The sequence below is a fragment of the Phocoena sinus genome, chromosome 4, assembly GCF_008692025.1.
Source record: "Phocoena sinus isolate mPhoSin1 chromosome 4, mPhoSin1.pri, whole genome shotgun sequence".
NCBI classification, from domain to species: Eukaryota; Metazoa; Chordata; class Mammalia; order Artiodactyla; family Phocoenidae; genus Phocoena; species Phocoena sinus.
Window position 1 is genome coordinate 30,411,189 of NC_045766.1, and position 55,880 is coordinate 30,467,068.

General features: G+C 37.2%; 2 protein-coding genes across 8 annotated transcripts; one reads left to right on the forward strand and one right to left on the reverse strand.

Moving 5' to 3' along the window:
- Positions 1-2,543: 2,543 nt before the first annotated feature.
- On the reverse strand, positions 2,544-7,152 carry SERP1 (stress associated endoplasmic reticulum protein 1). The gene is made up of 3 exons (XM_032630046.1): positions 6,651-7,152; positions 6,285-6,360; positions 2,544-5,069 (listed from the first exon to the last, which is right to left on the reverse strand). The coding sequence occupies exons 1-3, from the start codon at positions 6,732-6,734 to the stop codon at positions 5,029-5,031; spliced, it is 201 nt and encodes a 66-aa protein (XP_032485937.1). The 5' UTR covers positions 6,735-7,152; the 3' UTR covers positions 2,544-5,028.
- Positions 7,153-7,320: 168 nt separating this feature from the next.
- EIF2A (eukaryotic translation initiation factor 2A) lies at positions 7,321-45,390 on the forward strand. 7 transcript variants are annotated; one of them, XM_032630039.1, is made up of 15 exons: positions 7,327-7,477; positions 17,136-17,205; positions 22,073-22,147; positions 25,207-25,325; positions 26,449-26,548; positions 26,908-26,990; positions 30,028-30,101; positions 30,245-30,389; positions 30,592-30,708; positions 33,647-34,218; positions 37,985-38,098; positions 43,372-43,500; positions 44,299-44,364; positions 44,675-44,772; positions 44,988-45,390. In XM_032630039.1, exons 1-14 carry the CDS (start codon positions 7,426-7,428, stop codon positions 44,753-44,755), a joined length of 1,797 nt encoding a protein of 598 aa, XP_032485930.1. In that variant the 5' UTR covers positions 7,327-7,425; the 3' UTR covers positions 44,756-44,772; positions 44,988-45,390. The 7 variants fall into 7 exon arrangements, 6 of the variants coding, with proteins under 6 accessions (XP_032485930.1, XP_032485932.1, XP_032485933.1 ...); XM_032630044.1 differs by lacking the exon at positions 44,675-44,772 and adding an exon at positions 19,450-19,577 and having other exon boundaries at positions 7,463-7,477; positions 22,073-22,151; XM_032630043.1 differs by lacking the exon at positions 44,675-44,772 and adding an exon at positions 19,450-19,577 and having other exon boundaries at positions 7,463-7,477.
- Positions 45,391-55,880: the final 10,490 nt, after the last annotated feature.

Consider the following 55,880-nt stretch of genomic DNA (forward strand, 5'->3'; position numbering starts at 1 on the left):
GATCAGTTTTCTCTTGAAGTTCATTCTTCCTTCTAGAGGAAAGAAAAGTGATTTTAATGCTAACCAATTCCACTAGTCAAAATAAAAGTAATGCAATAGAGCTCATGTACACTGAACCTAGATAATATGAGCCTTTCATGTATTTGTGATTTTAACGGAACCCCAGGGAGAAGACAGTACTCAAAATGGTAAAATTTTGAGCCCAAAACCAAGAGTTAAAGAATACTTTTTAGTTGTTTTCACTTTTATAACCTCCCTCAAGTCAGAGTGTTTAGGCAAATCGTCATTTTATGTCTCTATTTAAGGTCAATTCTGTGTTTGTTCTTTTTCCACATACATGAAAAGAATGTTACCATGTCTGGAATGCTGAATCTGAAAAAATTGAGGTACAAGAACCTTATTGTGAATTATGCAAATAAAGGAAGTAAGCATTGAAAAAAAGAAAAGCACAAGGCACAAGGCATCTGAAAAATGAAAGTAGAGTCTTTGGGCTAGAGCGAGTTTATGACAGGAAGATGTTGGGACAAGGCTAGGTTGGGCCATGTTGTGAAGTGTCCTAAAAATCAAAGCTAAAGAGTTAATGCAACCCAATGGCAGTAGGAGGCCATTGAAGTTTAGTTAATCCTCAGATTTTACCTTTATCAAACACTCAAGGGAGTTCATGCGATTAATATATAATCTTCTAAGGTAAGAGGAAACATTCCTAAAGAATTATAATTCCTTGGCACTCAACATACTAAAGAGCCAATTTGGTCATCCCAAATCCAGCTTTCTAATCCTTGCTTTGCTACTGGTTCACTGATGATGGGAAAGATAACTTCTCTAGGCCATAATTTCCTCAAGTGTAAATCAAGATCATTTGAAAAGTTCCTTTTAGCTCCAAACTCAATTATTCTCATTCTCCTGTTTGACTTTCTCTGTAACAGTGAGAAAAGAAGAAAAACCTGTTACTAACCCATTTAATGATATTGAAATCATGGTTTTAATTTTTTTACACTGGAAAAGAAGTCACATATGCATTATTCACTGAAACTTGTATCTGTGGAGAGCACATATGTGGATTTTTTTTGACTACTGGGCTATCAAAAATTATTTTTCAACATCACAGATAAAAAAGAAATTAAACAAAAAAAACTTTAGCAAAACTACTTTTAAAAATGTACTCTGGAGTATGTGAAAGCGAATAACATTACTGATTTGATCTTTGTTAATTTTGTGCTGTACAGGAAACACCAATAGTAAATTTGTCACAAATTCATTTTCAAAAAAAAGTTGCATCCATAAAAGGACAAACTTTTTTTCTTTCTTCTTTAAATTGGCAACATGCAAAAATTTTAGCTTTCTAAAAGCAGAAGCAAAGAGCTCATGAAAACAGAAGTGTCCTGTGTGGGTATTTTGCAGTCACTCTTATGGTTTCTAGATGGTTGAGTGAGTCAGGAAATCTTGGCTCTAGTTTCTACTCTACCTCAACTAGTTCTGTGAGGGCAAATCCACCATTTATCTGGTCTTACTTTTCCTTTGAAAGACTTATCACAATTATGGTCGTTTTCATTGTATTGTCTTTTTCCTCACTACTGGACTGAAAGATACCTGAGTGCTGAGATTCTGTATTCATATATCTATCTCCAGATCTGGCACATAAGTTACTCAATATTCACTGAATAAATGAATTTTTTACTTATCTGTAAATGGAGGCAGTTGTACTAAATTTCCCGTCATTTAAAAAAAAATAATTTATTTTTAGCTGCCTTCTGTTCTTCATTGCTGTGCACGGCTTCCTCTACTTGCAACGAGTGGGGGCCACTCTTCGGGTGGGTGCAGTGTGTGGGCTTCTCATTGCAGTGGCTTCTATAGCTGCGGAGCATGGGCTCTAGGCACGTGGGCTTCAGTAGTTGTGGTACGTGGGCTCAGTAGTTGTAGCTCACGGGCTCAGTAGTTGTGGCACATGGGCTTAGCTGCTCCGCAGCATGTGGGATCTTCCCCGGCCAGGGCTCAAACCCGTGTACCCTGCATTGGCAGGTATATTCTTAACCACTGCACCACCAGGGAAGCCCTCTATGGCATTTCTATCTTTGATTCTTTGATATGAATTTACTTTGAATTATTTAAGTCCAGACAGTTGAATTTTTCCCTTCAGCTTGATTTCTAGCATTTTGTTGCTCATTAGCACTCTTTCCAGATTTGGCCATTTTTGTTCTAACTTGAAGATAAAGTGGTACAAGCAGCTAGAGTGGGACTGTGTATAGACAGGAAAGGATTCTCTGTGGGAGTGTCATAGAATTTGTTATTGAACCCAACTCCTACCTCTTAAAGTTGTGATTTGCATCTAAAATGACAAGTTAAAAAAACTAATACATAGGTAAATGTGAATCAAACTTCAGAACAATTTCTAAATGGAAAATCTGTCCTAAATTTTACAGATGCTAAAAGCATAATAAAATTTTGTTGCTGAACCTCCCAAGAATATAATCCAGCACTACATGGTAGTCCTTTGTGCCAACAAAACTCCAGGAACCTCAGTGACAATAGCCATGGCCTTGCAGTTGAGTATATACATTTCTTTAATGTAAATCAAAGCCTATTACAATGCATTCTGTTACAATGAAAATCTTCACTTATTTTGGAAGCTCACTCAATCATTTTGAGCAACATTATATACAACCCAACAGATACAATGAAATCACTGACAACTCCTTGAAACGTTATAGCTAAATTACAAAGAGTAATTGGATAATGTAGACAACCCCGATAAAGTATTTATTCTCACATTGTGCTCAATATTAGATGACATATAAAATTCAACTGGGAAAGGGAAATCAAAAAAAAGAAAAAAAATTGTGCTTTTCCTTGAACCAGACTCAAATAATGAGATGAGGGTAAACCCCAGTTGGGAAAGTATTTAATTCATTGTGCTTTTATATATTTTTCTTGCTACCTATTCCCAGTTAAAACCTTAAATTTGTGCCTCTGGGTACTATTTCTTTTAACTCAAGTACAACATACCAGGCGTTCCTTAAAATCATTTTCTATTAAGTATAAAAAGTATACTCAGATAAGAACTCTATAAAATCATTTCCTTTTAGAAGGCATCAAATATTCAGGGATCTTTATTTTTAAAGGGTTAATGAAATGACATACCTTTCATTGACCCAAACATGCATAATCCATCCTTAAAAATGCACCCAATTGGTAATGACACGATATACAAAGGGAATGCAACTTTACATATGTAAAATGATTGCTCACTATGGCAATTTAACAGTCAAATTAACAGACATTGTACATTAAAAACAAAACAACACAAAAACCCTCAATGTCTTAAAGCCAGTTATCTATAGGAAACCAAGGGAAATTCTGATATGGAATAGTTTGACTCAAAGCAAAGAATAAGGCACCTGCTATGAATTTAGAACAATAACTTTCATTTTTTAAGTTACAACAAAATAGAATTAGTTAACCAAGACACTTGTTTCCAAGAGGGAAACAAGTACAGGGGTTGATTTCCTGGGTGAGAAAGGCAGGTAACAATGCAGGTAAAAACCTGCTGGCCTAAGGTCAGCAGATTCCTTTCTATTGTAGTCAAGTTCCTAAACGTCCTTAACCACTCCTCTCCTTTAGTCTCCCCATACTTAGGGGTATGGGAAGCTCTGAGGTTCACACTGTATATAGACTAGGTAGTAGATTTCCCTTCTGTTCCTCTTAAAACAGCTTATTTTCAAGAGGTATCCTGAGGCAATTAACACAGCAAACAAGCAGCTTTCTTTCCAATTCATGACCACATAGACACCTCTCAGGCTTTTTTCATCATTATGGCTAAGAATTTAAATAGCCAATACTTGAAATTTTCAACAGTACCAGAAAACTCAAAACCTGCCTTATCACTCACCCTTACCATTAGTAAAAAGAAAGTTTGATCAATCATAACCTATAAAATCATACAACAAAGGGAAGACTGAAGACTGATCCGTATCAGTAAATCCATTTAATTTCACATGACACTTTAGTCTGATGTATCTAGTACCCTAACAGAATTTTAATCATAAATCAAGAAAAAGCATTTCCAAACTAATTTGCAGTTGATGTGCCTTTTTGGTATTAAAAGTGCTATTAACATGCTGTCCTACGGCCCACTGGACTCAACAGGACGTCCTGATGAGGCATCCATTTTTAGTACTATTTTTCCCTAAAATGTTGTGAGCATAATAGGCCCCTTTGATATATTAAAGTAATTCTGGTGAAATCAATGGTGATATAAAAAACCTTCCCTGACTTTACTCCACCATGGCTGCTTTTAGTGAAACCGAAGTGACTAAGTTATAAAATGCTCAACCAAGTTGTTTTCTTATAGCCTCTTACGTTAGTATATTCACTCATGCAAAATCCAAGGTAGTGTAAAAGAAATAATATTGTTAAAATAGACGTTGTGGCTATAAGCATCTCCCTTTATATTAGGCATTTAGAAGCTTTTTAAAATTTTCAGGTGCTAAAGATTTTGGGAAAACTAGGCTAACTGTGTAGTTGTTCCATTTATAAGCACCTTATTACAGGACGGTTACATGACCCTCTATGGGAGTGTGCTTTCAAGAAATAGTAATAAAGTGCCTAGCTATATAAAAACCGTAGGATTCCAAATTTTAAATTAAGCTAATTGCATTTACACATTAGGGCTAACAAAATCTAGACCCTGTCTACACAGATTCAATCTAATTACCTATATTGTATACTGTTCTAATAACCACATTAAAAAAAAAACTTACTCTTTACTGACTGAATAAGTAGGGTCCACTACTGTAGCTTAACAAATTTTATTGCTTTATTCATGTGGTGCTTTTGCAAGGCACTGTGGTATGGACTAGAAAACTTGGAATGACTTGTGAAGAAACCTTGGAATGACACATGAAGGATGATATGAAAAGTCATTCTGAGGCAGGATGCTTTACTGAATTGTTTTTAACCAGGGTATCAAACATCAGGAATGAGTTCAAGTTAAATTCACAGGAGAATGGAAACATCTTAAGGTCAGTCACTTCACATGCCCATCCTGATACTTTGAATAATCTGGAAAATTGCTGTAAAGAGAAAGAGCAAGTATTAAAACATGCTTGGAATAAAACAGGCCTGGCAACTGACAAATATTAAGGTAGTTCAAGAATCCAAGAATACCCTTACAATTACTTGCAAATACTATGTAACTTCATAGTAATATGAACACAGGCCTACCGTAATAATACAATCTTTTTATGCCTCAGCTTCCTTGAATTTTATGCCAAAATGTCTAGAGAGTTACCAAATAAGCAGTGATTTTTAGAAAGAAATTAAAGCACCAAAGCAAAAAGGTTTTTCTAGCATACAATTATTTTGGTTTAACCCTAAACATTAGGTGTACTTGGCCTGTAACATATGCACATTTCCTCATTCTCACAAGGCTGAAAGTCAATAATCTTTAGGTTACATAAATTGCTTGGCTCTTGGCCATTTATCAGGAAAGCTTCCAATTGGTATGTTTAGGAGACAGGCAAAGTGAAATGTTTAAAAGAAACCTCAGTAACTTTAAGATGTCAGAACATGTAAAACAGAAACAAGTATTTCCATATTAACAGCTTGCATATTAAGATGAAGAGAAGAAGGCATTCTGTAATCCATCTCCTTGGGCAAGAGTCTACTACTCTAACATCCATCTCCTTGGGCAAGAGTCTACTACTCTAACAGCAGTCTGTCCTGATAACTATTTTTTCCTACCATATGTCAAACATTTCTTTTGTTAAACTAAAAACATTTGTCTCGCACGTTAAATTGCCAATCAGGTACAAGTTCCTCTACAATGAGCCAATTCTTTACACTAGCTTTACTTTATAAAATATATCCAATTTTGACATAAAGACATTAGATTTCGGAACATGTTAAATTAAGTTCGAACATCTGCATGTACATGTTGTTCATAAGCTTCACTTTCGCAAAGGTTGCAAAATATTCTAAATTCTCATTCTGGGAGGTGTTTTTGTTTTTTGTTTTGGTCTAATATTTGTCAACTCGATCATTACTAAGGACCTGACCTCCTTTTCTGCTCTCCTGTGAGCTCAAATCAAGCGGGGAGAAGTTTCTAGAGCACCACCCTCTGTGCGTATGTGGGACAAGTAATTGGGTTCAGATAAAACAGAATTATGCGGAGCTCCCGGCAGGTGGATTGCGAACTATGCGGGCAGGATTCACCACTGATGGATCACCACGTCATCCCCAACCCGTCATCCAACACCCTACCCGATGATCGCCCCCAAAGCACTTACCAGAACCACAAACAACAAAAATGAAGAGAGCCAATAACCAGGGTCCTACAGACGCCTTCTCTTCGGGAGCATTTCTCTGCAAAAAGGAAAATCCACGGTCTCCAATGCAAAACAACCACTCAGACTCCGGGCTCTCACCCTGCACCCCGGGCCAGGTCGCCGGGTCCCTGCACCTCACTGGTCTCCCCTGCGTTCCCGAGCCGCCCGGCTCCGGCACCCACCTCCCTGAGCTCCCAACTTAGCGTCCGGCTCGCGACCTCGGGCTCTTGAGTCGCCCGGGTCTGGGGAAGGGAGCTCGGCGCGGCCCCGGGGCCCGGGCCTCATACCCGGCTGCGGAACCAAGAGGGGCGCCCGCTTTTCCCTTACCGAGGTCTTGGCGACGTTGCCGCGCTGGGTGATGTTCTTGCTGTGCTTCTCGTTGGCCATACGGATCCGCTGCTTGGCGACCATCTTCGCAGCGCAACCACCTGCCCCGGCCACCGCTGGGCCTCGCTCGCTCGCTTCTCCTCGGGTCGCTGCGACCAACGCTCCGCTCCCGGTGCCCGCGCCGCCGGAGCGAGGAGGCTCTCAGGTGGGGCGCTAGCTCCGGCCGCTGGGCCTGGGCGCGGCGGGCGCGGGGTCTGAGCCCTTAGCTGGGCGCGGGCCGCCGGCTGACTGACGACGCCGGACCGTCCGGCCGAGCGAGACGGGCGCGCGGGAGGGGGAGAGCAGGCCGCCGTGATATTCTCGCGTCTCCGCTGTGGCCTCCGCCGGGAGCGTGGAGTGAAAGAGGAAGAGAACGCAACGCTACAAAACGCAACAACCGGACGGTGCAAGCCGTCGCCTCGAACTACTTCGGGTTCGGCTGCCAACGTCAGCATTGGGCCGACTCCGCCCCGCGGAAGTGCACGCTCCGCCTGCCGAGGAAGAGGGAGAGGGAGGGCGAAGGCCGTCACTCCAGCCTTAGCTCCGCCCCTCCACGCTCCGTAAAGTGTTGCCCCAGAGCTGCGCGTGCGCGTTCGGGCTCCTTTTTCACGTCTCTCTCCGACCGGAAGTGAATTGGCCCCGAGGCTGGCGACCCCGGAAACACCGGTTCGCCGTCTCACGCCGGAGGAGACGTGTTGGGGCCGGGTTCGGCTCTCGTGAACTCTGACCCAAGCATATGAGTTTCTCTTTCCGGGACAAGATGGCGCCGTCCACGCCGCTCCTTACAGGTGAGCTCTGAACGAGCAAGGGATTATTTCGTTAGAGCAATAATTTTTGTGTCTCTAATCTTGGGCACCACCCGAGAAGCCTTGGAGTCTGATCCGCCTTTTCTTGTGGATTGTAGGAGAGCCGGCGGGCCTTTTGGATTTCTTGGTGTAGCGTGGCAGTCGGAAGTTAGGCTCTAGCCTCGGAGCTCCAGCATTCCCCTTCCCTTTTGCTCGTCCATCATTCTTTCCTGACACTTTAAGTTCTACAGGAATAGAGGAAGGGGCATAAAAACGAAGAGTGCTAGTGGGATTTGTTACTCTGGGTCTGCAATATTGGTGTTACACTAACGCTTACTTGGTGACAGGCCCTGTTGACAGGGTGAAGTCATTTAGCTAGCTCTGTATTAAGAAAAAAACGTAAACGTATGACTCGGTCTACTAGAATAACCACGCACATTAAATACACCTGAATTTAAGTGATACCGAATCCTGCACTCCTTGCTTTAATGAAATTTGTGGGACTGAGTAGGGCGAGTGGAGCTGCAGTAGTGTAGGTTTTAAGGGGATGAGAGTGTGGTCTGGGGTGGTAGCATATAATGAACATTATAAAGATAAAGTAACAACGTTAGAAAATTACAGGATTCCTGAGGTTTCGAAGCTGAGGCAGAGTTTATAATGTTGGAGAAGATAATAAACTTAAGTCTTAGACAATGTCGGCGATGACTCTGGATTAATGGCTGGAGTCTCGTATATGAGCATCAAGTAAGGAGAGGGGAGTTGGGAGGGAAAAGAAGGCTATAAGTTACCGATAACTTAATAACATTAAGGAAAAAGAAGCCATTGAGGGAAAGGTTGTCTACTTTTGAGGAAAGGGGTTATTTCCCCCTGAGACTTGGGGGGAAAATAAGCTTTTGCACTTTTCACCATTCTACATTTTGAAATCTTCGTTATTAAGCACCCTGCCCATTCATATTCAATCTGGCTACCACAGTTCATTCACCACACATTTATCAAAAACTAATTTGTTAGATAACATACCAGGCAGATACTGCTTAAAAAGTAACTAAATGAATTTATTTCTGTAGCTTCATAAAGGTAGCTTGTATGTTACTTATAATTTTGGAATACTAAATGTTTTTTTTGAACTTTAAAAACTGGTACATTTTAAAATTTGATCATTATTTTTTCCCTTTTAAAATCCTTACAGTGACTGCTTGCAGGGTAAATTCCATCCTGTTTAGCATAGCATATAGAACCCTTTATAATCCTTGAATAGCTCTTGTCATTCATTTTACTCCTTGCCATCCTATCCTATTTTGTTCTCCATCAATACTGAACTGCTCATAAAACCCTTGAACAACCTATTTCCTCAGTCTAACACTGCTCTCTTCCTCTTGATTTGGCTGACGTCTTTTTATCTTTTAAATTTCATTTTAGACATCATTACTTTGTGAAGTCTTTTCTTAGTCTTCCCAGATAGTCTTTCCCCAGCCTATTTTGGTACCTCATATATACTTGAGGTTTTTGGGGTTTTTTTCCCCACTTATCACACAGGGTAATTATCTAGTTTAGATGCTTTTCTCCCTTGCTAGACTGTGAATTCCTTAATGGCAGGGGCAGAGCTTTATTCATCCCTGTCTTCTCAGTACCAAGTACAATGCTTGGTAAACAATAGACACTAAGTGGGTTTTTTTGTTTTTGTTTTGTTTTTTTATTTTTGGCTGTGTTGTGTCTTCGTTGCTGCACGCGGGCTTTTCTCTGGATGCAGCGAGCAGGGGATACTCTTCGTTGTGGTGCACAGGCTTCTCATTGCGGTGGCTTCTCTTGTTGCAGAGCACGGGCTCTAGCCACACGGGCTTCAGTAGTTGTGGCACATGGACTCAGTAGTTGTGGCTCGCAGGCTCTAGAGCTCAGGCTCAGTAGTTGTGGCGCACAAGCTTAGTTGCTCCGCGGCATGTAGGATCTTCCCGGACCAGGGCTCGAACCCGTGTCTCCTGCATTGGCGGGCGGATTCTTAACCACTGCGCCACCAGGGAAGCCCGACACTAAGTGTTTAATGAAAGAATAAATTAGTGAATGATAACCACTTTATTTGTAGTCAGATTAACCAAGAGTGACAGTTTTCTTACAGTGCTTAAGGTCAAGGACTTCGTAAGGGCTTAAGGGTTATCTAGTCTGTGTGCTCCAAATATTCTCATATTTATAGCAGCTCAGAGAAATTCACATTGCAAATTGGCAGAATCAGGATTATATTCAGTCATTCAACTCCATGGCCCATTTTTCTTTCACTATAACACACTGATTAATCTTTTAAACATTCTTAGTATAGGTATTTCAGTCAATAATAGATTCTTTTACTTCCAAAACCTTTTTTTAAATATAGACTTATGGGACTTTGGAGTTGTGAATAACTTAAAGATTATCCAGTAAATTTTATTAGTTATGACTTTTAATTGGAAATGACAAAAAGCTAAAGCAGGTAAAAAGGGGATATTTTAAAAATTATTTATTTTTGGCTGCGTTGGGTCTTCGTTGCTGCGCATGGGCTTTCTCAAGTTGTGCGAGCGGGGCTTACTCTTCGTTGTGGTGCGTGGGCTTCTCATTGCAGTGGCTTCTGTTGTTGTGGAGCCCAGGCTCTAGGCGCGTGGGCTTCAGTAGTTGTTGCATGCAGGCTCAGTAGTTGTGGTTTGTAGGCTCTAGAGCGCAGGCTCAGTAGTTGCGGCTCCGTGGCATTGTGGGATCTTCCCAGACCAGGGCTTTGAATCCATGTCCCCTGCATTGGCAGGTGGATTCTTAACCACTGCACCACCAGAGAAGCCCCGAAAAAGGGATTTTTTTTTTTTTTTTTTAAGAAAAAGCTCATGTAACCTTAAAGCTTCTACTGTCACATCCAGGTATTCACATGACTCCAAAAATCTGTTTTTCTTCCTCCTTCAGCTCTTGCTTTCTTTCCGATTAAACTTATTGTCAGGCTGACGTTCTAATCGGGAGCTCCAGGTTTACAGTCAAGCAGCTCGACAGCCCCAGAGGAAAGTGCACATCTGTGCCAGTCTCGAGGCTGGCTGTCTTTGGCTTGGCTCATGCTCCTCTTTGAATCAGTCCATTTTTAATCAGACCACCAGGACCAAATTATATTCTCACCCCTGGACGTTTCCCAAAGGAAAACTAAAGTCTCCTAAAAGGGGGGCCTGGATGCTAGGCATGTAAAACAATAGCCCTTACATGAAGCCCATATTGTCCAATCAGCTTGCCTAGTTGAAGCCATTGAGATAAGACTGAGTCATTTTCTTAAATTGATATATACTTCAGGGGATGTAAGCATTGGAAAAAGTATCATACTATAATGATCACCATATCCCTGGCATAGGACCCTTGTTTGTTGAAGTCCAGTAGTTTTCTCATATTGACTCAGGCCTAGAGCAATAAATAGTATGTGAGTATCTAGAAAGGCTAGTAAGTTTTAAAAAGATACTATGTAGGTACAGTATTTAATGTAATTGTTGTTTTTAAACAGTTATTCTGTGTGAAACTCTGGCATTTATTTGTTGCTTTAATGACAAGAACTGTTAGCATTCCAGATTTTTTCTTTCCAGTAGAACATATTGCTGATCCTTTTTGATTAAAGGGGAAAATCACTAAAAATAAGGAATCATATCAAATGTCAATACACTATGTTAAGCTATCCCCACATTTTACTCAGTGTTTCACATTTAGTCGCTTCTAATTAAAATGAATTCCTCATTAGAAATTCATATGTAGAAAAAAATTGTTTCAGTTATTGAAAAGAGTTTGAGTCCATATTTATTTTTGCTTTTATTAACTTATAATGCAGTTTATGTTCTGTTATGAACCTGATTTTGTGTTTCTTCTGATAAACTTTGTATATCCACGTATTCAAGTTTGTATAAGAAGTTGCTCAAACCAATAAATCCAGTATAGTATCTTAGTGGTTCCAAAATGTCTTACAGCACTTTCTCATAGTTATGCTTCTATGTAGGGAAGTGTGAAAGAAAATATTTGTTTTAAATAGTGGTTTACATGTATGAACAAAACTATAATGACTCAATATGACTTTTATCATGAATTTAATTGATAATTAGTTCACATATAACAGACATATCTATTGTAAAGCATCATGTACAAAGGTTGTCTAATTTAATGGGAATCAACAGTATCATCAGTGTATGAAGTAGCTTTGATATGTACTTTTGTCTTGCAGAATATGTTTTTATCTTAGTATAAAAATCTTGGTCTATTCGATTTTTAATTTTAATTTAACACCTCTGTCCTGTATTCCCAGGCAAATCAGTTCTTGAGAAATGTTGACAGACTTTTGATTGGTTTTATTTCTTGCCGTATTGTGAACAAAGTATTACCAAAAAGGGATGGGCTTTTAAAAAGCCTTTTTATTTTGATATAAATTAAGACTTGAAAGAAGTTGCAGAGAGAATAAAGAAAGTTCCTGCATATCCTTCATCTAGCTTTCCCCAATGATAATATCTTATAGTATATTAGCCAAACCAGGAAACTGACACTGGTACAGTCGTATTTACTAAACTGCTCTCCTTATTTGGATTTTACTAGTTTGTGCATGTCTATATCACGTGTAGATTCATGTAGCCACCACTATCAGAATATAGAACTGCTCTATCACCACAAAGATGTTACCCGTTTATCATTGGACCCTCCTTCCAACTCTAACCGTTGGCAACCACTGATCTGTCCTGTATCATGATAATTTTGTCATTTCATGAGTGTTATATATCCTGGTGAAAAGCCAACCATTTTTTTTTAGTAAGTTTTTATAGCATGGCCGAACATAATTTGTGATAAATATTGAATAGCAACCTTAATATAATACAAAATTATTGAGACTACCTAGTGAAATTATCTTGATTATTATTCAAGGGACAATTGAAATGTACTTCTAAATTTCAAACAACAACAGTTTGCCTTTTTTTCTCCATCTCTATGCAAAATACAAATGTATTTTCCTTAAAAAAAAAGTTAAAAAAATAAAAGTTTTATAAATGGAATCATAGACTATGTAACCTTTAAATTTTTGTTTTCAAAGTGTTCTTTATTTTGAATGTGAACATATGCATGTTGAAAAGCAGTTGATTAATTTGACTCAAGATTTTGCTTCTCCAGAAACATACTAAAACCAGTCATTGAAAGCCACATGAGACTGAATGCTACTTGAGCAAGAAAGACATGGCACTTTTCACACTGACATTTCTGTGGGTGTTGCCTTCTGAGATTTGGGGTTAATAATCTGCATTATTAAGTTAAGTGGGAGTTTTGCTCCCCCACTCCTGTCTTAGTCCATTCTGGCTCCTGTAACAAAAATATCATAGACTGGGTGGTAAACAACAGAAATTTATTTCTTACAGTTCTGGAGGCTGGCAAATCCAAGATCAGGGCACTGGCAGATTCAGTGTCTGGTGATCACCTGCTTCCTGGCTCATAGACAGCCATTCTGCACTGTGTCCTCACATGGTGGAAGAGACAAAGGACCTCTTTGGGGCCTCTTTCATGAGGGCACTAATCCCATTCATAAGGGTTCTTCCTTCATGATCTAATTACCTCCCCAAAGCCATTCCAAATACTATTAGGGATTAAGTTTCAACATATGGATTTGGGGTAGGGGTACATAAACATTCAGTCTTAGCAACTCTTTTGGGATCTTCTACATGTCTTAGTTTGGGATGTAAGTATGAAATAGAAATTTTGGAAAAGGAAAACCTTGTACCCATACTGGTTGCCCTGAATACCCTGAAAGTTCCCACTGCTATGGCCAGAAGGCTACCTTCATGGGTTCTGAGGTACAGCTGCCACTTTAATATAACATACGAAAACTTTGGATTTTCACCAAGTAAACATTGTGGTCGGTAATAACAGCAAAGTCAACAAATACAGAGGACCAAGTTCACTAGGTACAAGTGTCATGAGAACACAAGAAGCTGAGATGAGCTAGGGAAAGCTTTTTTTCTTTTTTGCCAATCACTTCAGGCATGTGTTAAGGCAATGAGCATGGTTTGATTGCATCATCATATGGCACATTTTAAAAGTATTGCGGCTTCATTGGGTATACACTGATAATGTACTGTTTTGTTTTCCTAGATGAGTATGAGAATTTTGAAAGAGCGATTAGTGAGTTAAATTGTCACTGCAGCTTGTGGGAGGGACCTCATTAGGCTGACAGAATTTTATGCAACCTAGCGATAACATGTAATCTGACAACTACAAACCCCCTAGTTTGGGAAACTCACTTTTTATTAATCCCTCAAATAAATGTTTATTAAAACCTTAACTGTAGTATTAAGAAAAGAATGGCTTGTTTTCTTCTAAATCATAATGTATCATACATTATATTGCAGCAGACGATTGATTTGGTGACAAGAAACAACACAGCTTTGCCTGTGTAGTAAGAGAATTTTGATGCAATACTTGATTTTAGCCAGAATGCCAAGAAGCAGTTGAGAATTTCTGATGCTAAAGAATTAAACTTCATCGTTTTCAAGTCTTCTAGGAAAACATTTCCTGGCACAAAATGTTTACTAAATGTATTAGAGATTTTTAGAATAGATATCGTCAGTGTTTCATTCAAGGTGTAGCAGTAGACTGAGCTCCTTTTGAAATCATCATTTTGAGTGTAGTGATGGACTCATTTTTTAAGATCCCTAATGCCTAGCACATGGAGCTGTGCAGGGGCCAGGTATAGAGCCTTGTAGGCAGTAGCGTGAGGAGTTTAGATTTTGATATGTATAGAACACTTTGCTAGACTCCATTCTATTCAAGGGCAAACTACCCACAGCAGTTTGGCAACTCAGTTTAGTATATGAGGAAACGTGGTATCCAGTTGTATACTTGTGGATATCTGACCAGAAACTCATTATTCAATTACGTGTTTACTCCCTTATTTTTCATCATTTCCACTAGAATGGAAGCTCTGTGAGTACATAGATTTTTATCTTGTCTGTCAGTGGTCCTTTTACTTTCATTCTAACTTAAAAACAAAAAAATTATTTATTTATTCATTCATTCATTTTGGCTGCGCCAGGTCTTAGTTGCAGCATGCGGGATCTTAGTTGTGGCGTGCGAACTCAGTTGCGGCATGTGTACTCAGTTGCGGCATGCGTGCAGGATCTAGTTCCCTGACCAGGGATTGAACCTGGGCCCCTTGCATTGGGAGTGTGGAGTCTTACCCACTGGACCACCAGGGAATTCCCTCAGTCTAACTTTAAATTATTTACTTTGGGAAGGTAAATTATATTATTTTCAATATCTGAAGATTGAGCTAGTTAATTTACAGGTAGAAAATTGATGTTATGAGAACTGTCCCTTGAGAAGGGAAAGAATATAGGGATCAGAGTTGGAGCCAAGAGTGGCCCCTCGCTACCAACTTTGCTGCTGAAGAGTGGGAGATTTGTGAATGAATAGCTGGCAGAAAAGGAAGGAAGTGAAATTGTAGCCATGGACTTCAGTAAAACTTTTTCCTTTCTTCAGCTCTTACAGTGTTGCTGCTAGCAGGAGTTCTAGCTGATAAAATAGTTACTCATCACCAAGTCCTGTTAGTTTTCTCGCTTGAATATTGAACACTTATTCTCCACTTTCCACTTCCACTGCCCTACCCTAGTCCAAGTTTTGTATTGTTTTGTTTTTTTGTGGCCGTGCTGCTCGGCTTGCAGGATCTTAGTTCCCTCCACCAGGGATGGATCCCAGGCCCCTGGCAGTGGAAGCTTGGAGTCCTAACCACTGGACCACCAGGGAATTCCCAAAGTTTCTATTATCTCTTCTGTAGGACTACTGCAGACCATCTTGATTAGTTTCTTCACATCTTACTGCCTTCTGGTTCACTGTCTACACTGTACCAAGTTGAGCTTTTTGAATTGCAAGTCTGGTTTTAAAAATCTGCCTAAAACTTTTTTGAAGTTTCCCAACATTCTTAGGCTGCAGTCCAACGTTGCCTAACTTAAGCCACAGGATCCTGCTTGGTCTGAGCCCTGTTTTCTTCTCCAGATCCACCTCCTTCCAGCCACGCAGGCCTCCTTTCCATTCCTGTGACGCTGTCATCTCTCTTGTCACGGAGTTTCTGCGACTGTTACTGTTCTCCTTGCTTGTTAACTGCTATTCATCTTTCAGATCTCAGCACACAAATCACTTACTCAAGGATGCTTTCCCTAACCTTCCATTTTTAGATTAAAACTCCATATTATTCACTGTAGTAGCCTCTTATATCTTCCCTTTGTAGCACTAAATGCAGTTATAGATTTCCATATATTTGACTAATTATCTGATTAGTGAGGTCAGGGACAGGCTGATTTTCCTCCCTATTGTATCTGCAGTACTCAACATAAGGTTTTGGTGGTAGTTTTTTTTTCCTCCAGTAAGCATTTGCTGAATGAATGAATCATTTTATTTGGTTCAGCTTTAGAAGCTTCTAATTCAGTCATTTTAAAAAAGTATAATCTAGTTCTGTAGATGTTTCTGCTTATTTAATCTTGAACTTTGTTCCCATTTAATTTTTTAGAATATTACTATCATTGGGAGCTTAGTAAATGAATGTATCTCATCCTGCTTGTTCTCTTAGCTTGAGAAATTGTAAATATATTAATAATGTCATATTTTTTAAGAACTTTGAATGAATTTATACTATATTTTTATGTTATTATTTTACATAAAGCACACAGTATTTTAAAGTTTATATTTTGCTGATTGGGGCACAGATTCAGAGGTGACGATGCATCTAAGGTTCCACAATCAGATAGGAACTGAGGTCTACCTTTGAGTTCATGTCCTTTCTACTATAGTACTGCCTTTCACTGGTGACAGTTACAATTTTGAGTTTTTAATGATAAAAGTTACTTGAGAGAGTAAGCTGATACAAAGATTTAACTTAGACTCAGCTCCTAATTCTGTTTCCAACATCCATACATTTTGAAAATGAGATTAGAAAATAATGTGAAAACATAATACTAAGATCACTTTTTTCCATTTGAATGAAGGAATATAAGTATGAATGCTGTATCTCAATGCAAATGCATAGATTTCTTGTAAGATAGATAAAAGTGGATTTATTGAAGTAGTCTCCTTAGAGACTAGATGAATTTGCTCTATAGGAAAAGAACTAAGAGGGATATTACCTGTCTTAGTCAGTTCAGGCTGCTATAACAAAGTTCCACATACTGGGTAGCTTATAAACAACAGTAATTTATTTCTTATAGTTCTAGAGGCTGGAAGTCTGAGACCAGGGTGCCAGCATGGTCAGGTCTGGTGAGGACCCTCTTGTTCGTTGACTGCCAACTTATTGTATCCTCTGTGTTTTTCTTGTAAAGGTACTAATCCCATTCATGAGGACTCCACCTTTGTGATCTAATAACCCCCCAAAAGGCTCCACCTTCCAATCCCATCACATTGGGATTAGGGTTTCAACATGAGGATTTTTGTGGAGACACATTCAGTTCATTGCATTACCTGTTTATTTCTCAGCGATTACATGATTTTATGCAAGAGGAAGAAAAGTGTGCCCTTTTAATGCTGATGTTTGATAGTTCTATGAAATGTTTAATGATTTCATTAGTATTTTGACTGAAAGCTTTTTTTTTTTTTAAACATTTGTGATAACTGAGTATTTATTAACAAAGTAATGGTGGTTCTTTCCTTTTTTTTTCTTTAGTCCGAGGGTCAGAAGGACTATACATGGTGAATGGACCACCACATTTTACAGAAAGCACAGTGTTTCCAAGGTATGGTTTATTTTGTCGAGTAATGTTACAGAGAACTATACAATGCATTCTAAAGTATTTTTGTTGTTATATTCTGAACAAAAGAGAAAAAGAACAGATAAGCTAGTTTCTTGGGACATATTATATAATATTAACAGAAGATGGAAAGAATGAAAGAATGCATATTCTCTATCAAGAAAAATGATCTTTAGATTTGAAAATAATAGCTTAAGCATGTTTAAAAGAAAAGGTGTAGGCAATAGTGTAATTCAGTTCATGCCTCTAGCTTAGAAGAATTTTATCTTAGGGACTGAGGAAAAACCTGCAAATGTGATAGCCAAACCACTGCCTATAATCTTTGATAAATTATAGAATGAAAAAGGTATAAGAAATGAAATATACAAAAAATATATAGCTAGATAAATAGAGAGACATTTTTCCCGAAAAGAAATAATGGAAAGGTAAACCAAAAACTAACAAAAGTGATTATCTATAGGAGGAGAGAGAATTGCAAGATCCAGGGGCATGTCTGTAAATGAACTTTGGTATATATAGTTTCGACTTTGGACCACATAATTGTTTTAAATTAAAAAAAATATTTAAATGGAAAATGGGAACAAGTGAACCTAGCTTTATATTAAGTTGGTGACATAACCATATGATGATGTACAATATTCTTAAATGCATTCAATAGTTTTATTATTAATAGAAAATTGATGTTGTCCTTTTAAATCTATTGTAGGGTAAAACAAATAAATAATTATATTAATGTCATTAGGAACCAAAGTTTCAGCATAAGAGTGAAGTGGGGAGATAGACTTGCATGTATCAATATGAATTCATGATTTCTTTTCATAAAAAATTTGTATTTCGTAGTTCTGTCCACTCTAAAGGGCTAGAGCCAGTGATAACCTGGTAGCAGTAAATACCTCACAGATTATGATTTCTAAATGCCATTCTTCACTAAAAGGAACCAGTTCCTTGGAGGAGTGGTCAACTCCAGGTATAGGACAAAAAATGTAGGAGTTGAGCTATACATGTCTTGTGCCAGAAAACGAGGAAGTTATAAAAGGCTAATGGGGTTTTGCTAAACTGTCACAGGAGTCAACATGAAGGGGTTTATACCAACCTTAGATGGGACAATTTGAGCATTAAGAAGAATAATGACTCTAAGAATTAAGACATGTTAAGTATATAAGTAGTCTGTAAAAAAATCCTCCTCCCTCCAAATCTTATTGGTCAGCATTAGAAATTGATGGGATCCTTGTTCATTACTTTGAAAATTGATAAAGAAAGAAAAAATCAAGCATTTATGTTGCCTTTCCTGTACAAACTATTTTTCAGTAACCAAATTGTTGATGAGGAAAACTTCTTTATAGAACAGTAGTAAATTTAAAAAGAATGATGGGATTAGATAATCACCATTTCGTTATCCTAAAGAAGTCATGTATCAGTGGTTCTCAAACTTTTGCATGCATCACAATCAAGAGCTTGTTAAAACACAGGATACTGTTCCCTCTTCAGATTTTCTGATTCATTAGATCTGGGGCAGGGGCCCAAGAATTAGAATTTTTAACAAGTTCCTAGGTGATGCTGACACTGCAAGTCTAGGGTCCACACTTTGAGAACGACTGATCTACGCAAATGATCATTAAAAGATGCTGTTAGATGAACTGTTGATAGGGAACTTTATAATCAGGCTGCCATCATCTGACTCTATTGACCATTTTTTTTTACTAGACTCAGTTCTCTAGAACCTTGTTACAGGAAGTATGGGCCCAAGATCAGCCATACTGGCATCACCTTGAGCCGGTGCAGAAATCAAACATCAGAACATCTCAGGCCCTACGCAACTTACTGAATCAAAATCTGTATTTTAACCAGCTCCTCAGTGATTTGTATGCACATTAATATTTGAAAAGCACCACTTTAGAAAATAAGAGTCTGTGTTAAAGCTTTTGTGCTGCACTTCATTGGGGTGTGTGATCCCAAGGCAGCAGGAGTGAGGGGGAAAGGGAAATGAGACAAGGAGAAGTGAAAGCAAATATAGAGTGAGGTGCACTGAACTGACCACAGATTCACAAAATCCATCCACGTTGCTTGGTCATGCAGAATTTCTCCAGAGAGGTTGTGTAGAACCACTGTGCCTTAGAACAATCTGTTTTGAAGAGGATGGGTACGAAATTGGTCTGCAGCCAGAATCTTCTTTTGATCTGTTCGGGTTGAATCTGAGTGCCCGTGCTTCTCTTCCTGCTACTGCAATAGGCATAATGGAAGCCGTGCTGAAATGGGGCCTTCATTCTTGAAGAGTCTGAGACAACCAGTGGTGTTAGGAGATGAGGTGGCCAGGTCTCTTCGTTGAATAGCTGGTGCCTGGGAGCAGGAAGGATTAGGTGAGTCTGAGGAGGTGCATAATGAGTCCAGTACAATCTCAGTATCACTAAGAGCAGAACAAGGAGACATTATGTGTCTCCTGGTAAGTTGCAATAGGAACTATGCGGTACTTCTATGAAGATTTTTAAAAATCTGCTTCTAATCAAGCTTTTAGATGAATGGTCCTTAAATTTGGCTGCACATTAGAATGACTTGGGGAGCTTTTAAAAAACCGGATATCCAAATACTGGCTATTAAATGATAGTAAGGAATTATTGTTAATTTCATGAGTTAAAGTGGCATAGTGGTGGTTCTGTTTTTTAAAAATGCCCTTGTCAGTTAGAGATGCATACTGAAGTATAGAGTAAAATGATATGACATCTGGTTTTGCTTTAAAATATTCTGGCGTTAAATATGAAAGTAGGGAGTAGATTAAAGAAAATTGACCATGAGTTAATAATTATTTAAGCTTGGTGATAAGTGTGTAGGGGGGGCTTATCATACTTTTGCTCTATTTTTGTGTATATTTGAAATTTTTCATTTAAAAGATTGTTCCAGAAGGAAATAGACAAAATTTTCCAATTGCCAAAATTAAGAAAAGAATTGAAGTCTGGATACTATAGTGTAGGAAGCTTGCTTTCATTCTTAAACATAATTCTAGAATGAGTTATTAAAAAGATAATTTATAATCGTTACAATAAGGAGGTAATTATTGGAGTCAAAATGAGCTTGTTAAGAATAAATTGTTTCACGTTTATCTCATTTCCTTTCTGAGTAGAATTTCCAGACACATCAGAATAGAACTATAAACATGATTTTAGCAAAGTATGTGAGAAATGAAAAAGTCTTTTGGTTGAATGATGTTAGTGACAGAGTTGTCATTGGTTAAGAGCTGTGAAGTCAGCTGACTAATAAGTTGATTTAGTTTGAGGGAAGGACTATTGGTGAGCCACAGGAGCTTGTTCAAAGGTCATCCAATATTCTCATAATTAATTTAGATGATAGCTTAGAATGATGTTTTATAATTTATATTTTACTTAAATCTGTGAGGAGTGACTAATGCTTTTAAAAGGGAAAATGAAGATATAAGTAGATACCAGTAGGCGGGAATAATAGACCAAAAGTTGGGTAGGATTTAAAAAGAATAATTGTAAAATTCTGCCTTAAGGTTCAGAAATAAGTTGCACAAGTATAGAATGGAGGACATCTTGGTCATAGCTATTTATGTAAGGGAGTGAGAAAAAAAAATGTTTTAGTAGCTATACACTGAGGATAAGCTACCATTATTGTATGATTGCAGAAACACAAATGTCATCTTCAGATGAATTAATGCAAAGACAGTGTCCAGGGCTTCCCTGGTGGCGCAGCGGTTAAGAATCCGCCTGCCAATGCAGGGGACACGGGTTCGCGCCCTGGTCCAGGAAGATCCCACATGCCACGGAGCAACTAAGCCCGTGCGCCACAACTACTGAGCCTGTACTCTAGAGCCCGCGAGCCACAACTACTGAAGCCCGTGTACCTAGAGCCCGTGCTCCACAGTAAGAGAAGCCACTGCCATGAGAAGCCTGCGCACCGCAACCAAGAGTAGCCCCTACTTGCAGCAACTAGAGAAAGCCCGCACACATCAACGAACACCCAATGCAGCCAAAAATAAAATAAATAAATTTATTTAAAACAACAACAACAGAAACAAAGACATTGTCCAGTTTAGAAGGGGTGTACTGGTCAGTTCTCTGTGTGTCGTTATTTGACAATTCAAATATTTGTTAGCCACAAAGTTCTGATCTAATGTTGTGACTACACATACGGACATCTACTGTACACACATGCACACATTTCTGTTTGGGTCTTCATTATCACTGGGAGGTGTACTCACAGTAGCCATCTCCAGTTGAGAAATACAGTACTTAAAGTTTTGATCATTTGATAGAAGATTGCCAAGAAGTTCGAGTTCCACAGGTTAGTTTTTGTACAGAATCCTGCATCCATATTTTTTTAATGTGAAGATCCTCTTATCGTTGTTATACTTTCTGTCTCTGCACATGAGAAATTGGGTGCAGGGACCCTTGAAATCCAGGGTCACCTCTTGGCCGCTTGAGGATATTTTATCCACCATTGTTTTGTTATGCAGGTAGTTTGGAAAATTCTTTACAAAACCTCCGTGTTGAAATCCTTCAGCTCTCTCAAGATAAGGGCTGACAGCTGGTAGCTTCCACATACACCTACATTTTTGGGTTTTCATACCAACTAGTTATTTACCGAAAAGGGCTCTGTTTCTTACTTAACATTGGTCTGTTGGTATAAAATCAATTTCCAGCTTTACAGTGGTAGTTGGCACTGCATTTTAAGCGAGAAAGTATTTTTGGTAGACTAAAGCATTTTGGAATTATTTTCTAAAATTTATGTAAGTTCTTAGTCATTAAATTTGTGGTAAGATTGTGGATTTTTAATCAGATTTTTAAAAAAAAAAGTATTAATGCTTATTAATTTAAGCTTTTTTTCTTATTATTTTCAGAGAATCTGGGAAAAATTGCAAAACCTGTACCTTTAGTAAGGATGGGACCTTGTTTGCCTGGGGCAACGGAGAAAAGTTAGTGTTCATTTATATAACATTTTATGTGTGTGTTGTGAATATAAAACATAATTATGTGAATAACATGTATTTGGATGTCATTTATAAAGTCCATCTTGTAATGTGTTGGTGCTGTTAGGTATTATCTCCAATATAAAATCCATAGAACATCTACAAAGTTGTTAGTTTCTATTTATGTGCCAGGACTTCTTTGAGTTCTCTAGTTACTTAGAATTAAAAAGTAACATATGGGGCTTCCCTGGTGGCGCAGTGGTTGAGAGTCCGCCTGCCAATGCAGGGGACACGGGTTCATGCCCCGGTCCAGGAAGATCCCACATGCCGCGGAGCGGCTGGGCCCGTGAGCCATGGCCACTGAGCCTGCGCGTCCGGAGCCTGTGCTCCGCAACAGGAGAGGCCACAACAGTGAGAGGCCCGCATACAGCAAAAAAAAAGGGGGCAATTAATTTAATGCAGAAGAAGCTGAGAGGTTGTTTTAAATAGTGCTCTAAGTGATTGGTTAGGGTTTCTTAAGTTCTGCACTAACATTTAGAGAATAACTCTCTTTGCTTGTTTATGGTAGATACCTTATATCTTTGCTGTTAACTTATTAACAACTGTCTATATTTATTACTGTTAGTTTTATTGTGTATAACAGCATGTCATCTAAATATAAGTTATTCAAAAGTATGTTTGGTATAGTCTGTATTACATAAAATAATCAGATTACAAAATTGGTCTTGCAAAAAAAAAAGTATTTTGGTTCAGTGTTCATAATTTCACTTAGAAAACCAATTCTTTTCAATTTTCCATAGTCACTGTATTTCAGTTCACAGCAGGAAAATGCCTGAATATTTGTTGCTTAGTTTAAAGTTATTTTTGTTGTTTTTAGCCAGATATAATACCTTAGGTTTTTTAAAGGGGGAAAAATGATTGCATCCTTTTGAAAAGTATATTTTAAATGTTTCTTACACAGTGGTACTATATTCTGAGGTCTTTCAGCTATCAGGTCAGATTGGATTAACACATGATTTTTAAAAATGCTAAAATGATTGTGTTGAATTAGTTGATTCATTTCTATGACTATAAGTAGCTGGCAGAATTAGCTTTTATAATTAAAAATGTTCATCAGTATTTTATTTTTTTTAAGTTATTGAATCCAACCAACAAACTACTACTCTCAAATTATTAAGAATATAATTAAAAAAAAAAAAAGAATATAATTATATTGGGTCTTATTCACAGTGTTAACAGGCAGTCTTACTCTCAGCCTCAAAGAAAGGACGTACTCTCAACTTTTCTTATTTCTTTAGGTGTAACCTGTTGTGGGTATTTGGGGGTTTTTTTCAATCCATATTTTATTATTTTTCTAATATTTATATATTTATTTATTTATTTTTATTTGGTTGTGCTGAGTCTTAGTTGTGGCATGGGAACTCTTAGTTGCGACATGCATGTGGGATCTAGTTCCCCACCAGGGGTCGAGCCCAGGCCCCCTGCATTGGGAGTGCAGTCTTAACCACTGTGCCAGGGAAGTCCCTAAATCCATATTTTAGTTTATACTATTTGAGTAATGAGTTGATAGAAATTTACTATCTGATGGGACATATCATACATCTTTTCATTGCCTATTATCTTTTTGAGGTATCCCTTACTATACTAGCTTACAGTTTATTGAGTAAGTCTATTTTCACTTTGGCAATTATTAATTTTTTATATGTCATATCTCCACTTTGTTTTCTGTTGGATTCAACTCAGTCCTCTTAATATGTCCCCACATGTTGTGTCCATCTTTTTAATAGATTTTTTTATACCTGGTTCTAGCATTTATTTCCTTAAGGTGCTGCAGCCACAACAGTACATATTGTTCCTGGGGCAAGAGAAACAGATATAGTGTATTGATTGTGGTCTTTGCTGGGTTCATGGTTAACTAAGTCAGAAGCTATAACTGATTTTTCCTTAAATTTGTGCTTATTAAATTAAAATAAACACCCTTCATTAAACTAAGAATAACTTTAAAGTTTATTAACAACAACAAAAAAGAAAGCTTCATGTAATTCTAAAATATGTAATTTACAGTAAGTTGTAAAGAATCTACAGTCATAAGTGTGTGTGTTTGTGTGTATGTTTCTGTGTTTAAATAATATATGGTAATTGTTTATTCTTACCAGTTGCCACTTATCCTAACCCAGTGTCCTCAAACTTGAGTTGAACAAGGTAACTTTAAGGAATTTCTGCAATGAGATGGAGTATCTTTTTTTTCTTTCTTTCTTTCTTTCACCACAAGGACTACGTAAGAGCAAGTCAGGCCAAACAGGTTTCAGAGCATTGCTCTGGCATTTATTAGGAGTATGCTCTTGGGCAAATCATCAGATCATTTCATTTTTCTAACCTGCAGTTTTACCATTTGTAAAATGGAGATGATAATACCTGTTTTATGAGATTGTTGTGAGGATTAAATGAGAAAATGTACATAAAGTGGTTAAACCAGAACATGGTTCATAGAAAGTGTCCCCAAAAGTGGAAACTGCTTTTTTTTTTTTTTTACAATTATTGTCTTTTTTGTCATTGTACCACGATAATTCTTACAGTAATATCTTTGTAGACGGCTTCTGAGATTTTTATAGACATCAAAAGTATCCTTGCTAAAAAAAAAAAAAAAAAAAAAGTATCCTTGCTGATTTCCCTAGCCGCTGCAGTTTCCATTTACTCAAATTAAAAAATACATACTTTTCATTTTCTCTTGGATTTGAAATTCGTCAGCTTGTCTGTAGATTTGTTCTGTGTTCACTTAAAGGCCTGTTTTTTCCTTTTTGGTTGAAGGTGGTATCTATTGTATCTTTCTGCAAATTCTATATTACTTCCCAACACCAGCCTTAAATAGGGGCCTTTGGTAAAATGTACACTCTTTTACGTTAAAGTGTTTATTGGATATTTTCTAGAACTGACTGAAAATTGATTTTTATGAGGGATGAACACTTTAGAGTGATCTGTACTTAAAAAGAAGTATGAATGTTTTGGATAGTGCTGGCTATTGTGAAACAGTATTTCATTGCTGAAGTAATTTCTTTTGAAACCAGAATAAATGTTATCAATGTCACTAACAAGGGACAACTGCACTCCTTCGACCTTCCAAAGGCAGTTTGCCTTGAGTTCTCGCCAAAAAACACTGTCCTGGCAACATGGCAGCCTTACACTAGTAAGTATTTTCCAATTGTAAAAATATTCTGACAGGACCAACTCAACTCAGTGGGGAAAAAAAAGGAGGTTTATAACCTTATAGGAAAGTAATTAATATTTATGATAGTAAATAGTGTTTGAGAATATTTTTAATTGACAATGAATCTTGTATTCCCCAAATAGAATGTACTTTAAGTAATTTCAAGGTATAGTAAGTTAGTGAGAAGATCCATCATGAGATAGAGGAAAAGAAAAAAGCTCAAGGGAAAATTTATAAAGTAAATAACCAATGGATAGAGAAGATCGCAAAAATTAAGAAGAATAATGACCTTTAAAATAAAAATCGTTTTATATAATTACAAATGAAAGAGGAAGTACAGTAGACACAACATCTAAGAAATGTTTATGGTATGACAAAGGTAGGAAATGGTGTGTCATTTTCTAACGCATTTAAAGATCTAATATACATTATATGAACATTTTATTGGCTTGGCCAACAGTTCGTTTGGGTTTTTCCATAACGTCTTACAGAAAAATCCAAATGAACTTTTTAGCCAACCCAATATATAGCTGTGCTTCATAGATCAGTGATAAAATATTGGGTCCCGGTATAGGGCTTATTTTAAGAAGCATTTTGTAATAATGTGGATATTGTTGAATAAATATATGATAGTAGCTCATTGTTGGATTATGAACTTCCTAAGTTCGTTCTTCCAAGAGGCATGGACTCTAATGAATATTATTTTTCCAAGTAAGTAAAAGGGAAATTGAGAATCAGTTGAGGACTGTGAGTGGTTTTATATAACTTTTCTTCATGTGTGTAACTTACAGACACAGCTTTCGTGATAAGACAGTTTAATCTGTTTAACAGCAAACTATGTCACACTTAATCTCTTTAATTATTCTTAAAAACTGTAGTAATTAACTCATTTCAGAAATACAAAATTCTGCTCAGACAGCCATCATATTGTCATAGCTTTAGGAATGGATGATTAAATCTATAATTAAAGCTAGAGGGGAAAGTTGATTTAAAGCAGCTCTTACCCGATCTTTTATAATCTTGTTCAAATTTTTTCTAAGAATGAAATCTTTTTACTAGTGTTAGGAGACAATTACTGCAAAAATTTTTGTTTTTATGGCAGCTTCTAAAGATGATACAGCTGGGATACCTAACCTACAACTTTATGATGTGAAAACTGGGACGTGTTTGAAGTCTTTCATCCAGAAAAAAATGCAAAATTGGTAAATAAATGCTTTAAAATACTAATTATTTTTAAATATTTTAAATATCTTTGTTGTATGTTATTTGTTTCTCTGGTATTGATTTAGAAAATAACTTCTCAGATCAAAATCTAGATCTTTAAGGATTTTGTATGTGAGAATGTAATAGAGTAAAAACTTGATCTTTTATTTAGTATTTGAATCAAAAGGAATAATATTTTTCTATTATATATGCTGACTAAAACTATTAGTAACTGACTTGACATCATATTTATAAGTATTTTTCCTTAAGTAGTAAACAATATCATAAACTTTAACATGTTAACATATGATGTTATATTCTATTTAAAATTTTTTAATATTCTTTCTTTTCAATGTAGGTGTCCATCCTGGTCAGAAGATGAAACTCTCTGTGCCCGAAATGTTAACAATGAAGTTCACTTCTTTGAAAACAACAATTTTAGTATGGAAAGATTTATGAAATAATTTTATTTGCTATAAATATGTACAGTTTTTATTGCCTTACATGGTATCATAGGGTTCTCCTAAATACTGTTAATATATTAACAGTTGCTGTTACAGTAATTCATTTGAATAACTCCAAGTGTAATTGCTAGTAAAACTTTATAACACAAACATTCTTTTATAATAAACTTTTACTATCTAATAATTACTATTAAGACATTTGAGTACCTCTTTCTGAGTTTAGTTGCTATTGAAATTCTGTGATACAAATTTTTAAAATATTTTGTTGTGTAGAGTTTCAAATACAAAAGTAGACACCTAGTCCCATAGCCATCAGCCCATTGCCAAACCTTCTTCATCCATGCATCTGTCCACCTACCATCTCTTTTACTCTGCTAAAGAAAATTGTAGACATCGTATAATTTTACCTATAACTATTTCAGTATGTATTCTGAAGATTAGGGCTCTTAATATTTTTTTCAAACTTAGTCATAATACCATTATCACAGATTATAGAATATCTGGTCAGTGTTCAAATTTCTAATAATTGAAAATGTGATAATTTTTTTAAAACTCAGGATCCAAATAAGGTCCTTCACATTGCAATTGATTTATATATCTTTTAAGTTTCTTTAAGCTATAAGTTCCCTCTCCATTCTTTTTTCTCCCTTGCAATTTATTATTTAAGAAACAAAGTTACTTATATATACTCCCATATTTGAGTTTTGCTCTTGTATCCCATTCTGTAATTTAACATGTTCATCTGTTTCCTGTAAATAACTATTTGGATCTAGAGTTGGTCAGCTTCAAGTTCTTTTTTGGGGAGCTGAGGGCAAGACTACATCATAAGGCAGTGTTCAATTCTTTTATCAAGAAGCACATAATGTCTCATTGTCTTTAATTTTGTACGGTTAATTGGCGTTAATGTTCAATGCGTGGTTAAAAATTGGTGATACTATAGTTTCCCTCCTTCCCCTATCATTTATTAGCTGTACTACCTCTATAAGGAGAAATTCCCCTTTCTACTATTTGGTTACCTAGTGGACCATTTATATGGGAAAGGCAAAATAAATATTCTTCTCCTTTATCACTTTTAATAAAATGAGTTCTTTCTTTAGCAATCTCCATTGCAACCGATTAGTCCCCACCCCCAACCTAATGAACTATGGATTTACTTACACATGATGTGTTTCAATCCATTTTAATTACTATTCTTATTGATTCTCAAATTGTCCCATCATTGGTCAATTAGTCTTTAATGACTTTTTTGCTATATGGTAGGACAAATCATTCTAGGATTATCTTGTATATTTCTTGCTATACACCTAGAATCAGCCAATTCTCCAATATACTCTGCTCCCTTTTAGTGGAAAATGGTATTTAGAGACCACAGTCTGGGTGTAGAGGATTCTCATTGCTACTGTGTTGATTGATCATTGTTTCTAGGCCTTTTTTTTTTTTTTTTTTTCTTTTTTATCTTATATCTGTATTGCCTTTTGCCAACACCAAGAATGTGTTTCTCTGGGATAACAGGGGTGATAGTTTGAGAATATCACATCCACATAATTATTCATTTGCTTTATTCTTCATTGACCACATAGCATTCTTAGAATAGCAATACCAATAGTAACACCTATAACATGATTACTGAAAAATAATTTAAAGAAGAAAGTTTTGCAGTTCCTTTTGTCCTTAGAATATTCCATTGGTGACTGAACACTTTTTAGTACAGTCACTGACTCACAATAGTTTGAGTTAAGATTTTTCAACTTCATGATGGTGTGAAAGTGCTATGTATTCAGTAGAAATTGTACTTTGAATTTCAATCTCTTCCTGGGCTAGCGCCATGTGGAATGGTACCCTCTCGTGATGCTGGGCAGCAGCAGTGAGCCACAGCTCCCAGTCAGCCACATGATCACAAGGGTCAACAATTGATACACTTAGAACTCTTTTGGACCTGTACAACCATTATGTTTTTCACTTTCAGTTGAGTATTCAATAGATTACATGAGATATTCAACACTTTATTATAAAATAGCCTTTGTGTTTAATGATTTTGCTCAACTGTAGACTAATATTAAGTGTTCTGAGCACTTAATATTTAAGGTAGTCTAAGTTAAGCTATGATGTTCAGTACATAAGGTTTATTAAATGCATTTTCAACTTATGATATTTTCAACTTACCATGGGTTTATCAGGACATAACCCCATCATAAGTCGAGAAAGTAGAATGGGAATTGGCAAATGTTCACATGTACAGAAGATGGCATGCAGGCTGATTTTGACACCATCTACACAGTCATTTAGCATTACCCTTCAATTTCCTGCTTTTGAGGCTTAATCCTTTCCCCACTAATTTGGGGTTAGCTTGCTCGCTTATCTTCCTTGCCTCTTTATGAGCATGCCAGAAGAAGGGGGCTGCCAGTTTAGCAGTTTGGTATGCTACTTTTGAATAGCTGTTGGTCTCTATATTTGAACAAAGAAAGAGTAATAGCTCTTGATCCCATTAACTAGGAGAGCGTAGTGTTCATAACATGGTTTCTTACTGCCTGGCACAGAGTAAGCACTCAACAAATATCGGCCATTGTTATAGTTACTCTTGTTGATTATCATTGTTGTGGATCTGTTTATCACATTAGTTACAGAATTTTCATTTCCACGTTCTACAGTAGCAAGCTAGGGTCATCTGTCCCATCAAATGGGCTCTAAGACTACTTTAGTTCAGAGATTTAAGAGAAGAGAACTGATATTTATTTAATACCTACTGTGTGCCTGGCACTGTACACTAAGAATTAGGTATGTAATCCCATTACTTGCCCAAGGTCACACAGTCACACAGTGACTGAGTAGGAATTCAAGCACAGGTCTGTCTCACTCACCCATGCTTTTTCCACTCTGTTACTCTGCCTCACCGACATGAGACTACAGTGAGCCGTTTTGTGTATAGTTACGTTAACCTTTTATAATGCATTCAGAATTTGAGATATTTCTGTTAGCTTCTCTCATTAATCTAATATCATTTACTTTTTTTTTAGATACATTTGCAAATAAATTGCATTTGAAAAAAATTAATGATTTTGTGTTATCACCTGGACCCCAGCCGTACAAGGTAACTGCTAATGTTTTTGTTTGTTCATGTGGAATATTATGACATTAAACCTTTTCCTAGTTTTTAGTGACTTTAAAAACATGTCCATCTTAGTTTATATGCTTCAAAAAATTTAAGTCATTATTTATGTCTGTGTATCTTAGGTGGCTGTCTATGTTCCAGGAAGTAAGGGTGCACCTTCATTTGTTAGATTATATCAGTACCCCAACTTTGATGGACCTCATGCAGCTTTAGCCAATAAAAGTTTCTTTAAGGCTGATAAGGTTACAATGCTATGGAATAAAAAAGGTATGATAAATATATTTTATCTCCCATTTTGTTTATCAAGCATTAATTTAGACTTATATTCCTATGTATATAGAAAAAGAAAAGAGTATCAGTGCTTATTCAATGAAAATTTACATGTGCTTTGTTACACTTTTTAATATTTTTCTAATCACCATTAGTTTAATTTGTGTCTTAAATCTAATTAAAGTTTTTACCCTTACAGCTACTGCTGTGTTGGTAATAGCTAGTACTGATGTTGACAAGACAGGAGCTTCCTACTATGGGGAACAGACGCTGCATTACATTGCCACAAATGGAGAAAGTGCTGTGGTGCAATTACGTGAGTGTTCCAGCAGTCTTCCTTTAATAGAATAAATGATAGTAAAAAATACAGTGCCATAAAGATGATATCATCTAAGTTCTTGATCAAGTGATAGAACTCACGTATTTTAATAACCTTTAAGATAAAATTCCTCTTATCATCCCCAAGCATACCTTATTTTGACAGAATCCAATTAGTTAATTTAGTTATGCTAGCAGTTTAGTAGGGAACTTGCTGAGTGAGATAATTTCATTGTAATAGCTCTTTGGGGACTTGTTTAATTAATTATGACAGCAAGTTGGTGTAGTGTGTTTAGCACCGTCTTTAGAACTGAAGAGTTTTAACCACTTCATATTTTGTTTTGATGAGTTAACTGTGAAAAACTAGTTTTAAAATTCTGGCAACTCCCTAATCTTTTTTATTTTGAATTGAACATGTAAGGGTAAGGTAACCTTTCTTTCAAAAACTGTGTATTCCCATTCAAATCAGGAACAAAACAAGGATGACCCGCCCCCCTTCCATTTATTATTTAACATTCTGAAAGACCTAGTCAGTGTACCTGATCAAAAGAATAAGTATATAGTTTAGAAAGGTGAAAATCGAATCATCTCTGCTCATCAGATGAAGTTACAGCATAAACAACAGCCTCTTAAAAAGCAAAATGGAAGGAAAGATTCCATATACAGCAACAAAAAAGAAATATATAGGGCTGATGGGAAGAAAACTTTAAAACTTCTGAGGGGCAAACTATAACCTTTAATAACTTTACAAAGATGTCATTTCTCTCCAAATTGATCTAAAAATTAAACTAAAATGCCAGTAGATTTTCTTTTTTACAATTAGATAAGCTGGTTCTAAAGTTGATATTGAAAAATAAACATGCAAGAATGTTTTGAAAACTTTGCAAAAAAAAGAGTAGCGAAGGAAGGATTCTGATACTATTGGATATTAAAATGTAAAGCAATTGTAATTAAGACAATTTGGTTCTGGCTTATGGATAAGCAGATAAATCAGTGGAACACAATAGGATCCACAAATAGATCCATACTTCCAAAGCCATTGACATATAATAAAGTCAGCATTTGAATCAATGCAGGAAAATATTGATCATTTAATATATGGTTTGGGGACAGTTGGCTAGCTATTTGGAACAAAAAGTTACTATTGCTAATTCTTTACCAAAATAAGTTCCAATTGGGCCAAAAAATTGTATCTAAAACTACAGAACTAGAAGAAAATGTGGGAGAATTTTTTTCTAATTTAAAAAAAAATTTTTATTGGAGTATAGTTACTTTACAGTGTTGTTAGTTTCTGCTATACAGCTACAGCAAAGTGAATCAGCTATACGTATATTTTTCTAATCTTAAAGTAGAAAAAGACTTTAAACAAGATAGAAGTCATATGGGGAAAGTGATAAATTTTAGTATATGAAATTACAGATTTCTACACTGGGGGAAGAAAAGAGTCCATAAATTAAGCAAAACAAACAAAAAATTAGGGAAAAAAAGTTTTAGACAAGGGATAAATATGAGAAAAGGTGAATTTTGTTAATATCTCAATACCAATAACAGGAGAGAAAAATAGGTATAGGACAGTAAAAAATAGTCCATAAAAAAAGAAGTAAAATTATGTATAAGTATACTAAAAGGTGCTTCATTTATAATAAAGGAAAACAAGATACAATTTTTCACTTAGGAGGTTGGCAAAGATAAAAATATGAAACAGTATGAGTGAGAGTGAGGGGAAAATCTTTGCTATCAAAAACTACTGGTAGGGCTTCCCTGGTGGCGCAGTGGTTGGGAATCTGCCTGTCAATTCAGGGGACACGGGTTTGAGCCCTTGTCCGAGAAGATCCCACATGTCGCGGAGCAGCTAAGCCCGTGTGTCACAACTACTGAGCCTGTGCTCTACAGCCTGTGCTCCGCAACAAGAAAAGCCATCGCAACGAAGAGTGGCCCCCACTCGCTGCAACTAGAGAAAGCCCATGCACAGCAACAAAGACCCAACGCAGCCAAAAATAAGTAAATTTAATAAATTAAAAAAAAAAAACAAAACTAATGGTAGTGTAAACTGGTACAAGTTCTTTGAAGGGCATTTTGGTGGTACATTATGAAGTAAATGTATGTGCCCTTTGACCAGGCAGTTTCTCTCCTACAGATGTATTTGTGTACATTTACAGTGGAATATAAACAGCAAGATTTGTAATGGAATACAGTGCAACTGAATGAGGCAGAGTTCAGTGTGCTTACATGGAAAAATTTCCAAGAGTATTAAACGAAAACAACAAAGGTTTAGAACTTTTTGTGTGTGTGTAAGTGCTTAAGAGAGAGATGCTTAATTTCAACAAAAATATTCTGAAAGGATATGCAAGAAGTATAACAGAGGGCTGCCTTTGCGTAGAGGGACTTATTTTTGTGGCATGTCTTTTTATATAGTTTGTATCTTTATTACTGTATGCATATATTACTAGAAAAACTAGTTTTTTAATAGTAATAATAACCTATGCTTCTATGAGCCCACATTGCCAGAACGTTTACAAGAAATTAAGGGACTTCCCTGGTGGTCCAGTGGTTAAGACTCCGTGCTTCCACTGCAGGGTAGCACGGGTTTGATCCCTGGTCAGGGAACTAAGATCCCATATGCTACGCGGCATGGCCAAAAAAAAAAATTTTTAATAAAAGTACTAAAGACAAATAATAATATACAAAATTGCAAAACAATTATAAAAAAATAAAAGAAATTAAGATTCATTAAGCGTTCTTAAATAAATTTATAATCATACATTAATCCCCATAGTATGTCATGTAAAAATATTTTAACATACCATGAAATTTTTGGATTTTTTTTTAGTGTTTGATGTGTTTATGAGTGTTATGATTGTAATTTGTGCTATTAAATATTATAATACTATACGTATTTCTTTATCACTAACTTGGATTTTATATTCTTTTTCTAGCAAAAAATGGCCCCATTTATGATGTAGTTTGGAATTCTAGTTCTACTGAGTTTTGTGCTGTTTATGGTTTCATGCCTGCCAAAGCAACAATTTTCAACTTGAAGTGTGATCCTGTGTTTGACTTTGGAACTGGCCCTCGTAATGCAGCCTACTACAGCCCTCATGGACATATATTAGTACTAGCTGGATTTGGAAATCTGAGGGGGCAAATGGAAGTGTGGGATGTTAAAAACTACAAACTTATTTCTAAACCGGTGGCCTCTGATTCTACATATTTTGCTTGGTGCCCAGATGGTGAGCATATTTTAACAGCCACATGTGCTCCCAGGTTACGTGTTAATAATGGGTACAAGATTTGGCATTATACCGGTTCTGTCTTACACAAGTATGATGTACCATCAAATGCAGAATTATGGCAGGTTTCTTGGCAGCCATTCCTAGATGGAATATTTCCAGAAAAAGCGATAACTTACCAAGCAGTTCCAAGTGATGTACCTAGTGAAGAACCTAAAGTTGCAACAGCTTATAGACCCCCAGCTTTAAGAAATAAACCAGTCACCAATTCCAAACTGGTAAGTAAAGTTTTACTACTTTGGTAGGAAAAGGTTTTTCAGTGTGTAGAGTTCCCTAGATCCTTATGCATGTTCTTGTGTTACTTAGTATCTGATTAGAAGATACAAACTCTAGGGTAGAAATTGTGGAGGACCTGCTGCTGAAGATGGTGAATGGTTGTTTTGGGTTTTGTTTTTTTTTGTTTGTTTGTTTTTTTGGCCGTGCACTGCGGTTTACGGGATTAGTTCCCTGACCAGGGATTGAACCTGGGCCCCCTGTAGTGGAAGCGAGGAGTCCTAACCACTGGACTGACACGGAAGTTCCAGTGAACTATTGTTAAGTTGACAAAGTAATTAATGTAAAATCTCTGGGAAAGATAACTGGGTGTAGATTGTGGGCTCAAATTCAAATGCCTGTCAGGCTAGGCGGCTAGTGTAAGGCAATGGTGAGTGGGAGAGAATGGTGAAAGGGAGAGAGCATGCCCTCTTTCAAGGCCATAGCAACTACACAGCAGTAGCCCATTGTTTCCACAGGAGATTTTAGGCCCAGTTTGCCAGGAGTTTGATTTTTCAAGACAAGTCTGGATGCTTGTATGAAATTTCTCAATTTTTAAAACACTGCTATTCAAACAAAACACACTTGTCCTTAGGCCATCAGTTCCAGACCTCTGTTGTAAAGTTATGACTGGAGTATTGGTCAGATTCTGATCTGCTTTAAAATGTTAGCATTTCAGAGCTCAGGGGAAAGCATTTATTAATATCCTGAGTTTCTGTGATGACATTAAGGAATAAAGTTGCTCTATAAGAATGAACAATATTATTCATATTAATAGAATGATGACCATACAGTAGGTGTAAACTGGGACTGTTCCAAGTAAATGGGAATATATAGTCACTTAATTATTAAGGCACTCAGGGAAGTAGATACTTTTTCAAAGGATAAATGTTTCTGTGCCTCCATTGTGCTCCTAACCCTCTGAAAAACAAAAACAAAAGAACAAGCCTTCTTCCTCCACAAAATGTAGCGTTTTGACTTCAATGAAATGTTGGTGAAACATTTTTGTTGCATTAAGTTATTTAGTAAAAATATATAGAAACATATAACAAATTAAGCCCTGTTTATTATTTTTGCATTTAGATTTTTTTAAAAAAGATATAATAGTCTTAGGATTTGTTCTGTCTCTTTATTGAAATTTTCCTTACCTGAGATAAAAAAAAGAAGTGACCTTAACACATCCTGCTTTCTAAATCTGTGTAAGATAGCACAAGAGGAAGAACTTCTGAATTAGTGTATATTTTTATTCTCTGACTCATAAAACTAATTTGTTTTGGTTGGTGGAGGGAGAAAAATTAATATAGAAAGAATATATTTTGAAAATAGTGAAAAAAAACTAGGTAAGAACTTCTTAAAACCAAACTTTTTTTTTACTCTTTTTTTTGATTGTGCCGGGTCTTAGTAGCAGCACGCAGGATCTTTGTTGCAGCATGTGGGGTCTTTCATTGTGTCATGCAGGCTTCTCTCTAATTGTGGCACTCAGGCTCAGTAGTTGCGGCACGCAGGCTTAGTTGTCCCACGGCATATGGGATCTTTGTTCCCCAACCAGGGATCAAACGTGCGTCCCCTGCATTGGAAGGCGGATTCTTAACCACTGGACCACCAGGGAAGTCCCCAAACCAAACTTTTTTGACATTTAAGATTTCTACTAAATTCTTGCTTTTGTATATAATCTGCTGATTATGTGATCCTATCACATCATTTTATTTGAAGGAACTATATGCCTATGAATGAGAAATTATTGTTTGTATCTAATTCCAGAAAACTAAATGGCAAAGAAAACATTGTCAAGAAATTACTAGAAACAAAGATAGTCTGGTCAATAACTTCACAAAGGAAGAAGGTTACATAGCAGAGGGGGAAAAAGGTGTTTGGATTCTTCCCCCTGAAGGAAAAAATTACTTTTTTTATAAGTAAAAATTCATATATAAATTATACTTAAAGAAGTATTTCTTGGCTTTCAAAAAAAACCTTCACTTTTATATTGTGTTTATCAAGACAATCTTATAATTGATGTAATTGAAGAAACAAACTTTATTAATGAGGATGAAATTGTGTACAGTAGACACATTGCTAGAGCCAGAAAAGCTCATGATCCGTAGTAGCTGTGTGGATTTTTTTCATCTAAAATGAAAGTCTGTCAGGGGACTTCCCTGGCAGTGCAGTAGTTAAGAATCCGCCTGCCGGTGCAGGGGACATGGTTTCGATCCCTGATCCGGGAAGATCCCACATGTTGCGGAGCAACTAAGCCCACACACCGCAGCTACTGAAGCCTGTGCACCTAGAGCCCGTGCTCCGCAACAAGAGAAGCCACCGCAGTGAGAAGCCCATGTGCAGCAACAAAGACCCAACACAGCTAAAAATAAATAAATAAAATGAAAGTCTGTCAGTGGCTACATGATGCTCACAGTGTGGAAGAGACTTGTAACTCATCCTTTCTTCTTGCATCATTCTTAATTGCTTTCTCTTTTTTTTAAAAGTTCTCATGAGTAGAAACTTTTTCAGCCAAAGCAAGATACTATAGAAGAACTCACTATTGAAAGAATATAAAACAAATGTTCAAGGATTAGTATATCTTAACTAACATTATGTGCAGTGGGGATCAAAAAAGTGCAAGAGGCTTGCCATGCAAATTTGTGTGTTCTCCAAATGTGGGTTCTCATATATTCAGTTGCTTCAAGTAGGGTATGTTCACACACAGAACTTCAATGCCTGCAATAGTTAATGCAGCTGCTAAGATAAAAATCACTTTATGGTTTTTTACTTATTCCTCTATATCTTAAATGTTTGAGCCCTGCGCATTTGATTATAGCACTTATAAGTACAATACAGCTCTGAGATCTAGTACTCAAGAAACTTCAGAAGTGTACATCATGGTGATTTAATACACATTGTGAAAGGTTTCCCCTCATCTGGTTAATTAACATATCCTCACCTCACATATTTATCTTCTTTTTTTTTTTGTGAGAACATTTGAATTCTACCCTCAGGAAATTTCAGTTATACAATTATACAATACAGTGCTATCAAGTATAGTCACTGTGTTTTACATTAGATCCTTCTTGATCCTGTATGTAATTCTGTTATTGTTGAATGTGGTTGATAGTTATATAAATATCTGATGATGAAAATGATTGCCTGTTTTCACAGTATAGTCTGACAAATCATTTAGTGTTTTAAAACCTCTTCATTATGTTAATTCTGGATTTATAACTATGTAGTTACCCCCTTCATATTTGATTTAATTTTTTATTGTCTGTTTTAGTTTTTCCATTTGCTTTTATTTTTAATCTTCTAATCTCTGATTTTGCAAGATCTAGCAAGTGACTCTTTGTGCAAAGAAAACAAATGAGGCAACTGTTTCTTTTGGCAGTAGTCAAATCCAAAAGCACCCAGAAGAAACTATTGTTAGTATCTAATTTCATAAAAATCATGTGTCAGTGGTAGTACTAAGAAAAATTCCATTGTTTAAACAAAAATAAAGTGAATTTTGCTGGCTCTTATATAACTGAAAGATATCATGTATCAACTAGTAGGAAGATCCGTATTAAATCCATCTTGACCGTTGAAGTGTGCCTACAGCAAGAGTTTTGAAATATTCTTTGCCAGTGAACTTAAGATAAATTTGGTAAAGTAAGTTTGTCCTGTACTAGCCAAATTGTATAATTTGTTGTATATGTTTGTAAATACGTGGACTCCATTTCAAAGTCATTTATTTTACATTTTCTATAGCATGAGGAGGAACCACCTCAGAATATGAAACCACAACCAGGAAATGAGAAGCCGTTATCAAAAACAGCTCTTAAAAATCAAAGGAAGCATGAGGCTAAGAAAGCTGCAAAGCAGGTACTTGGGGCGCTTATCTTTTCAAACAAAACAAACAAATGAAACCAGTTAAATTAGCTGTGTGCCTTAAAGTTTAAAGAACTGTAGTCCTAAAAACTTGACAGGTTATAAAATGTAGTTGGAGTTAGACTTAAGTAGCCAGAATGTCTCTTTTGTGTTTGCCTATGAATTTCTCAGTAGCCCTTTATATATAATGTGGGACCTAGGAAACTGGAACTGACCTTAAAACCTGAAACCCTCATGGGATTGTGTAGTGTGTTACTTGCAACAGACCCTCTTGGAGGAGCTGTGTGAAGTGGTATAGTTTGCTTTTTTGAAAGCATATGTTTAAGAGAAACCAGAAATTACATGACTATAAGGCCATTTTGTCACTCAGTATATTACTATAGGAATTGTTCAGCTGGGAATCTAAACACTAGAGTACCCAAACAGTGGAATTGTTCTAAAATAATTTTTTATATGATTTGGTAGTTGAAAAACCACACCAGCATAATAATTGACAAGTAAATTGTGATGGTGTGTGGCTTACGGTGATAGTGAGATCTGCTGGGCTGGAAATTTGTGGTTAGTAAAGTCATGGTAACCACATTTTTGAGATTGAGACAATTCCATCTTGCCTATTAATGCTTGAATTTTGACAGTTCTAGGTTACTTATGTGTTTTGACAGGCAGTTACTATTTTAAGGTATAGAATTTCATTATGCATCCATATTCTGTTAAAATCTGGGCCTAAAAAAATCGGTGTGCTCTTTTGTAAATATATTTCATCTCCAGAAATGTCTTTAAATAACTCAGGCTTAGGTCCTTCCAAGTAAAATGATCTAGTCCATGTATTAGACTTGTGTAAAAAGGAGGACTTGGCCTTTCATCAGAGTGGGTAGACACCTCTGCTGGCCCCGAATATTACAAACTGGTAGCTAAGATTCCTTTTTTGTTGTTGTTGGTTTCCAGCTAATAATTACAGGTATAACTGACAAATAAAAAATTTAAAGTGTTCAATGGGATGATATGATATAGGTATACATTGTGAAAGGATTTCTACAATCAAGTTAATTAACACATTCATCACCTTACATATTTACTTCTGGGGGATGAAGCACTTAAATTCTACTTTCTTAGCAAATTTCATTTACTGTATTCAGTACAATATAGTATTATCAGCTGCAGTCACCATGTTATACATGAGATCCTCAGACCTTATTCATCTTATAACTGACGATTTGTACCGTTTTACCAACTTCTCGCCATTTCTCCCACTACCCCTCAGCTCCTGGCAACCACCACATCCTACTCGCTGTTTCTATGAGTTTGACTTTTTTTTTTAGATTCCACATATAAGTGGTACCATGCAGTATTTCTCTTTCTCTTTCTGGCTTATTTCACATAGCATAATGCCCTCCAGTTTCATGCATGTTGTTGCAGATGGTAGGATTTCCTTTTTTTATGACTGGATAATGTTCTACTTTGTGTAAATATGTAGGTATGTTTATATATCACATTTTCTATATCCATTCTTTCGTTGAAGGGCACATAGATTGTTTCCATACCTTGGCTATTATAAATAATGTTGCAGTGAACATGAGAGTACAGCTGTCTCTTTGGGATAATGAGTTTTGTTTCCTTTGGATATATACCCAGAAGTGAGATTGCTGGATCACATATTTTTAATTTCTTGAGGAACCGCCATACTGTTTTTTATAATGACTGTATAAGATTCCTTCTAACTGAGATTTAAGGGCCTTCAGAAACCCCCTCAACGTAGAATCCCACTTTTTTTTTTTTTTTTTGGTGGTACGCGGCCCTCTCACTGTTGTGGCTTCTCCCGTTGCGGAGCACAGGCTCCGGACGCGCAGGCTCAGTGGCCATGGCTCACGGGCCCAGCTGCTCTGCGGCATGTGGGATCTTCCCGGACCGGGGCACGAACCCGTGTCCCCTGCATAGGCAGGCTGACTCTCAACCACTGCGCCACCAGGGAAGCCCAGAATCCCACTTTTATAAGTGCTGTTTCTTCCTCTTTATCAGAAGATATTTTTAACATGACCATTGCTGGTACTGAGCTAAGGTCCCTTTGTAATAAAATATTAGTTTATTTATTTATTTATTTATTTAGTTTATTTTTTAAAAATATTTATTTACTATTTATTTTGGCTGTGCTGGGTCTTAGTTGAGGCACGCGGACTCTTAGTTGTGGCATGCAGACTTCTTAGTTGTGGCATGCATGTGAGATCTAGTTCCTGACCAGGGATCGAACCCAGGCCCCATGAATTGGGAGCATGGAGTCTTACCCACTGGACCACCAGGGAAGTCCCATTAGTTGTTTATTTTTGTGTGTTATTCTGGTATTTGAGCACATAAAATTTGGGGAGGAGGGTCATAGAATCAGTATGTCTTATTTAGAAAAATTAATATTAAAATAGTCTAACTTCTTTTTCTTTTTGCCTACACCGCACGGCATGTGGGATCTTAGTTCCCCAACCAGGGAACCCACACCCTCTGTCATGGAAGCGCGGAGTCCTAACCACTGGATCACCAGAGAAGTCCCAATGTGACTTTCTTAAAGATAACTCTGTGGTTCTTTTGAAAAAACAATCAGTGCTATTAATGTAAAACATAATAATTACAAAAACAACCCCCCCACACACACCCCACCTCATACAACCATATAATCACCCACACATTATTTACTAAAGATGACACTACTAATCCGTCATTTTGGAGTTATTCTGCGTGTTTTCTCAGTGATGACAAAGAGTTTTCTACATGCAAGATAATCCTTTCAGTATGTATTTTTGAGACAACTGGCTGGAGTTAGTAAAAGTTATGACTGTGTGATAGAACAAAGGTAAATGATCTATGACCGGATCTCATCCCTGACTGAATTAAGGAACCAAAGATAAAGGAGTCAGATGTACATAATCTAACCAAGTACTTTTATAAACTGGTGATGACTTTGTAAGCTTATCAGCTTTACCAAAAATAATTGAAACAAAGTTTAATCTTACCACGTACATAACTTTTTTTAGAGAATGACCAGAATTCAGGTATATTAACACAAACATTTTAACTTATTCTTGTTTTTTTTAAATATGGAGGAAAATCGTCATTTCACTTAACTTTACTTATTTATTTTAAATTTATTTTTATTTTTTTGGCTGCGTTGGGTCTTCGTTGCTGTGCGCGGGCTTTCTCTAGTTTTGGCGAGCAGGGGCTACTCTTCGTTGTGGTGCACAGGCTTCTCATTGCCGTGGCTTCTCTTGTCGCGGAGCACGGGATCTAGGCGCGCAGGCTTCAGTAGTTGTGGCGCACGGGCTTGTTCCACAGCACATGGGATCTTCCCAGACCAGGGATCGAACCTGTGTCCCCTGTATTGGCAGGCAGATTCTTAACCACTGTACCACCAGGGAAGTCCCTCACTTAACTTTAATAGTTTTTCATAGTTATAACATTTATCTTCCTAGAAAATTAATATTCTCAGCTGATTACAAACAACTAAATTTAAAAATTTTTTATCTGATGTCAAAAGTGAATTTTGATAGGCAAAGTGTGTCTCTTCTCCTTTTATCCACTCTTCTCCTTTAATTTTATATTATGAAAAATACCAAACTGTATATTATCAGAACTTATAGGCTCCTTAAGAGTGGAAACTAAATAATTTCTTTCTGAATACTCTGTTAAAGTGCTCAGTAATGTTCTCACATAGAAGGTTAGGAATTAATGTTTGTTGATTGTAATGTACAAAATACAACCAACATGACTCTAAAGAGAAAAAAATACTCCAATTCTGCACTCTCTAAAAACTCTCAGGCAGACATTTTTAGATTTGGAGATCTAGGAGTGATAACCTGTCCCATGTTCCCCTGGGATGCTTTGGTAGTTTGGAGTATTCCATCCAGAACTCTTAAGAGGTTTTAGAGTCTTGCAGGGTCTGTGCATTCCACTGGGAACTCTATAAGGAAGAAGTAGAAACCCTACCTTTGGTCCAATAAAGAAAGATTTTCATAACTTTTCCCTCCTCTTGTCAAAACGTATGTCTTGTCATAATTGCAAAGGAGAGTCGGTCTTCTGCTCTTTCGTTTATTTAGCATGTACAGTCGAGCTCACATTATGCTGAGGGCACAAGTGAACAGAGAAACCTCAGGTACAGTCTCATGGGGGATAGTACAGTGCAGTTACAGTAAGGAAACGTACCGTGTGTTGTGCAACTAATCTGGTCTCTTGCGGGGTGGGGGAATTTTCCAGAGGCCTAAAGGGTAAGTAGGGTTAGCCAGGTGACCTGAAGGTGTTCTAGGCACAAGGAACAGTACACATGAAAGCCAGGAAATAAGAATATATGGCACCTTAGGGGAAATAAAAATGGTTCAGAATCAGTGGTTACTCGGTGAGAAGGGATGAAGCTAGAAAGGTCATCAGAGATCTGATCACATTGGGAGCAATATACTGTCCCTTTCAGGGAACAGAGTTTTCCGTGGCACTTTCTTGCAGAGCTGAATTGATCTGATTATAAATAAATATCTATGGAACCTATCCTGTAGCATCATCTATTACATGTACTTGATATATGTGTAATAGTTTTTGAGGATATTCCAAGAGTGAAACTTCAAACACCTTAATTAGAAAAGCCCTCTCACATTTCCAACCATCCACATAGTGGCACTTACCAAAATATCCAAAAATTTGGAATGCTTATTTGCTGATACAGAAACCTCCTAGTTTACTCTGCTAAGGTTATTTCATTTATTTCCATTTGTTATTATATTACTAATTATACATTTTATATTACTAACATAATATTTTATATTACTAATATAATTTTATATTACTAATATACTATTATTTTTTATTTTATTATTATGTTACCTTAATTTGGGGGGGCCCCACACGTCACAGCATGTGGGATCTTAGTTCCCTGACCAGGGCTCAAACCCGTACCCCCTGCATTGGAAGCACAGAGTCTTAAGCGTGGGACTGCCAGGGAATTCCCTAACTTTAAATCCTAGATCTAGCAAAGTGTTCCCTATGACAATTATATAGTGAAAACCTTTTGGGTAGTTTATTATACTGTGACTTTTTTGAACGCTTCATTGTAATTATCTGTTATGGGACAATATAGCATACTTCATGAGACCAGCAATTCAGATGCTTTCTTTATATAAAATGTGCAAAAGATAAAATCACATATTGGTTTGTGAATTTTATGTACCAAGGCTATGTCTGTTGAAATACTTTAATGATTTCATTTTAGAAAATTGAATTTTTGAAAATATTTTCTGTAGGAAGCAAGAAGTGATAAGAGTCCAGATATGGCACCTACCCCTGCCCCACAGAGCACACCACGAAATACTCTCTCTCAGTCAACTTCCGGAGACCCTGAGATAGACAAAAAAATCAAGAACCTGAAGAAGGTGGGAGGCTTAAGTGAAAAGCACATGTGTTTATTGAAAGAATACATGAGAATTATACAAAGAAAGTAATGCTTAGATGCCTAAAGACAGGCATCCGAGAGGTTTGTACAGTCCTCATTGTTGCTTTTTCACCATGAAATACTGTAACTTAGGAATGGCACCTATTTTAGTTCTGTTCACAGTGGTCTAAAGGATATTAGTCTTTATTACTGATTTTTGGAGTAATAAGAAATAATGTACATTTGAACACTTTTATACTCACTTTTTCATTAGACACTTGTGAGACAGGTAAGAGCAGATATTTATCCCATTTTTAAAGATGAAGAAAGAGAAACAAAAGGAAGTTTATTAACTTGTCAAATTGCAACCAGTTTGTGATGGCGGCCTTGGAGGTAAAATCCAGGTTTCTAGAGCCCTTCCCAGGCTACATTATGGAGTTTCTCTTAAAGCCAAAGACATCGTCCAGGTACAGTGAGTTTCTGAAATAAATGGTGAAAATGGTGATGTATTTAAATACATGTACATGTATACACATAGATGTACATATATGATAATATTAATTAAAATCTTGAAAAATACTTTGCTAAATTCCATGTTCTTAACATACCCAATTTTACATTTAATTTTAAAAAATAGTTTACCTTAGCATTTTAGCAGTCTGTTCCTGATACAAATGTAAGATAATTGATTTTCCTTATTCAGGCTTCACATTTATATGATTGAATTGTTAATAAGAAAATTTGCATTCTAAAATTACTTATTCTTCCTTTTGACTCATAATATATTTGATGTTTGCAGAAACTGAAAGCAATTGAACAACTGAAAGAACAAGCAGCAACTGGAAAACAGCTAGAAAAAAATCAGGTCTTTTCTGTGTTTTTCATTTGGGCTCACAGTCACTACCACCCTTCCCTTTTTATTATAAGCAATTATTTAATCAGGTAAAAGAGCATATAGATTTTAAAACTTCTTTTGAAAACCATGTGCCATTTTTTTTTTTTTTTAACATTTTTAGTCTTAAATAGGCAAGGGTAGGGGAAGACATGATGTGGATCGTGGTGAATGAGGAAGTCCCTATTTCCTCTGAGGGATACTAATGCCATTGCTGCTGAAAATAAAGGCAGTTTATATTATGTTAGACAAATGGAAGATTCTCTTCTTTCCTGTGTCTCAGGTCACACTGTCCCGTTTGCCCCTCTCCCTCCTCCTCTCCTCAACACTTCGAAGCCCAAGTGTAGAATGGAAGATTTATTAGACCTAAAGATGCATGCAGTAAGACAGCTCCGTTTTTTGCTCCCTTAATTCATACCAAATAACAAATTAGAACTTGTTTCTAATCTGTATTTTTAAATCTATGTTTACCAGTAGATCTGGTAAAGTCTCAGAAATATTCTTTCTCTAAATTTTTTCTCTTTTGCTATATGGCTATAGATCCAATAATTATTTTATTTCCTATTTAATAACTTTATTGTTTTAAACTTTTCTAGTTGGAGAAAATTCAGAAAGAGAAAACCCTTCTCCAGGAGCTGGAAGATTTGGAACTGGGTATTTAAAGATTCAAAGAAAGCAAGTTGGTTATCAGAAATCACTGCAAACATATTTTCTGTTAAACCCATTGGTGTACATGGAATATTCATGTGCCCACATTTAATGTTCACTTATAATTTTAACCATTTATCCAAGATTCTGCATATGTGTGGAATTATTTAATAATGTCTGTTAAATTGATTTTTACCTCCTGCATCCTATATCTTGTCAACACATGATATAGAAAAGAGACATATGATTTTTCTTTTAAGCTAAGCTTGACAGATTGAAAGACCAATGTCATTGTTTTTTAGTAGGGGACAGTATTTACCATATAAATGAATAAAGACGTTTTAAATTTGATCATTGTTGACTTTTGTCAATTAACGGATTCTTTATTAATTTACAAGGCAAGTTTGGGAAATATTTCCTTTGAATATATAATGTGGCTATCTTGATCCTAAACACTGTATTATCAGACGTTAAAGAAACACCTTAAAATCAGGTTGTACGGAATATATTAAATTGTTGGGACTTCCCTGGTGACACAGTGGTTAAGAATCTGCCTGCCAATGCAGGGGACACAGGTTTGATCCCTGGTCCAGAAGATACCACGTGCTGTGGAGCAACTAAGCCCGTGTACCACAACTACTGAGCCTGCACTCTAGAGCCCGAGCACCACAACTCCAGAAGCCCACGCGCCTGGAGCCCGTGTTGCTCATCAAGAGAAGCGCACCGCAACAAAGAGTAGCCCCTGTTTGCTGCAACTAGAGAAAGCCCACGCATAGCAATGAAGGCCCAATGCAGCCAAAAGTAAATAAATAAATAAATTTTTTAAAAATAATAAGATAAATATATTAAATTGTTTATATTATTTGTAGTATTTGAAGTAAAGTTTTTCTGACTAGTTCTAAAAAGTAAGTATAGAATAAAAATAGAAAATAGCAAAACATTTTATTTTGATATTTCAAATAATAAACCTGATCATTTAATGATGAGGTAAATATTTTCTAAACATGAACTGTGATCATTTTGCTATAGTCATCTTGATTGTTTTGATTGTTCACTCATATGAAGAATAAAAGATGTACTGATAATCCAAGATACTCAGCTATCAAAACTAATTTCTATTTGGTTTTAGAATCTATTACTGTTAATTTTTTTCATCTGATTTACATTTGAAGTTATTTTTATTTCATTTGCATTGATACAGGTTTTCATTATCTAGAGCTAGTATTTAAGTAAAACAAAAGAATCTAGGAATACTTTGAGAGATAAACACAAACAGATAACTGAGTTCTCTGATGCCCCAAAGCTGCAAATAAGATTTGGTAAAGACCTAATGCATTAAAATTTGAGTGGTATTTTAAATGTTTTGTGTGTGAAGTGAGTGTGAATATACACACACTCATGTACATATAATTGCTTTCAACATTAATTTATTTCTGTTAATAGAAACTTAAGCTTTTTTAAAGTAATATATTGCTTTTATAATATATTTAAAAATTGTTTTTCTAATAAAATGTTAAATAATTCATCCTGAGACAGTATAATGTTTTTTGGCCTGGCAGCCTAATAATTTTTTTTTAATTTTAAATTTTTAAAATGAATTACCAGTTTACACAGTTTACAGCAAATATATTCATCATTTTTAAAATGTTAAGCGAACTCCCTGGCGGTCTAGTGGTTAGGACTCCACACTTCCACTGCAGGGGCATGGATTGGATCCCTGGTCTGGGAACTAAGATCCCATATGCCACGTGGCCAAAAAAAATTAAGAAAAATAAAATAAAATGTTTATTTTAGGGGTAGTATCATTGAACCTTTTGTTTTAGTCAGATGCTTTTTAATTGCTCCAAGGTGACTGTTCTGACCAAAATTAGATTGCTTGGACTCGTTTTTTAGAATTGTCTTTATTTGTGTAATTTAATCCATCTAATTTTTTCCAAAGAAATGTTTTATTTCTGAGCACATATCAATATAAAAATCACTGACATGTTCTTTGACTACATATTTTGTTTGATTTTTATTTTAAATACATTGTCCTCAGGGAGTAAGAGTAAGGTGATAGAAGAGTGTAAGGTGATAAACGTGTGCTTGAAAATGAAATTTTAAATACACTGCTGTGTATTCATTATAAAGGAAAATCTATAAATCCTGTATTCTCATAAAAATCTCCTTTCCTTAATCATCTCTGAAATGTATTTGGCATTTACCATAAGCATCTGTGAATACCATTGTAAGCTTGAGGGGAGATAACTGCAGTAGACACAAAGGCTCGTGCATGCGTTACACAAGCTTCCCAGTGAGAGAAGAGAAAAAGGGGCAAAACCCAACTTTTGTAGCTGGAAAAAAGGAATTCTCTTAGAAAAGGAACAGAGATACAATTTACGTCAAAACATATATGTTGCCAAATAATACAGAATATTTTTGAAACAACACTATGTTTTTTATGGCTACATTTAAGTATGTAAACTTACAGAAAAAACTTTGGACAGGGTATGCACTGGACTGATAACATTGACTACTAGGATGGGCGGTAGTCAAAAGGAACTTTAACCTTATTTGTAATGTTTAACTTTTTTCTATCTATTTATTTATTTATTTTGGCTGCGTTGGGTCTTCGTCGCTGCGCACGGGCTGTCTATAGTTGTGGCGAGCAGGAGCTACTCTTTATTGCGGCGCGCAGGCTTCCTCTAGTTGGGGTGCTCGGGCTCCAGCACGTGGGCTCTGTAGTTGCAGCATGAGGGCTCTCTAGTTGTAGCATGCGGGTTTAATTGCCCCACAGTGTGTGGGATCTTAGTTCCCCGACCAGGGATCGAACCCGAGTCCCCTGCGTTGGAAGGCGGATTCTTAACCACTGGACCACCAGGGAAGTCCTTCCTTCTTTAAAGGTTTATACTTCTACCAGTGAAATTTTCCCATATTCTTATCAAATCCATAAGGCTTTTGAATTTTTACCAAATCGAGGGAAGGGAAATAATACTTTTTGGTTTTGTTGTTTCCTTTTATTAGTAATGGGTTATGTACTTTTCCACATTTGATGGTGGTTTATATTTTTTTAGTGAATTGTTTTTTTCTTTTCCTTGGCCCATTTCTCTATTTGGCTTTCATCTTACTGATCTGTAAGAATATCGTATATAGTAACACATAAAATCCTCTATTTTTAAATTTTAAATAGGAAGTATGTGAACAGGATTTTTTTTTTAATTCAAGCAGTGCAAAAGGCACACAGTGAAAAGTACCTCTGTTCTAGATGCAGTAATTTCCACTTCCTTATGTATCTTTCTAAAGATACATTGCATATTTATATTCAAGTATACATCCACTTCCGTTAAAAAAAAAAGCATATACACTGTTCTTTATTCCTTTTTTCCCTTAACATATTTTGGAAATCATTCCATATCAGTACATAGCTCTTTTAAAATTTATACATATATCTTTATAATGACCACATTGTGTGGAGGTAAGATAATTTAACCAGCTCATACTGATGTACATTTAGGTTATAAAATGTCAGTTAAACACACATATACACATGCTTTAAAATAACAAGTATAGATGTTTATCTGTATTCTGGGATTAAGCTGGATGTTTTGAGAAATTAAATTTGTTCTATGGATGCTCAGTTTAACTGGTGGTCATTTTTGCAGTATATTTCTTTGAGTTAGTGAGATATTAGAAAGGACAGCTAGGACTATTAAAAATCTTTATTCAAGTGAGGTTTCAAAGCAGTTCTTGGATTCATCCACCTATGTAAATATATTAATGTCCAGAGCAAGGCAAAGTGATATGAATTTATAAGTAGTAAAATGACAGAAATTACAGTGACAGCGTTGCTGTTCCAATCTTGCCAAAGTTAAGTGTTTTCTTTATTCCTGGAAGGAAGGAGGAATAGTGGAATAAGCCACACCAGGTGCCTACTTCTCTGGGTCATCTTTGCCCCCAAGACCATAAAATCAAACCAGATTGAGGAGGAATAAACTTCGTGCTTTTTAGAGAGGTGCATAGGTCAATTCATCAAGTGTTTACTGTGTAAAGTGCAGGTTACAAAGGAGATACAATGTATTTAGAAATGTTAAGATTGACATTGAAATGAAGTGAAAGACACTTGAAGATTCAAGACCTGGTACCAAAAGATGTAGCCAGGTGTCTTAAACCATCAGGACTGCTGTAACAAAATACCATAGACTGGGTTGCTTATAAATAAGAGACATTTATTTCTGACAAATCTGCTTCCCGGTTCTGTCTTCTTACCATCTCCTCACGTGGTGGAAGGTGTGAGGGAGCTCTTGGGGCCGCTTATATAAAGGCACTAGTCCCATTTATGAGGGCCCTGCCCTCATGACCTAACCACTTCCCAGAGGCCTCACCTCCAAACACCATCATGCTGGGGACTAGGTTCAACGTCGGAATTTTGAAGGGACACACACATTCAGTCTATATAGCACCTAGGCAAAAATACATAAAACAAGCATACATTGTATATCGATATAAAGAGATGGGAGATACTACTGTGGTTTACCGGTATTTCTTGTTCTCATCTTCCGGTCATGTGGGAGAATTACACTTCCCTGTCTAGAGTTTTTACAGTTTCTAGACCACTGCCTTCTTTCCAGCGTTGCCATGGATTTATTGCTGTACCACTTTACTGTCATTTCTCTAAGATCCTGAGAAAGAAGAGGCAAATGCATGTGCTTATTTCGCTATCTTAAAGCAGAAGTCAGAAAAGCATACTTCTAAAGGTTTTTTAAAAAATATTTTATAATATCTTTATATTTTAAGTGAATTTGAAAATCAAAAGCATTTTTTTCATTTCACCCAAAACACAATTCCTGTTATGTTCACTAGAGGGTTTCAAAGATCAGAGAATTGGGGAATTAAGGAATAAGAATTTATGCTCCTTTTTTTTGGCCGCGCAGCATGTGGTATCTTAGTTCCCCGACCACCAGGTATTGAATCCATGCCTCCTGCATTAGAGGCATGGAGTCTTAACCACTGGGCCACCACGGAAGTCCCTGCCCTTTTTATATTGACGAACTCCTTGAATTAACCCTCTTTAGCCCCTTGCCATCAGACTTAACTCCTACCTTCCCCTGAGTTCTGTCAGTAATCTCCTATTGGCTGCAGATGAATCGTGTCTCAAGAGTTTGTTTGTAGGTCAAATGTTTGCAAATGGAATTTGCATATGTTTTCCCATAGAGGATAATAATATAAGTGGTTATTGGTGCTGAGGTGAGCCCATGAAAACTTTACATGGAAGAACTGAGTATAGATTCATTAAAACAAAAAACAAAAAAGCTGTTTACAAATTAATTTTTAAAATGTAAGGCCAATAATAGAAAATAGAATGAGAATTTTTTTTTTTTAAGAAGATGTTGGGGGTAGGAGTTTATTAATTAATTAATTTATTTTTGCTGCGTTGGGTCTTAGTTTCTGTGCGAGGGCTTCCTCCAGTTGCAGCAAGCGGGGGCCACTCTTCATCGCGGTGCGCAGGCCTCTCACTGTTGTGGCCTCTCTCGTTGCGGAGCACAGGCTCCAGACACGCAAGCTCAGTAGTTGTGGCTCACGGGCCCAGTTGCTCCGTGGCATGTGGGATCCTCCCAGACCAGGGCTCGAACCCGTGTCCCCTGCACTAGCAGGCAGACTCTCAACCACTGCGCCACCAGGGAAGCCCATTGAGAATTCTTTTTGAAAGTTTGAATGCTAACTTTTTTTTTAAGCAGATTTAAATGAAGGAAAAAGTAGAAGAAAATAATTTTTAGGAGATTCCTATAGATGCTTTTGGTCATTTTTGTGTGCTTTAGATACTGGTTCTTTGCTACATACATATAAACTTATGTTCTCTTTTCCTTCATTTAAATTTTCACTATTTCTAAATTCAGCCACAATTGAGATTTTTCCTAAGATCACTAAGCAAAAAATGGAAGCAGGAGAGAAAGTGAAAAAGACATTACAGAGAAAAAGATATACATGAGATGGACAGAGAAAGAAAGCAAGGGAGAAGTGAAGCGAAGAGACCCTGGAATTGGGTCAGAGCCATCACACCCAGGACACCATCTCTGGTTCTTTTCTGAGCTGGGAGTGATGGTGAGCACCCTTGGAAGAGGAAATAGGTGCTGTGTAACCCAGGTATAGCTGCAAATCAGGAACTGTGTGACTTGGGAATACCTCCACAAATCTCTTAGGAATTAAAGCTCCTTTCAAAAGAAAAGTCAAAAAACAGACAAAAGTCAGCTGTGTTTTTTTGTTGTTGTTTTTTTTTTCCGGTGGCAGGCCTCTCTGTTGTGGCCTCTCCCGTTGCAGAGCACAGGGTCCGGACGCGCAGGCTCAGTGGCCATGGCTCACGGGCCCAGCCGCTCTGCGGCATGTGGGATCTTCCCAGACCGGGGCACGAACCCGTGTTCCCTGCATCGGCAGGCAGACTCTCAACCACTGCGCCACCAGGGAAGCCCCCAGCTGTGTTTTTAAAGTCTTAAAAGACATGGCAAAGCAGAGCTGCTTGCATTCACATCCTTGGGCAAAATTACTTCTGAGCACAGTTTTGTTTATTTGTCTATGTTCAGTTGAAGCTAAACAAGTCAAATCCTAGAATTGTGATATCACCAGAGAGAACCTTTTATTGCACCCAGCCTGCTTTGCTTTTGTGTTCTCTCCCTCTCTTCTTCCCAGCAAGGGCCCATGGTACCCTCTTGAGGAGTCTAAAGTCCTCGGCTTGTGCCTCCTCTCCCAAGCCCCCAGTCATATAATAGAGACAATTCATGCATACTTATTGATTGAAATAATACATCTGGACCACAAAACTCAAGCAGGCATTTGCATTTAAACACTGGCAATGAAAGACTTGGGAATTTAGATAGAGAGTTTGGTACTATTGACCGGAACAGAGAAGTGATCAGCCTTGGGCACAGAAGTAGCAGGGGCCCAGTGTGAAATGAAAATGTGGAGCTCCTGTTCAAAAACTAAGAATTTCATGGCAGTGACAGCAAAGCATTAAACCAAGTGCAGGGTGTTTTTAAGTCCCGAGCCCTGTGTAACCACACAGGTCACACAGCCATGAAGCCAACCCCGCACAGAAGCTGTGAGAATCTGAACTCCCTCCGATCTAAATGAAGAGACTTGACTGTTTCTGAACATCCCCCTGTTCCCTGGAGGAGAAAGAGTTAGTGGCTGACCCTAGCAAGACTGCTGCAGAGGAAGGGAAGGTGGTGGGGGTCTTTTTTCAGATTTTTTTTCTTTAGATGAGTTTTTAGGTTCTCAGCAAAATTGAGGTGAAGGTACAGAGATTACCTTTATACCCCCTTCTTCCACTTATGCACAGCCTCCCGCATTATCAACATCCCCTACCAGAGTGGGACATTGGTTACAACTGGTGAGCCTATCTTGACGCATCATAATCATCCGAAGTCCATAGTTTACATTAAGTTTCACTCTTGGAGGCGCACATTCTATGGGTTTGGTCTCAGGTGCAATGACGTGTATCCACCATTATAGTAGCGTCCAGAGTCATTTCACTGATGGGAAAATCCTCTGTTCTCCACCTATTTATCTCCCTACTCGCTCCCTGGCAACCACTGATCTTACTGTCTCTGTAGTTTTGCCTTTTCCAGAATGTCACGTAGTTGGAATCATACAGTATGCAGCCTTTTCAGATTGGCTTCTTACACTTAGTAATAATGCACTTAATGTTTCGCCATGTGTTTTCGTGACTTGATAGCTCATTTCTTTTTAGCGCTGAATAGTGTTCCATTGTCTGGATGGACCATAGTTTATTTATTCAACCATTCACCTACTGAAGGACATCTTGGTTGCTTCCAGGTTTTGACAATGTGAATACAACCGCTATAAACATCTATGTGCAGGTGTTTGTGTGAACATAGTTTTTATTGTACGCCTTTAATCTTAGGCCTCTTGCTCCAGCCCCTTCCTGGTACTGAGGTCTGGCCTTGATTCTGAGCTTGCTGGCCTGAACAGCTTGCTGGGCCCGGGTTATCCCATCTGTGTAATGGCCTCCTAGACACTGATAGTCTACTGTCTGAACTTCTAAGTATTGTCTGCCAACAATTCTATGTTTAAGAGTTGGAGATGGGAGTGGGAAGAGTTTAAGAACCTAAACCAGGCTTAAGGAAAGAAAGAGTTTAACATGGCTCTAGGTTAGGGTTCTTAGTTTGCAAGCAAAAGAAATGGTCTCTCTCTAACTTAAGAGGAAAAGAGTAGTAACAGAATATGCTACAGCTCACAGATTCAAGTGAAAAGAAAAACAGGCCCAGGAGATGACAGGAACCAGAGTAGTTTGGGGTCTAGAATGCTCCTCAGGGTTCTTCTACCAGAATTAACTGGCTTCAATAGTTTTTGTCTTGGGACATGGTCACAGCTCTGGCTGGGAAAGCTTTGCGAATCTTTTTTTTTTTTTTTTTTGGCGGTACGCGGGCCTCTCACTCTTGCGGTCTCTCCCGTTGCGGAGCGCAGACTCAGCGGCCGTGGCTCACGGGCCCAGCCGCTCCGCGGCATGTGGGATCTTCCCGGACCGGGGCACGAACTCGTGTCCCCTGCATCGGCACAACTACTGAGCCTGCGTGCTACAACCACTGCGCCACCAGGGAATCCCTGGGCATCTTAATTGACAGTCCCAACAAGATTGTGTGCAATGGGTTCCGGCCAGTCCTCCAAAGAGAAACTGAAGTGCCATTACCAGAAGAGGGGGAGTCAATGCTGGGGAGCCTTCCTACAATATGCACCTTATTAATATTATGAAGAAGCCCCCACAAGGTAACTTGCTGCTCAAATTTTGTACAGCGTTCTTTATTTCTTTCTTACTTTCGATCTTGAAATGGATACATTCGGTTCAAATATTTTTCCATACAGCCTATGTTCTCTAGATACTGTTTTTAAGTTAAATTCTAGATGATTATATTAATTTACTTTGTATCAAATGCTTTTAATTGAGGCATCAAAACTATTATGTGTTTACTACATATGGATGTTCTTTCATAATTTTATCTACCACGTGCACTTAAATTATCCCCAAATACATATGTTTACATTGTCTCTTTCTAGTACCATATTACTAGTTATCTCCATCATAAGTTTACTTGACTATCTAGTCAAAAGTTGAAATTTAACTCATTGACAAATTATCTTCTTTTACCACTTGCCAAATTTTCCATTACCATTCACTGCAATCAAAGTTCAAGTAACTTCCATGTTCATAGTAATTTGCTGGGTTCTCTGGAGATTTGAAGACAGATAAGACCTGAGTCTATACCCTAAGAGACCTCAAGTCTAGTACACTAAACTTGGCTTCATAGTCCGGGGAAACTTAAATACATTGGTGCCCAGGCCTCATCCTAGACTAATTAAATCAGAAGAACACCTGAGCTAGAGACATGATTATTGCTTCTTCACTGTCTTAACTCAGGCTGTTATAATAAAATACCATAGACTGTGTGGCTTGAACAAGAGACATTTATTTTGCACAGGTCTGAGGGCTGGGCAGTGCAATATCAAGGTGCTGGCCAGCTTGGTTCTTGGTGAGGGCCCTCTTCCTGGCTAGAAGACGGCTGCCAATGCAGGGGACACAGGTTTGAGCCCTGGTCAGGGAAGATCCCACATGCTGCGGAGCAACTAAGCCCGTGAGCCACAACTACTGAGCCTGCGCTCTAGAGTCTGTGAGCCACAACTACTGAGCCCTCGTGCTACAACTACTGAAGCCCATGCACCTAGAGCCCGTGCTCTGCAACAAGAGAAGCCACTGCAGTGAGAAGCCTGCGCACCGCAACGAAGAGCAGCCTCCGCTGGCCGCAAGCAGAGAAAGCCTGAACGCAGCAACGAAGACCCAACGCAGTCAAAAATAAACAAATAAAATAAATTTATTTTAAAAAATAATAATAATACCAGCTTACATGTCACAGACTCATTGGTCCTACATGCAAATCCATTTAATGCCTGTCACCCCTGCCCCACTTCCAAGTATGTCTGGGAGGCTCCAGGGGATGTCTGATTTATATTCAGTAAATGATTCACTCTTATCAGGTGTTGCCACTGCCCCTAATTGCACCATACTTCTTTCTGATAACTGCTACATCTGCACTGCTGCATACCCCACCCTCTGCTGGCACCTGAGGTTGCTCCACTGGGCCCTGGGGTCTCTTTCAACATCTGGGCATATTTAGCATATCATAAGCCTGATATGCTAGAGCTTCATCATGCCATAGCTTGTGTCCCTGGATAAGATGGAGAATGTCTCTCTTCCCTTTACATTATATTCTTTTGGGGGAGAGTTGTTAAAAGTTGTGCTTCTGGGGTTCCAATGTTGTGCTGCATTTTTAGGCTTTTAGACTTGTCACTTTTTTTGAATTGAGTTGGGCTGGGATGGGGATACAATCTGAGCAACAGTCCTTATGCTGGATTTGGAATCATCTTTCCCCCAAAGACCTGTGCTCTGTCACTGCCTGGGCTCTTGTTGTTTGGTTCCTTCTCATAAAATGCATTGTTTCCCAGAAGGATTCATTCCATGTCCCCCCACCCTAACCCACATACACATGTGTCTACCTGCCAGCCACACCACACATGTCTGAGCCCCAGCAGTGGAAACCTTCTAGGCTTAATGAGATTTTCCACTTGTCTACTTTTGCACATCTTATTGTTCCCAGTTGAAATATTTTCTTACCCTATAGTGATCTTCTTTAAGAAGTCGTTCCTCAAGAACCCAGCAAGTCTAGTTATTCCTTGTGCCCTGCCTTTGTGCTATGTCAAAGTGGTTTATAATGATTGTTCTGCATTAACTACTCCCTGTTGTATCTGAGTTCCTACCTTTAGACACTTCTTACTTCAATCACTATGCACACAGTTAC

Bases quoted from the DNA above. Each gene is read 5' to 3' on its own strand.
- SERP1 (XM_032630046.1), bottom strand. From the start codon at position 6,734: ATGGTCGCCAAGCAGCGGATCCGTATGGCCAACGAGAAGCACAGCAAG. The intron at 6,361-6,650 runs GTAAGGGAAAAG...TCCTTTTTGCAG, and splicing joins GCAACGTCGCCAAGACCTCG to AGAAATGCTCCCGAAGAGAA. The intron at 5,070-6,284 runs GTAAGTGCTTTG...TTCTCTTTACAG, and splicing joins TTTTGTTGTTTGTGGTTCTG to CAATTTTCCAGATTATTCAA.
- EIF2A (XM_032630039.1), top strand. From the start codon at position 7,426: ATGAGTTTCTCTTTCCGGGACAAGATGGCGCCGTCCACGCCGCTCCTT. The intron at 26,991-30,027 runs GTATGGAAAGAT...CTTTTTTTTTAG, and splicing joins CTTTGAAAACAACAATTTTA to ATACATTTGCAAATAAATTG. The intron at 44,365-44,674 runs GTCTTTTCTGTG...CCTGTGTCTCAG, and splicing joins AACAGCTAGAAAAAAATCAG to GTCACACTGTCCCGTTTGCC.